Source organism: Solanum stenotomum, chromosome 11, assembly GCF_019186545.1.
Source record: "Solanum stenotomum isolate F172 chromosome 11, ASM1918654v1, whole genome shotgun sequence".
NCBI lineage: Eukaryota > Viridiplantae > Streptophyta > Magnoliopsida > Solanales > Solanaceae > Solanum > Solanum stenotomum.
Window position 1 is genome coordinate 5,344,516 of NC_064292.1, and position 62,005 is coordinate 5,406,520.

At 35.2% G+C, this 62,005-nt stretch overlaps 7 protein-coding genes and 1 pseudogene across 11 annotated transcripts; 5 read left to right on the plus strand and 3 right to left on the minus strand.

Moving 5' to 3' along the window:
• Nucleotides 1-2,708: 2,708 nt before the first annotated feature.
• LOC125843671 (uncharacterized) lies at nt 2,709-8,130 on the plus strand. Of its 2 annotated transcripts, none has more exons than XM_049522840.1 (7): nt 2,709-2,996; nt 5,148-5,212; nt 5,307-6,211; nt 6,687-6,882; nt 7,002-7,187; nt 7,319-7,695; nt 7,789-8,130. In XM_049522840.1, the coding sequence occupies exons 1-7, from the start codon at nt 2,803-2,805 to the stop codon at nt 7,930-7,932; spliced, it is 2,067 nt and encodes a 688-aa protein (XP_049378797.1). In that variant the 5' UTR covers nt 2,709-2,802; the 3' UTR covers nt 7,933-8,130. The 2 variants fall into 2 exon arrangements, with proteins under 2 accessions (XP_049378797.1, XP_049378798.1); XM_049522841.1 differs by having other exon boundaries at nt 2,710-2,996; nt 5,157-5,212.
• A 1,315-nt stretch (nt 8,131-9,445) lies between these two features.
• LOC125843657 (E3 SUMO-protein ligase SIZ1) lies at nt 9,446-23,517 on the minus strand. 4 transcript variants are annotated; one of them, XM_049522821.1, is made up of 18 exons: nt 23,272-23,517; nt 22,969-23,107; nt 22,026-22,106; nt 21,059-21,101; nt 20,392-20,464; nt 19,556-19,730; nt 18,976-19,112; nt 18,125-18,193; nt 17,202-17,289; nt 17,048-17,123; nt 16,614-16,687; nt 16,164-16,271; nt 12,694-12,855; nt 12,030-12,134; nt 11,852-11,932; nt 10,574-11,774; nt 9,931-10,078; nt 9,446-9,845 (listed from the first exon to the last, which is right to left on the minus strand). In XM_049522821.1, the coding sequence occupies exons 2-17, from the start codon at nt 22,990-22,992 to the stop codon at nt 10,050-10,052; spliced, it is 2,526 nt and encodes an 841-aa protein (XP_049378778.1). In that variant the 5' UTR covers nt 22,993-23,107; nt 23,272-23,517; the 3' UTR covers nt 9,446-9,845; nt 9,931-10,049. The 4 variants fall into 4 exon arrangements, with proteins under 4 accessions (XP_049378778.1, XP_049378777.1, XP_049378775.1 ...); XM_049522820.1 differs by having other exon boundaries at nt 9,931-10,218; XM_049522818.1 differs by having other exon boundaries at nt 9,931-10,242.
• A 7,880-nt stretch (nt 23,518-31,397) lies between these two features.
• Nucleotides 31,398-35,694, plus strand: LOC125843707 (proteasome subunit beta type-4). Its single transcript, XM_049522889.1, has 7 exons — nt 31,398-31,530; nt 31,617-31,681; nt 33,631-33,707; nt 33,922-34,051; nt 34,198-34,357; nt 34,453-34,638; nt 35,336-35,694. The coding sequence occupies exons 1-7, from the start codon at nt 31,525-31,527 to the stop codon at nt 35,447-35,449; spliced, it is 738 nt and encodes a 245-aa protein (XP_049378846.1). The 5' UTR covers nt 31,398-31,524; the 3' UTR covers nt 35,450-35,694.
• A 1,040-nt stretch (nt 35,695-36,734) lies between these two features.
• Nucleotides 36,735-41,259, plus strand: LOC125844605 (F-box protein At3g26010-like). Its single transcript, XM_049523920.1, has 2 exons — nt 36,735-37,934; nt 40,988-41,259. The coding sequence occupies exon 1, from the start codon at nt 36,794-36,796 to the stop codon at nt 37,928-37,930; it is 1,137 nt and encodes a 378-aa protein (XP_049379877.1). The 5' UTR covers nt 36,735-36,793; the 3' UTR covers nt 37,931-37,934; nt 40,988-41,259.
• Nucleotides 41,260-42,035: 776 nt separating this feature from the next.
• LOC125844857 (F-box protein At3g26010-like) lies at nt 42,036-43,154 on the plus strand (annotated as a pseudogene).
• Nucleotides 43,155-46,427: 3,273 nt separating this feature from the next.
• On the minus strand, nt 46,428-48,695 carry LOC125844561 (F-box protein At3g26010-like). Its single transcript, XM_049523871.1, has 2 exons — nt 47,557-48,695; nt 46,428-46,601 (listed from the first exon to the last, which is right to left on the minus strand). The coding sequence occupies exon 1, from the start codon at nt 48,693-48,695 to the stop codon at nt 47,568-47,570; it is 1,128 nt and encodes a 375-aa protein (XP_049379828.1). The 3' UTR covers nt 46,428-46,601; nt 47,557-47,567.
• A 4,381-nt stretch (nt 48,696-53,076) lies between these two features.
• Nucleotides 53,077-54,051, plus strand: LOC125844708 (uncharacterized). The gene is made up of 2 exons (XM_049524037.1): nt 53,077-53,249; nt 53,751-54,051. The coding sequence occupies exons 1-2, from the start codon at nt 53,161-53,163 to the stop codon at nt 53,938-53,940; spliced, it is 279 nt and encodes a 92-aa protein (XP_049379994.1). The 5' UTR covers nt 53,077-53,160; the 3' UTR covers nt 53,941-54,051.
• A 1,326-nt stretch (nt 54,052-55,377) lies between these two features.
• On the minus strand, nt 55,378-58,326 carry LOC125845328 (elongation factor 1-alpha-like). The gene is made up of 3 exons (XM_049524814.1): nt 58,178-58,326; nt 56,612-57,086; nt 55,378-56,530 (listed from the first exon to the last, which is right to left on the minus strand). Exons 2-3 carry the CDS (start codon nt 57,071-57,073, stop codon nt 55,649-55,651), a joined length of 1,344 nt encoding a protein of 447 aa, XP_049380771.1. The 5' UTR covers nt 57,074-57,086; nt 58,178-58,326; the 3' UTR covers nt 55,378-55,648.
• Between the last annotated feature and the right edge of the window lie 3,679 nt (nt 58,327-62,005).

The window sequence follows — 62,005 nt, forward strand, 5'->3', positions numbered from 1 at the left end:
CCTATATATATATAGAGAGAGAGAGAGAGAGAGAAAGAGAGAAGAAAAGATATAATTAAAGAATGATGTGAAACAGACATTCTCTCTAACCATTTATTAGCCGTCAAACATTGTTTAATTGAATTAAAAATTCAGAAAATAAAAGTTAATTCAAAGTTATCCGAATACATATTTTATTCCCGAGTCAGAGTTCATAATTAAAGTGTTTGGAAAATAATATAAATTATAATATCTTAAAAATAATATAATAATCATTTTCAATATTTCTAACGTTGGGTTTTTGAATTATTCCAATATGTTAATTATATTTATTCTAATATATTCCTAGTGATTATTGAATAACCTTAACTAGTCATTACTCCTAAAAGTTGAACGTTTCCCTTTCATCATTAACCTTTTAAAATAAGAATTCTAAAATAAAATATTGGAATATTTTATTCCACAATTTTGTACTAAAATAATGAAATGAACTATTTCATATAGAAAATGAAACAACTAATCTCATAAAATATTTTAACTTATATAATATTTTTATTTATCTCGTCCTACCAACCAAACGACCTCATAAAATATACTCTTTCCGTTTCACAAAAAATAGTCTAGTTTGACTTGACACGGAGTTTAAGAAAATAAAGAAGACTTTTGAATCTTGATTAAAGTTATGTCAAATGTACAAAATTGCCCTTTAATTTTGTGGCCTTAAACATATCACGTGAAAAATTGAAATTAAAATGTTACCAAAAAAAGAAAAAGATCAGTCAAATGAATTAATCTTTAGTTTTACTTTTTAAAATTGAACTTATACCTAACAAGACATAAGTATTAAAGAGGTGCGGTGCATAACTTGTGTTATATTATAATGCAAAAATATATATTTATACCTCGCGAAAAAATTAGGACAAATTACTTAACTACACTCCTTTACTTACCTTAATATCCATTTATCCCTACTTATTTCAAAAATTTCAAAAATCCCTTATTTTACCTATGTATCCCGTGCACAACGCTATGTATCCCGCTATGTGGAATGAATCAAACGCTATGTATCGCGTGCACAACGCTATGTATCCCTAATGTATCCCGTACACAACGCTATGTATCCTGCTATGTGGAATGTATCAAACCTAATGTATCCCGTGCACAACGCTATGTATCTCGTTATGTGAAATGTATCAAATCTAATGTATCCCGTGCACAACGCTATGTATCCCGCAAACATCATTTTTAAGGGATTTTTGGTAAATAGAAAACTAGAAGGGATAAGATGTTATTTAGTACTTATAATATGTAGTTCCTATAATTTATACAAAAAAATATTTATCTTAAATGACAAAAAAATAAAAATCAGCGGAAATAAAAGTGCAAAGGCCCCTCAACACTTTAATTGGGCCGACTCTAATTGGGCTTCTCCCCTCAACAATAGTTTCTTAATTATTTTTTTTAATGATGAAACAATCAAAGTGGAAATTCCACTCATTAGGATTCATGAGTCCTAGTGTCCTAATTATGTTATTTTCTTTAGTTTTCAAAATTACTTTCCTGTATCATATTTACTTTGTCAGATTTATATATGTGACACATATATGTATTTTGAATACATGCGGATCAAAGTAGGTGTAATTTGTATAGATACATCGTATTTAAGCGTGATTCACATGTACTTGAGACACATTGATTCTTTTGTTAACTTCCCTCCTATCTTGTTTGCATCTCTTCTCTCCCTCTCCATGTGTATCTATATATCAAAATGTATTTAGTATTAAAGATATATGATACATATTGTCTCTCTCGCTCACCTCTCTCCTTATCACTCGCCTCTCTTCCTCGATTGCTCGCCTCTCTCCATATGTATTTGTATTTTAAAATGTATTTGGTATCAAATATACACATATCTTGTATTTTGATTCAGTGTCTGACTTGAAATTTGAAAGTGTAGTATATCTGACTTGAAATATGATATATAATTATTAACTAGTGAGACAATATGAAATAATTTTAAACTATATAGTGAATTAGTATTTATAATAGAAATATTTATGTAATTAGATAGTTTTTCTTAATTTTAACCCAAGATCTAATGACACAAGATGTATCTCAACATCAAACTCATATTTATTTAGTTATTATTACTAATTCAAGCTTGATTGTTACAAATTTTCAAACTATAAAGTTCATTATTACCTTAATCTTGTTGTTCTTTGGATTGATTGATGCTCGATCTCGTTTAAAGTCTCTTCTTTGGTGTTGTAAATTAATTACTACCTCAACATTTTCCCTAATACACCAAAAAAAAACGTCTTTACATTAATATTAACTTTTTGTATAGAAATTTAATAACATAAGAATACTACTATACATGATAACATAAGAATATATTACTCCCTCAGTTCAATTTTCTTTGTTATCAATACACTTAACACACCTATTAAGAAAATAATAATCGACATGATATTTGGTATCAAATCTTAAAAAATAATTTTAGAAAAAAGTAATTAATGTTAACAATAAGACATGAAAAAATAATAATTCGTTTTTCTTAATGTGTTAAAAAGACAAAAGTGACAAGTAAAAATGAAAATTTATTTTTGGAATACTAAACAAGTAAAAGTAAACAAAAATTTAATAAAATTTTATGTAAAAATTATTATTTCCATATTTATACTTCCAATCACAATCAAAATCAATTTAGAATTTCTAAAACCCAAACTCTTTCCCTCTTTGTACAAAACTTCTTTTCAAATTGCAAAAATATCGAGCACTGTGAGCGTGAGCTGAACGGCGAACGGAGAAAAATCGCCGACAATGAGTGCCGGCACCGGCGGAGGAGGAGAACGGAGCTCGCCTGCACCTAAACCCTCAAAGTTCGCGGTGTATCAGAATCCAGCCTTTTCTGCTGCCCTAACAACGAACAGTCTTCGTCCTTCCAAGTCCACTTTCGTTTTCATATTCATTATTTCCATTGCTTCTGCTTCTGCTCTTCTCAGGAGTTTTTCTAGGTACTTTTATTTACTTGCGCTTTTCATTGTTAATTCTAGAGTTTTAATGGTTAAAAAACACAATCTCAGTGCGCCGATTTTTCGAGTTGTATATTTGAACTATCATGAGTTTCATAACTATTAACAACTATTTATCAAAACAGACCCGAACCATTTGTTGTTGCCTTTTCCTATTTGAAATATAACCATAAGGGAACAATACACAGTTGAGTCGTTCATGTAGTTAAAGGGATCAATCTATAGTTGAAGTGTATTTTGATGAATAGTTGGTTCTAGTTCAGGTATGAAACTCGAAAATTCGGGATACTTTTAAGTATTGTTTTTGGCTCTTCACTCTTAATTATATTAAATTGGAACTGAGACATAATTGTTGTTGTTGCTGATGAGGACTCACTATGCCAATAGAAGATAACAAAGGTAGATCCAAAATTTGAAGTTTATGAGTCCTATGTCGACCTCATGTTAATATTATAATAATAACTAGACTCACAATCAAATATTTATACATATTTAGTAGATTTCTTAATATACATATACAGTGTATGTGCAAATGCTATTGGGTTCTCCGTTCTCGTGAGAAAGCTATGTGTGGGACTCTACATCCGTCCCTGTAGGATACCATGTGCCAATATAGGACTTTAAGTCTATCGGACTCGCTATGAGCTTGTGACAAACTAGCAACCTTTTAGGAAATAAACTTAAGTGAGTTTGAGTAGTACCATAAGCTAATTTTTAGAAGTTGAGCTTTTTTTTTTCATGAAGCACATTTTGAACCTTGGTCAAGCACAAATTTTTCTATAATATTGGCAAGAGTGCTTTTCAAATTGATTTTCCAAACACAAATTGGTGTTCTCCAAAAGTACTTCTTTCGAAAAGCACTTTTTAAACTAAGAAGATTTTAGAAGTTTGCCCAAACAAGCTATGAATTTGTGTATGTTTTGAAGTTTTTAATTATATACAGCTATGGGCTGTAGGTGTGGAATTACTTGCATTCGGTCATGACTCATGCTTGAATGGGTTAACATGATAGTTAGTACTTGTTTGTGGAGTAAAAGGGTTGAGAGAGGAGCAATATAATGTTCTGTCCACATGTTGGAACGGTTGAGAAAAAGAGGGGAGTTTGTAGTAAAGCTAAAAATTACCTGCTTTATGTTTGTCTTCAGAATGTGTGTGTCATTTGATTAATATGGATTGCTGAAGTTTATATTATTTTTTGCATATGCACACTTTTTGTATTGGATTCTAAGCACACTTACCATGTCAATGGAGATTTTATGATGTGAGCATTAACAAAGTACATGCATTTGGATGGATAACCGTCTTAGTTCAAATTTGATATTAACATCGGTTTGGATTTGCCTAAAACCTTTTCTAGCAGCGTGAGGAGTATTATATTTCTCTTTCTCCTCACTTTTTAAAATACAAGCAAGGGGCTATGCTTTCTACAACAATAAAGTAGTTATCTACTAGCCATATTTCTCTCTTTGATAATGTCATAGCATGGTCTTGAGGAATTTTGGAAGGTAAACATACCAAGATATGCCTAAAGGTTTTAGCTTTGATCATTCAGCACCGAGTGAAACAAGTGTCCGGAGACGCCAAATAATGTGTTTTAATTTAGGATGTTCTTTGTCTTTTTATTGGAGAGCTAATCCGATGCTTACTGGAGATAGACTCCTAGCTATTAATTATCTTTGTTTGGTTTTGTTTAGTATATTTGCATGTTTAGTATGGAAAAACTCTATCATTCTGGTGTTGATTAGGGCAGTGGAAGGGATGACTTTACCAGGTCCATTTTTTAATTCTCTCTTGGCCTCTCTCATGGAGACTTAGATGAATTAATGAGATCGTAGCTGAACATGCTGCCTTAGTTTAACTCTTACATAAATCTAGATGGAAGTAGTTCTTGTGCTTACCCAAGCTGCTCTGAAACTTAGTGTTTCTTTTTTGAATAAAATAATGGTAAAAGTCTTTACATTTTGACCCTGAATTAAGTTTCATAATAAAGGAAATAAGGTTTATAAAACCTAGTTAAAAGGCTTGAATAAACCCTATCCGCCCAGCCTCGGAGAAAGAAAGTAATAATCATAAGAATGCATAATTTTAGTTTGGTAATCCGTGTCTTAGCTAATAGGTTCATTTGAATTTGAGTGGTTGTAGGGAAAGCGGGATTGCCGACAGCCTGAAATTCAGATATGTTTCTCAAGAAACAGCTTGTAAGTGATGTGGTCCTATTTGATTGAACTTAAACATTACTGCATCAAACTTGTTACCAAAAACTTGTTACTAATGTTTTACCATTATTTTCAGGTCTTATTGTCAGACTCATACAGACTTTTGCAGCCATCGTCTTATTTGGAACCTTTCTCGCCCTTGTCAAGGCTATTTATTTATGTACAACGAAGACTGCTGATGTGTCAATTATGTCTCCTACCAAAGGAACAAAGGAGAATACACGTCTGACTAATCGACAATTAGGGCTTTTAGGGATTAAAACAAATGTTGGGCAAACTACCATGGACTCTTCGACGAGACCTCCCAAATCAAGAGGTATCTCAGCCTCTCCTTCAAATGTCCTAGTCCCCATTCATCAGCCAATTTCTAGTTCAAACCATTCATCTAGACTTAGTAGTGACAAAGTTAGAACTGGTAGTGGAACTAAAATACCATCTTTTGGCACCCCATCAAAATCACCAGCTTCCCCATCCTTATATCTTGTTTCAGCATCTTCTTCTCAATCACCTCCAATCCAGTCTTCACCAGGTGGGGAATTGGTTGTCACCCCTTGGTCGAACAAGAGAGCTACTTTTCATAAAGAGATTGCAACAGAGGAACAGCTTGAAAGGTTCCTGGCTGATGTTGATGAGAGAATTACTGAATCAGCTAGCAAGTTGGCAACTCCACCGCCCACCATAAGTGGGTTTGGTGTAGTCAGTCCTGGTAACCTGCCTAGCTCCACTAATACATCTGGAACTCCAAGAAGTACTCCTCTAAGGCCTGTTAGGATGTCCCCTGGTTCCCAGAAGTTCTCAACTCCACCAAAGAGAGGGGAAGGCGATCTACCGCCTCCAATGTCAATGGAAGAGTCCATTGAAGCATTTGGACATCTGGGGATCTATCCACAGATCGAGCAGTGGCGTGACCGACTCAGGCAATGGTTTTCATCCATGCTGCTAAAGCCTTTGCTTAACAAAATTGATACTAGTCACACAAAGGTGGATTCTCGCTCCAACTTTTACGTTTAGAAACTTTGTTTGTTAGCTTTTATTTTTTCTTTTGATACTTGCTATTCTGCCTTTCTCTCATTCACTCATGTATTTTCCTCTTCTTGGCACACTTGATGATCTTCTAGAAGAATCCTAACTGTTGATCTAGACCACTCTTTTCTGTAATTCTGGTCATTGATGTCAGTTTGAGCTCCTTCGGTTCTGTCTTCACACTTATAGTGTGTCAAAATGACCATGAAGATTGGGTTGTAGCTTAGTACATCACAAGGATGTAGCAGAAATGCTCTCAAGACTTGGGAGATTCTTTTGATTGGTTGTAGAAGGAAAAAAAAAATGAGAAATTTTATTGATTAAATAATCAATTAAGGATGAAAAGTCAAATTTATGTGACTCAAGCAATATTAGAAAAGTTTAAGCTCCTTTGTCATTTTACTAACCATTTCATGCATAATGGCGTGCTTAGGTTATGCAAGCTGCCGGCAAGCTAGGCATTACAATCACAGTTAGTCAAGTTGGAAATGGAACACCTGATACTGGGACTGCTGCTATATCTGCTACTGAGAGGACTAATGAATGGAAACCCTCATTTTCTGTTGACGAAGACGGTTTACTTCACCAATTGCGCGTTACTCTTGTCCAGGCTCTTGATTCTTGCATGTGTAAGTCACTTCTCCCTATAAGGTTATGAGTCCTGCAATTCATTATTCAAGTTCTCTCATTGTTGGATGTATCGATGTACTAATTCTTAAGTATCTTGTTGATGCTTCTTTATTTGCAGCAAAGTCAACTTCTGGAGTTCTTCAACCATCCTCGCCAGAGAACCCCCTGATCCCTATTTTACAAGAATGCATTGATGCCATCACTGAACACCAAAGACTTCATTCCTTAATGAAAGGAGAATGGGGCAAGGGACTGCTGCCACAAAGCGGTGTCCGTGCAGAATATACAGTACAGAGGATTCGAGGTAGTTTGACTCTCAACTTTACCTTGCATGTCAGTCACTCTTGGATCTCCATTATGTTCTAGGAGTAGAGATGAAGTATGCTGATTCTATATCAGTGTTGCACGGCTAATCTGGTTTCAATTCCTTTGCAGAGCTTTCTGAGGGAACCTGTTTGAGGAACTATGATTATTTGGGAAGTGTAGAGGGTTATGGGAAAGGAAACAAGAAATGGAATCCCGAGCTTCCAACCGATTCTCATTTGCTCCTATATTTGTTTTGTGCTTTCCTGGAGCACCCAAAGTGGATGCTACATGTTGATCCTACAACTTATGCTGGAATCCAGTCTAGCAAAAATCCCTTATTTTTGGGTGTTTTACCTCCTAAAGAAAGGTTTCCTGAAAAGTATGTAGCTGTTGTGTCAGGTGTTCCCTCTGTGCTCCATCCAGGAGCTTGCATATTGGCTGTCGGAAAGCAAAATCCCCCAGTTTTTGCCCTATACTGGGATAAGATGCCTCAGTTTTCTCTCCAGGCAAGTTATTGTTACTAAGATGCTCATTTTCTGCATTTTTTCAGTATCAACGTGGCAAGATCAATCTTATAGTTCATGTCTCTCTCTTTGCAGGGACGAACAGCACTCTGGGATTCAATCTTGCTGCTGTGCTATAAAATTAAGACCGGGTATGGAGGATTAGTGCGGGGTATGCATCTTTCTTCATCAGCATTGGGCATTCTACCAGTTCTTGATTCAGAAAAGGACGACCGCTGAACATGAATCCGTCTTCTCGTAAGATTTTTGTTGTAGCTTGGTGAGATATATTATCCTGAGATAATATGGCCTCACTATCAGCAATTGTAGTTGTGAAATTCAGGCTCTTAAACAAAGAATCAAAGATTTTAGGCAGAGATGCTCTTTCCTTCTTTATTTTACTGCAGAATTACACCCCTTTCAGCAGTTCTTTTTTTTTTGGATACTAAACTTTTCTAGTAAATAGATTTATAATTATGTCAATATTTGCACTCCCCGTTCATACCCATAGTAGTAGCATTTTTATTTCTACTACTCCCTATTTTTTCCAGTTCTTCGGTTATTACATTATTTTGTTATTGTTATTCCTATTTGTTTTCTATATGCTTTATTTCTTTCCCATTATTTGATATGTCCTCTCCGTGTATAGTTTACTCTTCGGCGGAGATCGCCCATACATACAATTGGTCTTCCGTATAGTTGGCCAATGGTGTGCATATATGATTTTAGAAGGTGGAATTCATCCGCATCCATCTAAAGTTGGCACGGCTTTTCATTTAGACCTTTCAGGTAAGTCTTATACATTTTAAACATTTGTTGTGTCATTTGACACTTTTCACTGACTCATGTTAAGGGTCATGTTTATGAATTATGCCTTTGAAAAAACATACATTGAAGTTAGTTGATGTTTCACATATATACATACACATGCTTCCAACCTCTCCTTTAAAAACACATACATAAGCAATTGGTCATGTGTGTTAATGCCCGTATATCTTTTAGAATAAAACTAACTGACTCCGTTAGACACAAAATATTCAAAGTAGTGAACGATACTCATTGTCTCTACTAGATCATTGCCACTTTTTTTTAGAGTTTCAAGGTCACGAAGGAAATTTAGGATTATCTAAACTTTTTGTTTGTATTAGTATGATCGACTAACTTTGTTTGACCTTAGATTTTGTAGATCCATCAAAAATAATCTAGTGAAAATAACTCATTGTTTCTACAAGACAAACTTTAGTATATGTTTTTTAAGTTTCTACATCACAAAACGAGAATTCAAGATTATTTCATTTTCTCATGTATATTAGTCATAAACTTTTTAAGATATGATCAATAGACTATGTTTGATCCCAAATTTTATGATTCTAGTCAAAACAACCTACTAGACGATACTCATTATCTCTACAAGACCAACATCATTTTTTTTCACTTTTGGGGTCATGGAACAAAAATTCAAGATCTTCTCAACTTTCCTTGTGTATTAATCTATGAATTTTTCAGAACAAACTCTGTTTACTCCCAAGTTAATTCAGTCGGTATCGTAGTCCATTTTTCTAAATGCCAGTTTCTTTAAATTGACGCTGTTTTAGGCATATGTTCGTTAACAACAGTTTAAACTACCAAACAGATGGAATACCAAGGCATAAAGGAGAAACTAGTAGTAGCAATTATAGACACAACTAAGACAAACAAGAAGCAAGGGTTAGGCAAAGTACTCCGCCACCTACACATGACATGACATTATCATTAGAACAAGCTCTTATCACGGGTTGCACAATCCTTTCTAATTCTAAATGCATCAACTAAAAATAAAGAATCGGAATCAACGAGTCCCATCACTATTCCTCTTACCACCTTCCGTCGCACCAAAATTATTAAAAGGTCCATTAACGGTTAAACACATTCAAAACATTATACATTTTTATAAGTTAGTTTAAACCGATTTACAGGCTACTGGCTTCACAAATGGCAAGAGGAGATTTCAAAGCGCTAAAATGCCTATCCCTCTATATCCAGAGTTCATTTACCAGTGGATGTTACTAGAAGTTTTTGTACTGAGCTAAGCTGTCCAAAATATACAGTTCACCAGTGAGTCACCTTCCAAGGATTCCATCCGGAAACGGAAGAGAAAAAAAATGTGATTGGTCCTGTTTGCAATGGAAAAGAAAGTGAGGTGAGGACGCAAGGGAATCGGGAACATGATATGACAAGTTTGCAGGTTGGAGTACATACCACTAAGAAAACTCCTACGTTGCCAGCACAGATGTGAGAGGATACTTTCTTGTTGACCAATGTCTGTTCACTAGCAAGCTCATCTTGTCATATCCACATACTTTGCTTAGCAACAGTAATCATTGTTCTGCCACCATGGAATCTGCTCCTATTCAGAATCCGAATCAATACTTAGATACAATCTTGGTCTTACAGAACGACGTTGACGAGGAAATGTAAAAGGACTATCTGATCGTTCTCTACTGCTCTTAGTTGATCTGCCGTCATTCATACCAATAAGCAATGAAGCTGCACAAACAGGAGCATCACTACCTACATTTAGAATGGCTCCAATACATGAATCAAAACAGGAACTTCTTACAACACATCTTAGCTCTCATATGAATATCTACCAGGAAAAGTAAATTATCTCTAAAAGAACAACACTGCAATACTCTGTGAATTGTGCTTGTACTGCAGTTTCTCAACTAAGCCTGTGGTACATCTAAACAAGAACAATCGCCTAACTAGTTATTTTGCACGCAAAAGTGCAAAACTCACAATGCTAATTCAAGCAAGTGTGGATAATGATCTATCTGTGCTCTCCTCACACCCCACCCCTCCAAAAAGGGCAAAAAAAGAGGTAAAGAACAACAGGAAATACCAGTGTCAGCCAATGAGTCCAAAGCAGTGTCTTTAGCTTGTACTTGCTGCCCAGAGCTTAACCCATTTGCAACTGCAGAATCACCAGGAACTCCTCCATCACCACCAAGCCTAAGTGAGATCCAATCTTCAGTACCAACGCCATTTGAAACATCAGGCTGATCCCTCGTAGCCTCAACTGACGTATCTGATGGTCTAGTAGGAAGAAATATCTGAAGTGAGGGGTCATTACCACTAAATCCAAGGGGATTATCAACTAAACTGTCATTTATATCAGCATTAGGGCGATTGGTGTATGTTTCAGGAAGAAGAGAAGCAGATCCAATGCCAGTATCTGCAGCCAACCCATACCCACTCATAGAACTGGTACAGTTAATAGATTCATGCTGCACATCTACTATAGATCCTGAAACATCAGCATCAGAACTAAATAACTGAAAACCAGGGCCACCTTGGGTTCCAGAAGGCAAAGACCACAAGTTGATCCCAAATTCATCGTCATTAGAAGAATTGAACAGCCCCAGGCATGAATTCCCACCATTAACAAGCGCCGAATCATGAAAAGAATCCGGAATTCCTAGTGGTTGAGCTGGAAAAGAAACTACAGGTGCATCACTATGGTTGTTATTAAAGACAGCTCCAGATGGGATAATTGGCTCATTCTCTTCATCAGAATCACTTAGTACAATAACTTCAGCATCTCCTGCTGGTACCGACGGATTTCCGTTGCCAAAACCATATGGTGGGTCAATATTAAGAGAGATGTCCTCAAGATCAAATGCATTGTTCGAGAATTCAAGGTTCCCATTACCATCCTGATTAACACTGCGATCTTCACCTTCTTTGCCACTCCCAGTGGCACTGCTGCTCATTGGAATGACATCCTGACCAAAATTTTCTCTCAATCTATTTCCAGATGAAAATGTCTGGTCTTCAGGTTTGCTGATTTCCCACAATCCGTCTCTGTTCTTCTTCAATCCAACTTTAAGGCCATTTCCATCAGAGCCTCCTTCCTGTTTAACCTGCTTAAGAATTTCAGGCTTAGGCTTCGACTCTATATCTGGAGATTCACTCAGAGACCCATCAGGTAAATGCCAACGTCCAAGATCTCCAAGACTCCTTCGATCAGATTCTGTCTTCGCGCGCCAAGAACCATCAGGTTTCACTTCGATTTCTGTGACATCTTCTCCACAACTACGCATCTACACCGCGAAACCGCACAAAAGCTCAGCTAAATGCTAAAACAGAGTTGCTATCCCCAAAAATAACCAAGCAATACCTGAGAAGTAATTCGATTGAAATATGGATCTATGATGACATGCTCCAAAGAGTAGTTCTTAAGACAGATGGGGCATTGCCACTGCATCACATGAACAAGATTTGTCAATAAATAATATCCGGTGGATATACGATGAGAACTTGAGACATTAGTTCAGTTATGGGTTATAGTTGCTTGCCTTCCTCGACCTTTGATTCATTTCAACAAAGACGTCAAGATCAAAGCAGCCCATGTGTATACAAGGTTTGAATCTTCCAGCAACTTTCATCCTTGAACCACTCATCTGTTATGCATATAGAAAAGAAAATTGAACCCCGACTCGTGCTGCATTATAAAGCAATAAAATATTGCAACAAAGCAACAGAGAGGACAGCATCCAAATAGAAGCAAATTATTTGAACGCTGACATGCTATCCTCCTCCAGAAAAATTAATACATATAATAATAGCAGGAGACATGGTGGACACTAGTATAGATGGAAGACTAAAGGGAAGCCAGTGCTCCACAATGTTTTCTTGATCAGGTGATGCCCAAAAGGTTGATCCTGTGGTTTCTTGTTCAAACCATCAAATAAACACTTAAATAGCATCTATGACTAAGATTGTGCCTAATGGAGGTTCTTGAATCAGAAGAATATGACCTCTAGGATATCGGCTACGACCACATTGTATGCAATTGCACTAGCTTGCAGCTTGATTGTCTACTTTGAACAAACCAAAAGGCCCACTAAGTGAGGAAGAGACACAGTAACAAATATGCCAAGATATAACACAATGATAAACTAAACAACACTAACTAATAGATGTACTGTAAACAGGATTATAACTTCAGTATGCACTTACAGGGCAGCGAAGATTGACAGGAATACAATCAGCAACAACTTCCAGATCACTATCGCTATCAGCATTTTCAGTGGCTGTCCCACCACCAACACAACGACGAACGCGAGCAAGGGCATCTTCAAATTTCTCACCATCTGACACCTTCGGGATCATACTAAGAACCTAACAATAAAACAAAGGTATATCAGAAACATGAAACAGTCCATATATAAGATCCCTTGTTTGTTAACATGTCTATGTTAATGTAAATGGTAAGCTATCAGGAATTTTTATTTTTTTATAACAATATCATGAATATTATTTTTTGGGGGGGAGAACAATATCAGGAATATCAAGGCCACAGTTGGAAGGGAGCGACAGGGATCTCAAGCAGCACCAACACACTTCTTAAAAACAGAAATAGATTGGTTAATGCTAACGGCTACTATAGGCATCAGTATAATCTTGATATCATGAAAATGATTGATTGCTTAATTCTCTGTAATCAGACAGAATCATGTCCAGTAAAGAAAATCTTACCATCCAGTGAATGGGCAGACAGATTTTCCATTACCTTATAGAAAAAGATTTTGGTACCTGTATCCTATCACAGTCCGAAGGTTGTGAAGAATGTGCAGACATTATATTGGAGCACGAGTGTTTTAGAAAATGATTTAAATAAGTGAAACAAGGAAGATGAGGGAAGATTGGGCACCAACAAAACAAAAATACTTCATAAACTTGGATAAGGAGATCAGCGGAGGAAGGAACTGTGTAGCTGAGGAGATTTCTCATAAGTACTAATCAATGTCTTAGATAAAAGATTAGTACTAGTGATGGACACCATATATCATCATTTCAGAATGCAATTCTGGGAGAAACATTGCAGAATGTACTTCCGGGAGAACTACTGAATATCTTATGATATTGATAATGGATGTGCCTTATAAGGAAATGGGCCCAGGTATGTTGTACAAGTAGGACACCAAGGAAGCATACATCATTTAATTGGTTTCCAAAGCATACATCATTCAATTGGTTCCTTCACTGCAAGATCACATGTCAGCTTTGGAGGCTATTCATAAGCCTTAAAGGTTTCTCCTGGACTATGCCAGGAAAGATTACAGAGGCCCTTCAAAGTTGGGAAGAAGTCGGGGTTCTGGCAAGAAGCAGATGTAGATGGAGAATCATACCAGCCAGCATATGGTGGACAATCTGGAAGGAGAGAAATTCTAGGTGTTTTGAGAACATAGAAAATAGTATAGAACAGATCAAATTGAATTGTATCTTGATTCTATGTTTTTGGTGTAATCAGATTTGGTCTAATGATCCTGTTTCTATTATTGATGTGTTAGATTCATTATAGACATAGGATCATAGGATCTGGATTTACTAGTAAATATGGCCCTAGTACAGCCCATGTACTGATCTGTTTCTATCAATAGACACTAAGTTACCAGTTTCAAAAAACAAAAAAAAATAATTATATGCTAGAGACAAATGGATTCAGGAAAAAGTAGAGGTCTGGCTAGATATTGCAAATCATCAGCTAAACTATCAATAATTCAGAATAACACCCTTTATGCCTCCGTTGAATGTACGAGGGGAAAAGGAATTGTCTCCACTAGTCTTTATCTGTTCCTCTTTATTTTCATGAAAAGTTTCGGGTTGACAAGGTGACGGAAGGAGTGATAAAGCCTTGGTACTCCCAAAAATACTAGTGGTTTGAAATATCAATATACACAAAACAGAATTTGTACTAATGGAGGAGCTACAAGAGATCCAAAATTGGCAAGAGTTTGGGGTCGTAAAATGGACACACCATCTACAAGTTAACCATGGTATCTGGGTCAGCTTACGCGCACCTCGACTAATTCCACGAGATACGTGCCACCTCCCACCAGCAACAGATACCGGTATCTTCCACCAAGGCTAGAAAATATGGGAAGATATCACCTAGTGTTTTTTCGTCTCTTGCTAGGATTTGTAGTTGAACCCTCATGGTTCTCAACCCACTTCGTTGCCCCCAGGCCACACCCTAGGGTGCTTGTTGGAAGACAATATTTTTTCCAAGACGAAAAGATAATACCATTGAAATCCATTCATTCAAGCTAATACTACATGTCCTATTTGTATATGCCATCAACAATAGCAATAGGAAATAGAGAAAATGATTTTTCCTGTGAAGGAACGGAGAGGAAACTGAAATGATATTTTTTTCCCTTGTTAAAAATGAAATATTATTCGACAAAAAGAAAAAAAGATTCACCTATCAAAGAGGTTTACAGAAGTCTAGAGTAGCCCACCTATAATGATGCAATACTTAAGTGGATCTGGAGTTATCCCATGAGAATGCACTATGAGAAGGGTGATAACCACCATAAATGGATTATTGATGTAATATTGGGGAAAATGGAGTTGCAAATTCATAGGTTTCCACAGCTACATTGTCAAAAACAATGTTTTTCTTTATGTTCACATTTAGTGTGGGGCACGCGACTTTGAAAATAGCATTTCTACATGTTTTTGGTTTGACAAATGATAATGAACTGATTATCTGGGTAAGAATAACAATGGGATCTAGTGGGATATAAACTTCATAGAGCCATCCAAGATCAGAACATGACGAGGTTTACAAGCTCCTACAGCTGAGGTATGAATGCTCAGTAGAGGGAGAGGCAGAAGATCACATGATACGGTGGGTGGGAATTGGGAAATAGAATCATTTTGAGGAGAAATTGTACTATAGTAAAGACGTTATGAAACGCCAAGGTGCCGCCGATAGTTGCTTTTTTTTTATATAATGTGCAGCTTGAAATGTAAGTACTCACCAAACATATTTTTGAAAGAAGAGGCGGATTGTTGTGAGATGGTACTATACAGGCACAGGATGGGGAAAACATAAATTGTGTCCTATATTTACAAATTTGCCTCATCTTCTGGACACCTGTGCTCTTGCCATTTTATATCAATTGGGTAGTATCTCAGCCTCTTGAGGCAATTACCAGCAGGAGGAAGTATTATCAGCAGGTCACAGAGAGTAGATCGAAGTAAAACAAAGGCAACATGAAGAGCAATGCAGCTGTGCCTCCTTTGGATAATTTTAAGACAAAATTCTCAATAGAAAATAAATTTCTCGGCCTTTAGGCTAAGATCAAGCTCTCCTTAGGATAATTTGGGGGGGGGGGGGGAATAGGGAAGTAATGAAAGGGATGTAATGAAACAGTCTTTTCCTTTCATTTATGTTTGTGGTGCAAGGAAAAATGCTTTATATATCGGTTGTTGGACTTACTTGATAGATGAGTGTGGTGGTTGAGCTATATTCATACATTGTAAATACCTTTGACATCTGACTAGTGTGCTCTTAGCGAAAAAATAATCGACTTGTTAACAAAGTAAGACTTCAACTGAATACTAAAAAGTAACAGGTAAAAAAGGTTTTTTTTGCAAGAGAATCTACATAAGGCATAATGTTGATCAAACTTAACTACCTGCTGAACAGTACGCCGCTTCACAAGTCTAACCCCTAAGCAAAAGACACGAGCATCACATCCTGTTAATGTGACCTTGTTGATTCCATCTCTGGTGCATGGTGTGATCTGATAAAATGGTAAGGTGTGAATTGAGAGAAATGTCTATAAAATGAACTACAGTTTTGCAGTAAATGTTCCTGGAAAGAAAAAAAGAAGGCTGAATGATTTATCCCAAAAACTTTTCTGAGACCAATTTGACCAATCAATTGTGAAAACTTGCATTACACTTCACACATTTATTTGGAGTTCATATGGGACAATAAGATTTGCTACTTGTTCAATTTCAGCATGCCTACACAACACTCGAAGATAAATATATACACCAAAGTGGAAGTACACACCCAAATACACACACAACAATTCACTTTCCAAGAGGCAGAAACAGAAGTGCATGTAATTAATACTCACTATAGGGCCATCATCTCGACCATTAGCACCCAGCAATTGAGAGCCAGGTCTATTTATCGCGCGCACTGGAACCCCTGTTGGTTGAGATTCAACTGAAGTTAATGCACAAGGGAAAGATCTTCTAGACCCAAAAAAAATTGTAAATGCAATCTTCACTCTATTTATGGCTATTGAGTCTTTGCAGAAGAATACAAGGGAAAAAGTTGCGTAGACAATATTGTAAGTTAAGAATGGTAAGGATCCCAGAACACAATATCATGTTTACCTCACCCCTCCAAGTTCTTATTAAGGCCAAGAAACTACGAACTTGAGAGAAAACACAAGACATTATATTTTTCCCATGAAAGAAGAAAACTATTGAGAAGAACATAGCTTCAGCATTTACTTCCAATTGGATCAGGATTAAAACCGAAGCAACATAGGAGAGAGCATACCATTCACCTGCAAATCTGCATATTGAGGCCACTGCATTCTAAATTGTACCTTGTCGTTGAGAAGCATGCACCAAGCCTGACAAGTTAGGAGAACGAACACAGTGAATATAAAAGGACTTCTTTATCTTAAACCATCACCAGGAAAACCAACAACCTGGAGATCATATTCCTGTTTAGCCAACAAGTCTCTGTCAGCTCTAGTGATCTGAAATGTTTTCTCAATACTCTGCACAGGGTTCGTCCTGAAAATTCACAGACGAGATAGGTAATTAGGAAAGAAATTACATACTTGCTTAGCTACAAATACAGAACAATAACAAAGCAGAACATGCCATGTGGATGATAGAGCAAGTAATTCAGTGAGGAAAATAGAAGCATAAATCCTCTTAACAACAGATATCTGAGAATCCTGGCTCTTACATTCATGGGACCATTTGCCACAAAAGACAGAAAAGGCTTACACATGTCACACACCAAAAACTCTATCAGCGAGAAGACAACAAAGAAAGGCAAAATCATACATTTCAAAAGAGCAATCTATCTTGGATGCAACTGGAAGTTCAAACTGATAACCTGTTCTCACATAAAGGTTGAAGCCAACTTAAAATGGTCAAGCTATTACATGATTTCATCACCTTAAATTGCACAAACTTCTGACCTAGGGGAAAACATACAAATACAGATGCAAACAGATCCAAGACTTGCACTTAAACACTAAAATCTTGCATGCACAAGATACATGACTAAACTAGTGTTTGGAGTCTTTTCACCACTTTTCGAAATTCACTAACCACCAAATGACTTGCCCTTAAATCAAAAGTAGGTTATAGAAAAGCTGCCTTCCTTTTTTTCATTTCTTTTTTGGCTTCCCATGCCAAAGGTCATCCTTTGACATCTTTTCAGGGAAACACAAATAAAAATCTCTCTCAATTAATAGTAGCAAGAACAGGCATTAGAAACTGCATGTCCCGAATCTTCACAGAATTAACCCCATAAACAAATTAAGCCAAGCAAAAAGAGGTGCAGCAATAATAAAGAACAGGATAGACATCAGAAACGAAGTTGCAGGTAACTAACCCATCGGCAGGAACGCTTGTAATGGCCAACTTTGCAGGATACAAAGGGTGTCCCATTGTCACCCAGAAGCTGCATATAGGGAATTCAGTTATGGAAGGTGAAACAAGCATTACCATATAAATCCTGTATGTAACAAAGTAAAGCCGCATCAAAGTGGTCATTTAAGTATCCATATTCATGGTGAATGAAGTGTCAGGCCCTACTGCCATGCACTGAGAATCCCAGGTTAGGACCCACATGTTTACCAGGCCTATGGATAACAAGTTATAAACTTCACATGCTATGAATGTGAAAAGTTCAATACAAGGAAAAATGTTTTTACCCAAGTGAAATTTCAGAGCAATTGCATAAAAGTTACATCAGTTAAGGTTCTCAAATCAGCTAATGCTAACAACTGTCTCAACTACTAGATCGCGTCATTGTACTTACAGATGGAACAAAATCACCCCTATACCCATCACAACCCCTTGGTTTCTACATAATATAAGGAGAGCCAGCCCACTTTTCTTATCCGTGGCTCCAATACATTGGCTCATCTCAGAGAGGAGAAAGCAACAAATTGTAGCCTAGATGTCAAATTGTTCTCCTCAAGATATCAAAGATTTTAAATAATAGGAGACACCTTTTATGAGTTGAAGAGAACTGTAGAATGTATATAGTAAGTAGACAACTAAATTTTGCATGTTTGACATCTAAGACATTTCAAGAACACAATTTATTTGACAAGAAAAATCCTCCATAGCCACAAATACAATGCAACACTCCAGTAAATGGAAATGCAGCCAAATCACACAATCCCTCCTGTAAAAGGAACCGATAAAAGTGAATTGAACACCAAAGGTGACACTTACGGGTCAGCACGAACCAGTCTGCACACTTCACAGTAAAATGTAGTAGGCGGAATTGGTGGATCACCACCCTCCATTGGCTTATCTGGTATGACAACACAACGAATATGTTGCCATGTGTGACATCTTCTGTCTTCACACTGCAAGCATGATTACATCATGAGACACAAATGTGATACATCAAGTACAAGAAACGGAAGCTTCAAATGTTCAAGCTGACACCATATCCAGTGCACCCCTCATCGTGGCAGAATTTATATTTCAGAAAGGCATACTTTATGCTGAAATCACAGCTTCATCATAATAGCAACACAAATGCAATTTACAGATAAGCATGATAGTCTACAATGTTAAAGATGCAATGCTGTACCGGTCCAACCAGGAAATATGATAAGTAATTACGCATCTTTGCAGTGCATAAGCAGATTTGGTATATCTTTTGAAAGAGAATCAGAGCTCAAAAGGATGTTTGCACACTCAAAATAATACATTGAAGATATGCATATTGGTAAGAAAAAAAGAAGATATGCATGTTCATAAAAACGAGTAAAAGATATAAGGGAAATTAGTGCAGAAGTAAAACCTGAATCATCGTTTCAGTTTGTAATGAGCTTGTACACACACAGCGAATTTTCATGTGGTAAGAGTCTTCAATCTCCTCTTTCAACTTCACATTACTGGTATCCGAGACAACTTGTGACTTTGATGCTAGGTCAGTTGCCCCAGTTGCCCCCGTTGCCCCAGACACCTGCATTTTTCTGGCAGACGTAGAAAGATCACTATGCATTGGAAGTCATTGATTAAGGTAGAAAGTTAGTAGATACCAAAGTGTTGTCGCACTTAATGTGGGAGAGGTAGGGGGCTAGCTTCTTCCTCTCCTCTTCTCATTATTAGTAGTATTTAGTAGTTGCATAGTCTCTTACTCTTCATTGTGTATTACTATTTGTTGTTGTATTTGCTTTGTATCTTGCTATTTTGTTGTCATATTTTTCTTGCAACCCTGCTTCGTGAACTTTTTTTTTAAAGTGGAGGGTCTATAGGACATAGCCTCTCTGCACCCCACCTCCCCCCACCCCCCCAACCACCACACACACAGAGGTAGGAGTATGGTCAGCGTACATCCACCCTTCCACCCTTCCAGACTCCACTCGTGGGATTATACTAGGTACCCTGTGCTTGTTGGGTATGTTATTGTTACGAAGAAAGGTCACTCATCACTATACACAAAAATGAAGAATTTCTTCGAGTACCAATTAAGAGGCAAAAAATCTTCCTTCTGCACTTAAATCTTAAGCTTACATGGAAATATTGTTGACGAACATGTCCAACAGATTGAATAATGGGATAGGGGTCTTAAACATCAAAGTCCAATTCCCCCCTTTTAGATAAGTGTGTCCTGAGATTGAAACTGCTTTATACCTGTAAATGTCATCAACAAGTTTCGCAACGTCTTCCTTCCCAACACTGTTTCTCTTTGGGAACAATCCTGAAGCTGTCCAGCAGCGAAGAAATATTAGAGAATCAGTTATCAAAAGGCTGTGTGTTCAAACACATCTTCTAGCTAAGAGCAAGATATATATATATATATATTTTCATGTCATGTATATATATACACACACTAGAAGAAACCCACAATTAACAAGTACATGAGTGCTTCAGTTTTTAAGCAATTTCACTATCATCACACCTCCCACAAAAGTAGGAGTAAGGTCTACATACATCCTACCCTCCCCAAACCACACTTGTGGTATAACACCAGGTATGCTGCTGTTGTTGTTATCACACAATGTCCATCAAGACAGTGGGAAGATCTAGTTATGAAAAATGGGTAAAAAAATTTATGTGGTGGACTAAGGATACATTAGTTAAGATTGAATAGTGAGGAAACCAGTTACATCATATTGAAAAAAGAAAACCCAAGAGGAATGACTCTGTATCTTTAGCAACTCCAGTACAAGATTGGCATATAAAAAAAACAAGCAAATGAAAACAGAAAATGGGTGAAACACAAAGAAAACCACCAACAAACCAGACGTGTCTAACATTTCCCCAACAGCTTCTTCAAGCAAGAAATGGAGCTGCTCACCTCGTTCATCAGAGAGTGTAGCTACTATGCGATCAACAAGGTCCTGCAATACCAAATACAAGTGTCAAGCATCAAACTAACATATCGATGTAACATGTGTTGTGCAGGAATGTAACCAGTCTATGCATAATCATGAATCTATAAAATGTTGATGCTAAGGCTAAAGAAAAAGAACAATTGACATGAAGGAAGACAGCATAAGACTTGAAGCTTGTTTGGCCAAGCTGCCGAAACCAGCGTATTTGAGAAGTACTTCCTACCAAAAGTGTTTTTACCGGCAGCTTACTTGAGAAGTACTTCTTACTAAAAGTGGTTTTACAAAAAAAATGCTATGGGAGAGTACTGGTTTTTTGTTTGGCTAAATTACGTGAGGAGTGCTTTTGTTAGTCATTCGTGTTTGGACAACATTTTCATAAAGTGCTGTCAAGTGTCAAATAACGAAAGGTAAGTTACTACACTAGTTCATTTGGTGGAGATGAACTTTTAATTTGGGTAATCTAGTCCTAAAAAACCAAAACCACTTGCTTTCAGGAGAAACTGCTTGTTTCAGCTTTTGTTACTACTTGACAAATACTTATTTCCTTGCAAAAACTTTGGCCAAATAGGTTATTAATTAATGTGTTAGTCAGAGAAAAGGGAAAGAAAAGCCCTCCTATTTCAAGGCAAGAAGAGACAGCTCCAACGGCAACATCATTTTATCATTTTGCCAACAACAGATGAGGACGACTAACTAAACTCAGCATGCGCAGAGAGCCCTAAGTTAATCAAAATATAGATAAAGAGGAGGGCATGCCATAAAAATTGCAATAACCATGGAAAACAATACGATCAATATTACAGGCCTGCCTCTCAGAGTGATAATGTAGGACGGTATGAAAGGTGAAAGCATCAGCCAGCAACTTAAACAAAAAGCAAGGAAGCTGTGTTTCAACCAGCAACTCTAAAAATGCATGGAAAAAGTTCAAACCTGCTTCTTCCCCTGCTTTGAAAGACCAAGCTGATTCAGAACATCTTTGAGCTCCTTTATCCGAAAATATGCCAATTTATCCTATAAGATACAATTAATCGTCACCAACAAAACCAACCAATTCACAAAAGGTTTGTCTTGGTGTCTCCAAAACAAATGGTCCATTTATTGATGGGCGAACAACAGGGATTCCCAGCAGCACACAGTATTCAGTACATTGATACAAAAACTGATCTGTAAACCACTTCCAGAGCAGAACCTATACAAACAGGAATTTCTAGACCAACCAGTACTACTTAATTTCTATTTTAGAATCAGAACATTATGCAACATGCAATTTGACACATAACACACCAAGCCGCACAACCATATAATTACTGACAAGGGAGGCCCATTTTGGGCGCATAAACGCCAGAATCAATGTTTATCTTTACTATGTATGTTCACATTCTCCAAAATCTTCCTTTTCTAAGTTTTGTATGTTCAGCCTCCAAGGCCTAGCTCAAGTGGCAAAAGGTGGAGGATTTGTGGCTTAGGTCACAGGTTCAAGCCCCACGCCATGAAAAGCGAAGCCCGGTATTTAAGTGGAGAAGGGTAGGGGGCACGCCCATTACCACCGAGTTTAGAAAGCTGTGATTGGTCCAGAGGGCGGGTCCCAGACGGATTTCTCGGTTATCCAAAAAAAAAAGTTTTGTATGTTCATCCGATATTTTAGTACTTATCCGATATTTTAGTACTTATCGGTGACTTATCCAGTTATCCTAATCACAAGCAGCAAGGTATATCACACTAAAATTATCCAAGCATTTCACTGCTTCAACAAAGAGTCAAGCCGCCACAACATATGAAAATTAAACAACTCTAAGCAATGTTCACAATTAGCACCAAAAAAATTAAAAACAAACAGTTCAACAACAACAACAACAAAATTAAATCTAATTACCTTGCAGCTAGCAACCAAATCCATCTTTACACTCTTCCGCTGGTACACACAACTTCAAACAAACCTTACTCCGTCGTCGAACTATCCAATTAATCAGCCACACAAAATCAATCCATCCAATGTCCAAACAAATATTGATCTAAATAAAAATGAAAGTAAAAAAAAAAAAAAAAACAGTAAACCTCAAAATACTTCGATCAGAATTCCACACAAAAAAACTATGCATGTTAAAAAAAGTCAATTCATAAGAAAAAAATAAATTTGTATTTCTTTAGCAAATAAGCTTAAGGAGGTGTTTAGTACCTGGATTAGATGAATCTATGCGGGTTTTAGAAAGAGACTCCACCGCAACGACGGCGGCGGTGGTGGTGATGGCGGCGGCAGATTTTCTCTCTCTTCTTCTTCTTCTTCGCCTTCTCCGTCTACCTCTTCACAATTGCTGTGGTGGCGATTTCTCTTGACCGAAACCGGCATGAAGCTATCCTCGAATTACTACTAACCAAAAGTTCCGGACGTATCATATGGTTTATCAAATCCGGTTTAATTTGTGATGACAAATCCGGGCTTTTATTCTATGTGCTCACGTGTACGTGGCCGTATCCTGCTCTTACTTCTCTTTATTTTGCCATTTTACTAACGCCGCCCCTCCGGAGTCCGTACTTCTCCCCCAATATTCGCACCAACTCGAAAAATAAATATATTAGTATAAAAAATAGTCTACTTTATCATTTAACATAAAATTTGCGTACATTATATTCTTCCATAATTAATATTGTTGGACTACTTTAGATCCTCAAACCTTATTTTATATAAAATAAAGGTTGCACGCATTATATCTTCTTCAGACCCTATTTTGTTGAACTATACTACATTTCCAAACCTTATATATTTATATATTGTAATTGTTTTTATAGTTAATAGGATGTATAATTGTACATATGATGAAAATATTATCAAACAAGGTGATAAATAATACAAATATCATACATATATTATTTTTTCTAATATATCTTATCAAATGTCTCGTATATATATGTGCAGTTTGGCCACAACAACATTAGGAAAAACTTAGTAATTAGTATTTAGCTATATTACTTGTCGTTTCTTGGCAAATATCTCATATTTTCAAGTTATAGAAAAAATTAGATATTGGGTCAAATTCTAGTATTCGGAAATTTTTTTAAATTATCCTAAACTTTCATATTTTATAAAAACATTCATTATTCATTAATCACAATTAATATCTATCTACAATCAACTCTATTAAAAAGAACAACTTGTTTTTAATGGGTGATAATTTATCTTGAATCACTTAATCACCTCAGTATGTGATTATTGTAATGCTCTTCCATTTTATTATTTTGTTGTTGTTGTTAATTGCCATCAATTATGTTATAAGCTTATTTTTTAACGGAATATGTTCATTATAAAATGATTAAATAAACTTATTGAATTTAAATAATTTTTAGAAATTATAGATATAATTATGTTTTTTGAAAAAGTCATATATTTCTCCAAAATTCTATAACCAAACGCATGCAGAAACTCTCTAAAAATATTTGAGAATATATGGTCACACACCATCGTAGTCTTATAAATACATATGTGAAAAGGATAAAATATACGTAAATCTGACTCTAAAATTTATGTGAGCTTGTTCATCACTTAACTTTGATAAAGTAATATAAATTTTTGTAAATATTTTCAGTAGAAAAAGACAATTAAATTGTGAGGAAGATGACTTTATGATTGGTGGTCCCCACGTCACTAATGGCCAAGAAAACGAGGAGGTGGATCAAATTAGGTTTCACATTTGGTAGTAGTTAGAAGTTTTGAAAAATCAGAACTCTTCTCAGCCGTCTGATTAGATGACTCTTTAGAAGTCTTTGTATATACAAAAATAATAATTTGACCAATGTGCATCTAGCAATTTTGAAGACCTTTTTTGGTTGTTACCAACTATATTGTATGATGATATAATAATGTTTGTTTTGATTTTTAGTTATATTTTATTGTATTGTATTATTATTTTTTATTGTCACGTAACAAAGAAAAATAATATTTTATGCATCAAATTTGATGTAATCGAGTCATTAACAATGTTTTTTCTTTGTGTTTGTTTATTATTTAATGAATTTATTTTATCTTTTAACCTATTGTTTTTATAGCGACTCTATTATATATTTTACTTCTCTTTAGATTTATCTTTTAAATTGGTAATGTGTAATGATAAAAAGTATAATATAATATATTCAAATATTATATTTAACTAAATAACATAGTATAATATAATACAATAATGATATAATGTATGACGAAATAATATTTGATAATCATCCAAACAAACTGTAACAATGATGTTTTGATGTTTCAAAAGTCTTTATAATGGATGTTATGTCTCAAGTTTTAATTGATTCGGTTTATATACTAAGTAGGTGTTTGGACACATGATTTGATATCGCGATATGAAATCAACATTTGAATATGAGATTCAAGTTGATTTCATATCATGAGATGAAAATTCTAATTCTGTAAAAAGCATGATTTCAGATTTTCCATATATAAAAATTGATCCACGAGTTTATATTTTGTAAAAACAATACCATGTTTATATTTACTAACCATCTATTTCATATGTAAATAAAATTTATAATTCTTGTCATTATTTTTTAAACTGTGTATATCTCATATTTCAATTATTCTCACCAACATAAAATTGATTATTACTTCAAAACAATTCTTATTTTACCATTTATGTTCACCAAATTCATTATTTTTTATCAAATTTATTTACCAACCAAATTGACCAAGAAATAGCTCAAAGTAACAATGTTGGTTCGTCTTCTCGGTCATATAATAAAAAAATGTAAGTTTAACGTGAGAAGATTGTCCATACTATGTGCGGAGATTATATAAAATTTCATGCATTACAATTTATGTATAGCTTTTTTTTTATTAAACTAGAGTTTGATCAATAAATGTTGAATTTTCTCATAATAGCTATGTGATAGTGTATTATGCAATTTTATATTTGCTTATTTGGTAAGATTGTATAAAGAATTGAAACAATTTTAATAGTTTTATAACTTGTGTTTTTTTTTATGTTTAGGAGAAAACATACAACATAAAAAGTTCAAACGGTATATATAAGCAAAACTTCAACTTCATCTCATGATTTCAAATCAAAATTTCATATCGCATGATTAAATCAATCCTAATAAACCTCGTTATGATTTTCTATAGTATTATTTTTTATATTTTTATACTTTATATTTTGAAAGATCAAATCAACAATAATGTACAGAAAAAAAAAAGTTGACTATTCAAATAGCCCTTTGGTGAAGTAATGAAAAGTGTGATAGAGAGGTATGGTAACAGGGTGAGCGAAGCGGATTGAGGCTTAACCTGTAGAAATTAATAAAATATTTTTTTCATTTTCAATTCCCCGTAAAGATCATCACTGAATATTAATAATTTTTCTTAATTTGGCCATTGATTCTGAAGATATAAATAATATGTCACGACCCAGCCTACATCCTGAACGTGGCCGGCACTTGAAGATCATTGATGGTCCCCAAGCGAACCTTCATCCTGACTGACTACTACTAATCCTTTTGAGATACTTTTTAAATGAAATTAACATCTGTTTTATTATTGTGCAAGTCTAGAACACACTCTTTTACCTCTGAGGGGACTTTATGGATTTATGTTTTTCATCTATGTGCTGGAGCCTATTTGGTGCGCTACAAGCGGAAGACTAATTCAAGCATGTAAAAGCTTAAAAATTGAATAAAATTCATGAAACTGAAATACAAAACTTTAACTCAAATGAAAAACTCTGAATATAAAAATAATATTCAACTCGCCATAAAATAGGCAACTTAAGTCTTTGAAACATTCAATAAAATGAATAATATAGATTTCTCAACTATACTGACTATCTATGAAGCCTCTAACTGATAAAGATGCAAGTCGGGACAAGACCTACGACATCTTGACTAAACTGAAAAGTAAATGAAATCCTCCGGAAACAAGGAGGCTCACCATAGCTAACTCAAACTCTCGAATGTATCAACGAATCTCATGTTGATAATCTTGAATATCTGTGTCAGCATCATGAGAAGATGCAGGTCAAATGGCTCAGTACGTGAAATGTACGAGCATGTAAGAGGAATTCTAAAACATAAACATAAGTTTGAAACTTGATAAAAAGGAAACATACTTACCTCTTCTCAAACTTACTCAACTCAAGGAATACTAAAGGATATTCAAAACTACTCAAACTTATTCAACTCAGAAGTACTTACGGATAAGATACTCGACTTCATAGATATGATATTCGACTTGAAATACTCAACTCTGAATACTCAACTCATGAATACTTAGCTGAACTCATTTCATTATAAAGTAGTTTAAAACAAGAGCAATATAAAGAAAAGGAAAATTGTTTAAAGCATAATGTTATAAACTCATAATCATAATATCATAAAAGACATACTATGCTCCCTCTCAAAGTCTACTTGTGCAATGTATGAATGAAGTCTCATACCCCATTCATACTAAGCAGAACCCCTTGAAGAACCATGCAAATACTGTTGTGGGAGTTTCTCTAACCGACAACCACCACTATGAGCCTAAGTGGTGATGCATCGTCTTGCCCACGCTGCCAGAACTGTCCTATACTTTGCAGTCATATAGAACACTTAACTTAGTGGATCCTCTAGCTTAACTCATGTGATCATCTAAAAAGTATGACCCATTAATACCCATGATAGCTACATGGTTTATGGAGACTTGAGTTAATATGAATTCGCATCCCCATATTGGTGCTCAATACTACTCCAAAAAATATACTTAGCTCATATGTTTTTAAAACAACTTCTTTCTTTGGTTTGAGATAATTACTCAAAACTTAGCTTAAAAGCTCTCTTGGAATCGATGTTCCCTTTCTTGCTCAAAACTCTTTCAAAAATCTCAGTTTCCTCTCATCTTAAATGTGAAAACATTTACTCTTGGGAATACTTAGTTCCCATATATCATTATGAAGAAAATGAACTTTACTCTTACTCTTTACTCAACTTCAAAGCTTAAGTCGTAAAACAAAGTTTAAACATTTGTAAAAGACTTCTTAAAATATGGTTCATGCCGAATTATGGACATGAACGACTCAATGCAAGGTTTTCAATAACCATAGATAGAACTCAATACTTGGAACTCAAGAACTTTAATGATACTACTCATTTCAAGAATGCTCAACTCAGAGGGTTCATATGAAATTACGAGCATGAACTACTCAACTCAAGGACTCAAATATACTTCTTATCTCAAGATTGTTCGACTTATAGAGTTCATGCAGAATTATGGGCATGGACAATTCAACTCAAGGACTTCATGGGTAACATGTAATAGTCTCATGATTAGAACTATAATCTCATATGGGAAAAGAAACTCAAAACTCAAGACTTAGAAATTGAAGATACTACTCCTCTCAAAAGTACTCAACTGATGAAGTTTATGCGAAAGTTTTGGGCATGAACGATCCGACTCAAGGGTCAAAATATCAATAAGGAACTCATGTATACGACTCTTCTCATTCTCTTACTTACTTCTTCAAAACTTAGTTCAAATCAATAGTTAATCTCAAATAGTTCATAATCGAACTCAAATGCTTTCTTGAACTCTACTCTTAACTCTCTCTTGAATATGAATTATGAATTCAAGAGTTATGGTTCATGTTATGAAGGAAATAGATGATAGTGTAGATTCATGAATGAATTTTCCTCACTCTCATGCTCACTTACTCGAGTCTTGAAACAAGTTACTAAAAGTTGTAAAAGACTCAACAAAAAAACTCAAATGGACTTTCTTAGAATGTTCGAAAAAACTCCCAGAACTTAACTCTTAGCTTTACCTTGAATTTGAATTATGAATTATGAATTTAAGGTTATGATCATGTTATGAATGATTTCTAGGTGTTTAGAAGTAGCTTAGAGTAGTTAGAATTGAAAAGGAGTGAAGACGCATTTTAAACGAACTCAAACGGGGCAAACGACGACAAACTAAATGGGGCAGGCGACCCTGGCGCTATGGGTGGCGTGGGGAGCCAGCCCCTAAACTTCAGAGGAGGGTTTGGGGCGCTATGGCTGGCGCATCGCGCCAGACCCCAACCCAGAAAATTTGACGAATTTTCCTTGCTCGTTTTCTCACCCTAACTCGCCTAAAATCGAACGATTTCTTCCCCAATCACTTGGATTCGATTACTTAACATAGGTAGACTCTAATATACTCAAAACAACACTCACATTACTAAATTTCATCTCAAGAAATCATCAAAACCCCAACACAACAAGATTTAGAATGAACTTCAAGAACACCTATCAAAAACTCATCAAGAACTCTAATCTTTCAACTTCAAGAATGAAATTTCGCTGAAAATAACATGATTGGCGTGTGGGTGAACTAACCCAACATTATGGAAGCTTACATACCTCTTAGGGATCAAACCCATGGCAACAATCTGCAACAACTCTCAAGAATTTCGACGAACGCTTGATCCTCTCCTCTTTTCTCTTCTTGAACTCTCAACTAAAACCCTATGCGTAAACTAGGATTATAAAACTGAACCTAATCAGATTAGACCCCTAAAATATTACTAAAAATTAATTAAATCTGATTGGGTAAGGAAAAAATCAAAATACCCCTCACTATTTTTAGCTAACTTTCCTAACTAGACAACCTAACTTCAAAAGGTCATATCTCACTCATCCAACCTCGAAACTTAGCAAACTCAGCGGCGTTGGAAAGGTAATTCAAATTTATTTCCTACGGTATCTGGTATCACACCTAAATCAACTTGAGCTAGGATTTATGGCCGTTTGAAGTCAACCCAAAACTCGTATTTAGCTTAACTTGCAAAATTTCAGTTTTTGCTATTTCTAATTTAATTCTTTTTGGAACTCAAGGTGCTACATCTAGTGACCTTAAAACTTAAGAAATTTTAAATTCCTTGGTAAAATCTCACTCACTATGAAGAACGGTTCGAGTCTTAGTTCGAAAATTTTTATGGGGTGTTACATAATAGTTGGTGAATCAACACACAATTATTCTACTAGTTCACCACTCTAATGAAGGAAAAAAGTGGAAAGGATAAAAAATGTTACAAATTATGCGGTTTGAATAATTTGATCATAATAGTCATCAAATCTCATAGCTACGTTATAATTTATAAACACGGAATATGGTTTATATTTCAACTATATCCATAATAGTAACATTCAATATTTATATATAAGTAGAGTTACATATTTTTAGCTTCTATTTAAATTTATGTAAAATTTGTATAGACCCGTGTCCCGCCCTGCATAATCTTCAACTTTCACCCGCCACACATAACTTAAAATTCGCGTGCCCCGTCTTGCATCCACTTCGTTCCATTGTCATCCCTAATTGGAGAGAGTGAAAGTACACAAATAATATACTAGATTTATTATTCAACTATTTTGAATTTGAAATACGTGAAATAAAGGATACATGATACATACATGTTAGCTTTGATTTGAGGCAATTTCTTGCTATTATAACTTGTGAAATTCGATACAAAGACTTTTATGGTATGAAAAAAAGTCTTGCAAAGACTTTCAAGAAGTTGAATTAATGACATATTTTTGTGGTTAGAAGCATGGAGAATAAACAAGCATGGTGTTATATGCAAATACAAATTATTTATGTTGTTTTGAGAAAACTAACAAAGATATATGAACTTAATTGTAAAAAAACACGTCCAATCCATAAAATCTACATAACTAAATTTGCAGATTTGACTTTCCACACCAAACATTTTATGAATCTCATTTTTTCATAAATTTAATTTTCGGCCCCAAATGTTTGAAGTTGAATTCCAAAGTTATGAAACTTGAATTTAATCCCCAAATGCTTGAAATTAAACTTTACCAACTACCAAAATTAAAAATTGGTGAAAGTAACGTTTGACATTTTCAATCCAAAATTTAACTTTATATCAAGATGAATAAAGTTTTAATTTTATCCTTATACTTCTACTCCACCTTTGTTGATTTCTAAGCATAAAAACAAAAAAAAAAGTTACTATATCATTTTATAAAAAAACATAAAAAGACCCAATTCATTAAATCTTTTTTAGAATATCATCTATAGTAAAAAAAACACATCTCATAACTAGAACTAGAATTACCAATAGCTAGAAACTTCCCATCACATCTTATGCATTGGTTCAAATGTAATCCATCTACATAGAAAAATATAGAAAGTGGAAGCAATGTATGAAGTTTTAATTTCTCTATTGGGTTAAAATTTAAATACTCAGATAAATGTTGAGTAGATTTTAAATGACATCCTTAATCTAGCTATCTAGTGCAAATCGTAAATGTGAAAGTCCCGAAAACGGAGGCCCATTTCACTTTCAGCCCAAACCCCAACTTTTCTTGTGCAAAGGGAAAAGTGCACAAACAAAACTCCGATCAGTGTCGTAACTCTGCTATTTTTTCTCCGATCGAAGATCAACTATTCCGATTTCCGACGATGAATGTAAGTTTTTTGTGTTATCCCGCGTTTAATCGAAGAAATTCATTGAATTGTTTGTAATTTTTGTGTGTAAATGATGATGTTTGCAGGTGATGGATTCAGCTCCGGCTAAAAGTAGCTTAATGAGTCCCGAATCTGATATTCAGAGAACACAGTATGTACTGTCTTTCACTCTTTGCGTTTTATGAGATTTTACAGATCTGATTTGCAGTGTGTTTGATGTTTTACGGAATAGGGTTTTTGTTCTTATTTTACAAAGAATTAGAAGGACATAGTTTTAGTAGCTCAATTGGTCGGTTGGTTTGCTACCTGAACTTTCACCTAGTTGGTAAGGTTGGATTTACCACATTGTAATCTCCTCCCCAATTTCCCCAAAGAGAAAAAAAGGTATTTTTTGGGTGTTTTTCTTAGTTCTTCTGAGCCAAGGGTCTGTAGGAAACCTCTCTGTCTCCCAAGGCATTGGTAAGGTCTACGTACACACTATCCTTCCCAGTCTCAACTTTTGGGATTACATTGGGTATGTTGTTGTTGAGTGTTTTTCTTGGTGCTATTAGCTAGGCTTAAGTTATTTCTTTGTTGATATGTATGTTTAAGAATTTTTTTACTGCAAGAGTTACCAGCAAAAAGTATAGCTTTTCAGGCGGAGTTTTTTGAACTTTCATTTGTGTGGTGGGGATGCCTTTAGGCACATTTGGTTGTTTTATAAACATTTACAGAGGTGGGGGTAGAGTAGAAGGTACAAGTTTTGCATAATCCAATAGCTTTTGTCCAAAGTTTCCAGACCTTGGGTTTGTCTTAAAAAAACCTGTTTAATATGTAGACATTACTAATTTAGGATGCAGTAACACGAAAGGGTTACTATCCAGATTCCATAAGCATCTAATCCTAGATGTACCTATATATATGAAGGTGCTGGTGAAGAGCATTGAATATGGAGGAAAATGTTCTAGGTAGAAATATGTTTTCACTAGAAAATAAGTTTCTTTTAGTGAAAAAATATGTTTTGGATCGTTTGCCGGTGTTTGGTTAGGTGTGTAAGTATGTGACATATGGTAGTAATACAAGATGGAAGAATATGTGTATACAGATATTTTCTAGTGATACTCTTTAAGTATTTAAGATTGACAACAATGTTTAAGTATTAGTTGAGCCAAATGATGATAGTAAGAGTTTAGATACTTATAAAGGAAAATGACTTATGCTCATAAGTAACATCTATTTCCCTTTTAGCTGAAAATAGTTTATTTCAGAAAAACAACATCAACATTTTTCTGGAACATTTCTGCCATACCAAACGATTGATTTATGATCTTTACTGGAGTTCTCAGTCTTTGTGGCTTATGGTATTATGAACCTGTAATTTTGTTTTCTGAGTAGAAGGAATGAGGTGCGGGGTTAAGTTGAGATCACATCTTGTGTGGCTCTTGATGGATTTTGCTTCCTAGGATACATCCGGGCCACAAAGGAATTTGCAAATACATCTGGGCTTGAAATAAATTTGCTAATATATCTGACCCAGAAAGGAATTTGCAAACTGTAGTTATCTGTTTCTGCTGCTTATGTTCTTACCGGTGGGATTTCACTGGGATGTTGTAGCTGCTTATGCTTTTAAGTTATTGGACTTAATCTTCATATACGCCAAAAAGTGAAACAAAAGCATTACAGAGGATGCGCTAGGTATTAAAATCCTTTAGTGAGGAGGACGAGGGTCTATCGGAAGCAACCTCTCTACCCCACAAAGGTAGGGGCAACGTCTTCGTACATTCTATCCTCTCCAGACCCGACTTACGGGACTACACTGGGGATGTTATTGTTATTATTGTTGTAGTGAGAAGTAGAGTCGTATAACAGATTAAAATTATTGAATGAGAGAGTATCTGCCTGTTGGAAGGGATGTGCAGCTCTTTGTATATACCATATCCTTTGCATGCATGGGAGATGTAGTTAGGTGTAAGAGTACCAGTTATGTCATGCAGCAAATTTTAACCTTATGGATATATGCTCACTCGTGCATTGAGATTGTATTTATGTAACTTTCCTTTATATCTCTTTACTTACTGTGCTCTAGATGTTTGCAATTTTAACTTGTACTGTTCTCAATAGGTATCCATATGTGACTGGGACATCAGTTGTCGGCATCAAGTACAAAGATGGTATTCTCTTGGCAGCTGACATGGGAGGTTAGCTTTTATATCATAGATTTGGTCCCAATTAGTGCTCCTCTTTTTTCAAAAAAGTATATTACATGGTTTCATCACTAGGGAAAAGGGATAGAGAATTGCAAGATCTCCTAACAACATTCTCTTTTCACATTTTTATATTATCTGATGTTAAATACACCCTCCGATACATAATGTAGTATGTGTTGTCATCTTCTGTTTTTTCCGTTTACAGGTTCCTATGGTTCAACGATACGTTACAAGAGTGTGGAGCGATTAAAGCCAGTGGGAAAGCACTCCCTTCTTGGTGCAAGTGGTGAAATAAGTGATTTTCAGGAGATAATGAAGTACCTTGATGAGCTTATGTACGTCTATCCTTCTGAGGACTTCTCCCTGTTATTCTTGTTTATTGTTATTGTTTATATAAGTTTTGATGGGCAACAGTTCCGCCTATCTGTGTCTGTTGGAAATTACTTAGTGACTTCTGGTATTCAATTCTTCATAAATGCAGCCTGTATGACAACATGTGGGATGATGGAAACTCCTTGGGTCCCAAAGAAGTGCATAACTACCTAACACGTGTGATGTATAATCGTCGCAACAAGTTCAACCCACTTTGGAATTCACTTGTTCTTGGTGGAGTGAAAAATGGACAGAAGTATCTTGGAACAGTAAAACACAATACATTGTCTTGCGTAATTTTATACACTATGTCTCAATTGCATCCCTACTGATAATGTTTGTGTTTTTTGCTTTTATTCCTCAGGTTAGTATGATTGGTGTGCATTATGAGGACAACCATGTGGCTACTGGATTCGGGAATCACCTTGCAAGGCCCATTCTCCGTGACGAATGGCATGAAAACCTGAGTTATGAAGAAGGCGTTAAGTTATTGGAGAAATGTATGCGTGTGCTTTTGTATCGAGACAGATCTGCTGTCAACAAGCTTCAGGTACAGTCCTTCTGGGGTTTGGGTAGAAAGTCAGTGCTTAAGAACAAATCAGAATGATACCTCTAACTTGCCAAGATGTGTTCCCTGAACTTCTTTCGTCAAACCTGTAGTTTATGAGTTTCCTGGTACTTAATAGTTTTAATTGTGGGTCTAAAGCTCTGAATCTTGCATCTGTTGTCATCCCCGCAAGTACCAAGACTATAGTCTGACTCTGTATTTTCATAATCTATCACTGTTTTCCTTTTCTAGAATAAAAAATAAAAATCTACCACTATTTATTTCTGGCACCAATCATCCTTTTTAATTTTTTGAGGTACTTCTCTACTAGATATGCAATAAGACAGGTTTAGTGTGCTCTAGTGGAAGCAGAAGAGCTCATACTTTGATCTTCAAAGCTCATAGCATTTGCTTCCTAGATTTACTCCATGTAGATATCTATTGTGGTTGACTGAAGGTTGATTTCTTGTTTTTACACTTAAGCTTGAAATAGGGAAAAAATAACGGTAAGGTTGTTGGTTGGGAAAGTTTGAACAGAAACTTGCTGCAAACTTTGCATTTGGAGGTGAACGGGATGATTGGATGTATAGATTGCCTTTCTGATACAGAATTCATCATCAAGCTCATTTTAGATAATAGAATTGTGAGATTTGTCTGCTCTTTCTTGGTGATTTTATTCTGATGTTTCTCGGACTTGCAGATTGCAAAAATCACAGAAGAGGGAGTAACAATTTCTCAGCCGTACTCATTGAAGACTTTCTGGAACTTCTCTGCTTTCCAGAATCCAACTGTTGGTGCTGAGGGTTCATGGTAATAACTGGCTGCTTCATCGACTAGGTTTCATGAAGGAACTACACAATGTGTTGCAGATTTTAGAACTCGCTATGTCTTCATGGAAACGATGTTTGATAGAACCTGTGTAATTTGAATTGTCTATGGTCTTTCTAGGCTTTTTCCTAATGTAAACTATTAAGACATGTCACCTGATGTTTCACTTTTCCTTCACTATGTGAGATTGCTATCTTCCAAAGTTATTTGGCATGCCATGGCTTTATCTCAGTTATGGAACACTGTCGTTTCGCCTGGTTGATATATTTTCTAAGTTCATGACAGAAGTACACGCCATGGGTTTTCCTACTTTTAAGCTGTGTTGCTTGGACTCTCAAAATTTTTGTCACACTCGGTGTTTGATCCTCTGAAAATGCCCTAATTTTGGAGGACCAACACATAGTCGGAGACATCTTTTTGTAGAGTTTGTGAGCTATGTTATTGACACTTATCTAGATATATTTTTGAAGAGTCTGAGTAACATAGAGCTTCTAAGAGATGCTTAATATTACAATTGTAATTATTGAGCATCATTTGCGATTTCATTGTTGTGATTTTAAGCTTCTAGACAAGCTACATATATGGGCACCTAAGACCAGCTTGTGCAAATTCTTTCAAAAGGATGTTTTATGTCAAAAGAATAGTAGAAGATTTTTTGCACTAGTGTATTGTTTATTATATAAATCTTTCCTTTGTTTACTAACTGTTAAATGCAATGGTAAGATAAAATTGTACTTCGAGCTTAGAATGAGCATGAAGAGATTAACGATACTTCTTTTATCTTTTGAGTTGTTCTATTGGATCGGTTGTTCAAGATCTTTGGTCTTTATTTGGATCCAATATGAAAAATGAGATTGCTTCTTATGATTTTGATCTAGTTCATAGTAACCCATGCTATCATTGCAAAAATTGGCAAATCTAATGGGGAAGGAAAATCCAACTGTGGGGATAATAGCAAATGGGGTGAGCGATGTATATTAATAAAGTGTCATTCTTTTTTAAACAGGAAATTGAATCATATAAATTGGTATTAGATTAGATAGAGAGAGTATTAAATTAGATAGAAGTTCTCACTCGCTAACTAATTTAAAAATATATGCAATAATCCAATTCATTTTTAGTTATTAATAAAAAAATGAAGATAGTTTATTGTCCTATTCAAAACGTAAAGTTCTTTAATTTTTTAAAATGTAAAACTTGGTTGAGTAATTTTGTAAAGATAAAAACCCTAACTCCAGTAACTTCAGTTACATAATATCATAGTTTGAGATTTTTATTTCCAAACATTTGATATTTCAACTCTGACTAATCGAATTCGTGCGTATGAATAATGAAACGAGGTCGTCGATGCAAATTGTTTGTTTGTGAAGAAATCATAATCAACATACTGAATCGTTTGCCTTTAAAATCGCTAGCAAAGTTTAAATGCATATCGAAGAATTGGCGAAAGTATATTGCTGAAATTTACAGGCGCCGTTTCCAGTGGCCTGAACCCTATCTACTCGGTTTCTTTTGCTTAGAGAAGCGTTCCCAAAGTTGTTTCTTCTATTCATCAAAGGAATCACCACTTGTAATCGGTTCTAGTTTGGATGAATCAGTCAATTTTATTGGTGAGAAAGTGTATATTGTTGCTTCTTCCAATGGTTTTCTACTATGCAATAAGCTTAGAAGTAGGCAGAGGGTTTATTATGTTTATAATCCTGCCACAAGGAAGCGTTTGGATGTCCCTAAAACTTCAATCTCTATGGATGATCCATACATCGGATTTACTTGTAAGGTAGATGAGGATCATGGCATTGTCTCGTTTACTATAGTTCGTTATGTAATTAGCGAACACTATCAGTCTAGTATAACAATTGAAAGTTTCTCTTCAGAGATTAATGTGTGGACTGATTATAAGCTAATTGTTGATGTACCTCATGCATTGTATCCTTCTTTGGATGGGACTTCGTTATCATCTGCTGGTGTAGTTGATGGAATCTTCTTTTGGCTTAATTATACATTGATCACCATTTATGATAGTGTAAACAAGTGTTTTTGGGCTTTGGAATTACCTGAAAACTTGTTTTTCTATTATCCCCGTAGTTGTTGTCTTGGATTATCAGGCGGGGAGCTCTGTTTTGCATCGAATCGTTGGACAACAACCATCACTTGTTGGCGACTCAACAATTTTCCTAGTCGAGATAATGCTAAATGGGTTATAAAGTATGTTATAAATGTTGCTACTGTAATTAAAAAATATCCCAAGTATTTTGGAGTTGGAGACGGTATTGCTAAGGTTCAGAACATGGTTTTTCATCCTGCTCTTCCACACATCTTGTATTTGCAAATAAAAGGCAAGGTTATTTCTTATGACGTGAAAACTCGTAAGACAGAACTTGTGTATGATTTTGGAGTAGCTTGGCGGAAGACAAAATGCTACAAATTGTTTTCCTATGACTGGCCTCAATGGCCGCGTCTTCTGTAGCCAGGTATTACTAACATCTACTTATTTAGTATTCGATCTACTTTGAAGTTAAATATATATATAGTTGCTTAGTGTTAGTGACTAGAGCCTAAAAGCTAATGTATTGTGGTGGGCAGCCTTCAAGTTAGTTCAAATGCTATAGAAGTTATCATGACTTAAGTAAACTCCTTACCATTAACCTAATATATTAGGCTAATAAAATAAAAGGTTAATGAGTGCAGCCTATCATCCTCAAACAAATGGACAATCTGAGGCTCTTAACAAATGGATATTTGCGTTGTTATGTCGCTGAGGTGCTTTCCCAGTGGGTTGCTATGCTTCCATGGGCGGAATTTTGGTGCTATACTTCGTTTCAAACTTCAGACGGTATGACTCCTTTCCAGTCTCTCTATGGCCGTGAACCTACTACTGTTGCTCGGTACATTTTCGGGAGTACTGCAAATGAACTGGTTGAGTCCTATCTGCTGCAGCACAATGAAGTCTTGCACATCCTCAAACACAATTTATTGAAGGCTCAGAACCGCATGAAGCGGTTGGCTGATAAGTCTAGGACTGACACCTTCCTTGAAGTGGGTGATTGGGTGTATGTCAAACTTAAACCATTCAGACAGAATACTCTATGCTTGCAGCGAGATCATAAACTTGGGAGGCATTGTTTTGAGCCCTATCAGGTGTTAAAAAGCATTGGCCCCGTCACTTATCGCTTGGAACTTCCTGAATCTGCAAAAATCCGTTCTATTTTCCATATTTCTATGTTGAAGCGTTGTGTTGGCACTTCGGATCAACATGTGACACCTATGCATCTGAGTGTTCCTACTACAGAGGATCTCATTGAGTCCAACCTTGAGAACAAGGTTGCTTTCCAGGGATGGAGTAAAGTTGTGAATGAGAATATCATTGACTAGGACGCCACTCAGGATGAGCACATGGGACTGCCATGTAGGACTTCTAGAAAGGTCATTCCTCCTAAGACTTGGGGATTACGTTTCGGAATGGGGAAGTTCACGTGAAGAAGGGTAAAATTGGCAAAACAGTAGGCACATGAGTGGAGCATTGCACAACAAGCTATTTGATTGTTATGAGTGGACACTCTTTCTCTCTCAATTTCTTCTAAGTTCCTCACCTCCTCCTTCTTCTTCTTCTATCATTAGCTATTTTGCTTATGCATTTTACCTTGTAATTTCTGATTCTAGAGACTTCAATACATCTAATACTTGTAAGTTGAGTTAAAGGTTATTAATACAAGTGCGGTTACTGTTTCATTGTGTCAATTTGTTGCACCAAGTGTCAAAATCTCCTTTCTGTTGAAGCTCAGATAATAATAGATTAGCAATACAATCTGAATAGTCTCTGATTTCAGCATAAGTAACATTCTATCTTGGGGAAGAAACATGTCACTGAGTCATGGTAAGTTATTTCCCACAGCTACCTCTTGCAGTCCTTCCCAAAGAGGTGTACTGTGATTACTAGTATTTTACCCTTTGACAATCTATTGATCCTTGCCTTTCTTTCACATGACATTGTGACAAATGAGCTTCCTCTCTTATGCATTCTACTTCATATAAGTTGGGGTCCCAGATGATCCAGATCCTACCATTGATAGCCTTGTGATAGTTACCTTCCATCTTCCAATTTGGAGCAATACTTTGTCATATACTTCTAGTATAAGTTCCTTGACTTTTGTTTCGACTAATCCAGCAAGTTTGAACTTAGATATATGTAGCTTTTTCGTAAACTTCTTTATAGACTTATAGTAGGGTGGGAATGACAGTTGTTGTACAAAAACAATTTTGCTGATATGGAGCCACTATAAAGTGTTTATACTTCTAATACTAATGTTTGCTTTGAACTTAGATATATGTAGCTTTTTTGTGAACTTCTTTATAGACTTATAGTAGGGTGGGAATGACACTTGTTGTACAAAAACAGTTTTGCTGATATGGAGCCACTATAAAGTGTTTATGAAAGTGGCTTATTTTCGTATCTATTGGTTGAGTTGGCTTAAATTGCTGGTTTTCTATGGTTTGAGCTTATTGTGGAAATCTCTGGTTGTAGCTGGTTTCAGATTTTGAATTGATTTGAATATTTGATGTTGTCTTTAGCGGCTAGTCAGTCTTATATAAAGGTTTTATTTTGTTTATCTGTGACTAAGTGTTACATAAAAAAAATAATAAAAAATGACTGGGAGATTGATGGAATGGTGGAGTTTTTGGGCTTGATTGGTGGATTCCCAGGTACTACTCTAGAGCCAGACAGATTAGCATGGAGACATCACAAAGATGGGGTATTTTCTGTGAATAGATTACTGGGGACTTAAAAGAAGTGCAGGAAGATCCATTGGACGTTGGAACACAATATGGAAAAGTGTGGCTCCTGCCAAGGTGAAGTGCTTCACTTGGTTGGTTGCTAAGAAAAAATGTTTGACTCATGAGGCAATGCAAAAGAGGCGCATCAACATAGTATCCAGATGCCTCCTTTGTAAAGAAGCTCTGGAGACTAACAAGCACTTATTCATGCACTGTAAGGTAACTGCTCAGGTGTGGGCTCTGTTTACAAGCATAGCCAATGAATATTGGACTATGCCTGAACACACCTCTGACCTTCTTAGTTGCTGGATCAAAAGGGGAGGCAACAAAAGTTAGAAAAGATGGCGGAGAACAGTTCCAACATGTATCTGGTGGATTATATGGAAAGAAATTAATCAAAGAATTTTTGAAGGAAAGGAGTGTACAATACAGAAGATCAAATGGAAAGTAATTACTACTTTAGGTTTTTGGTGTAAAGAACAGGATATAGAAGGGGAGTTCCAATTAGTGGACTTCATAGGTTCTCTGTAAGTATTTCTTTTTAGTCTTTTCCCTTTCTTGTAACAGTTTTTTGGAGGTGGCCAGCATAGCCCTTAATGCTGAGGAATACAAAAAGTTAACAGTTTCAAAAAAAAAAAAAAGTGTTACATAAAAGTCCGACGCTATCTCTTCTTTAAGTTCAGTCTTTGTTGGTGCTGAGTACACGTGTTCTTTTGTACTAACCTTTGCTTTCTACACCTCTGTTGTGCAGGTTCTGAGACCGGTTCTAGCAGTAGGTGATCCTCTCTTTTGAGTTGGCAATTTTTCGAAGTTCCTGGATGTAATTGCTTGGTTGTTCCACAACATCCGGACGTCTCTTATCTTATTTGTTTTCTGTCATTATCCGTTGGACAGTTGTATAAATTTCGGATTCTTACTCATGTTGCCATAGATGCTTTGCACTCATGTCACTGGATTTTTGGTGTTGTAACTGTATTCTTTTGAATTTCTGGGTTGATTTATGGAAGTATGTCTTTAAGGCTTTGTTTCTGCTACTGATCTACTTTTATCCCGTGTTTGCTTACCTATCACCATAGGCTATCAGTGGGTTAGAATAGGTGCGATCATGACCTTGTTTTTTAGTTTGTTAGAGTTCTGTTCATGCTGATTATAATTTCTCATACTATACAATCGTGCGAATGACGCGATGGAATCATGTTCCCTGTATAAATGTTGTTGCAAGGCTAGAATAATGATCTTCTCCTGAGTCAATCAGCATGACAAGTGCCAATTCCTCCCACGACTTTGTCAGCTTACCATAATAATGAACTATGGTCATACCCTTCTGCGTAGATCCGGCCAATTCAGCCTTCAATTGATGCATCTGGGGACAGTATTAACATTGAAGTGGAGGTGTTCCACTTTTTCATTTTCTAATTTAAATGGAGTCTTTAATAATCCCATCTATTTTTCTTTCTCAAAATCAATTGATTCTTTGTCCAATTGAAACATCTTCTCTACAATTTTACCCTTGAGTGAACATCAATCTCACTTCTCTTCGACTTGCCTAGAGCCAAGAGCTTCCCCTCTTTCTCCTAAGCGAGCGAGAATTAGTTGCTCCACTTTGTAGAGAGATATAGGTAGGTGATCTACTCCTTCCGTTGAATTCGAGGCCAATTTTACCTTTGGCGGAGGGGGAAAATTCAAATCCATAGACGCCTAAGCAGTCAGGTCATCTTGTTGATATTGATTGACATCTTCATTCTTTTAGGGCTCATATCTTTGTTGGAATAGTAGTTCAACTTGCAGGTATTATTAGAATGAAATGTCAATGCAAATTGTTTGTTCTTGAGGAAATCATTATCAATATATTGAATCGTTTGCCTCTAAAATCTCTAGCAAAGTTTGAATGCATATCAAAGAACTGGCAAAAAATCATTGCTGAAATTTACCGTTGTCGTCTACGGTGGCCTGAGCCCTATCATTTTGGTTTCTTTTGTGTAGAGCAACGTTCCCAAAGTCGTTTCTTCTTCTCGTCGAAGGAATCACCACTTTTAATCGGTGCTATTTTGGATAAATCAATCAATTTCATGGCGAGAGAGTGTATATTGTTTCTTCATCCAATGGTTTTCTCCTCTGCAATAAGCTTAGAAGCAGGCAGAGGGTTTATTATGTTTATAAACCTGCCACAAGGCAGCGTTTGGATCTCCCTAAAACTCAAATTCGTATGAAAGATCCATATGTTGGATTTACTTGTAAGGTAGATGAGGATGACTCTGTCTCGTTTACTATAGTTCGTTATGCAACACCTCCGAGTACTTTGCATGCGTTCCAGTACGATTTAACAATTGAGTTTCTCTTCAGAGGCTAATGTGTGGACTGCTAATAAACAAATTCTGGATGTACCTTTGCAATTGTACTCTTCCAGGGATAAGATTTCCTCATCCTCGGCTGGTGTAGTTGATGGAGTATTCTTTTGGCTTGATAATAATGGACAACGGATGACTGTTTTTGATAGTGTAGAAAAGAATTTTTGGGCTTTGGAATTACCTGAATGGAGGACAACGATCTATCCCAATAGTTGTTGTCTTGGTTTTTCAGGTGGGGAACTCTGTTTTGCTTGTAATTGTTTGACCACCATCACTTGTTGGTGACTCAGCCATTTTCCTAGTCGAGATAATGCAGTATGGGTTTGGAAGTATGTTGTAGATGTTACTTATGTATTTAAGAAATGTTCAGAGGATTTTGGACTTGGAGGAGGCAGTAATCTTGGTATGGAGGTTCGGAACATGGTTTTTCATCCTGCTCTTCCGCACATCTTGTATTTGCAAATAAGAGGAAAAGTTATTTCTTGTGATGTGTTCACGCGTACTGCAGAACTTGTATATGATTTTGGAGAAGCTTGGCGAAAGACCCAAGAATACAAATTGTTTTCCTAATGGCCGCGGCTCCTGTAGACTATCAACAGGTATTACATATTTGTACTTCTTCTAATACTAGCATTTACTTGTTTACATATTTACTCTGAACTTAGATATACATATAACTTTTTGTGAACTTTTTAGACTTATAGTAGGGAGGGAATGACCCTTGTTGTACAAAAGCAGTTTCGCTGATATCAAGCCTATTGGCAGGCCTATTTCTCTTACATTGAAATGTCTTATATGTTTACCATGTTCATTTCATTAGTTTTGTCCCCATAGGACTAGTTTCTATTACGAAGAGTTTGATATTACTTTTGAGATGTGAAAGCAAATGCCTTGTGATATTACCTTTACCGCATTCATATTTTTTGATTCTTTTGTTTGCACATTTCTCCTTTCCCTTACATGAAAATGGATGAAAGAAGTTCCGCTGATATCCAAAAGCCTCTTCCTCGTACATCGAATGTCTTACATGTTTAGCGCATTCCCTTAAATATCCTTTAGGGTAGGTGAACAACAACAATGTCCTGAAAGCTAATGCCTTGTGGAGGAGGCAGCACAGCCTTTATTTCTGCATTTCTGTAGTAAAATTAGTTCAAAAGTTCACAAGGCTTCAGTGAAATCCTTACCAATGCCCTAATATTCTGAAACAGTTGAGACGAGAAACTGGAAGACCAAGTGAAGATTTAGGAAAGATAAGTTTGGATGGTGAAGTACCAGTGGTAGATCAAGACACTCTAATATATGTAGAGGATATTGGAGAGGCTAAGCACATATATATAGTGATTTTGTCATGATAAGTCAAGCTTACAACCAATACAACTAATATCCCCTTGACCCTTATAGTAGGGAGGGAATGACCCTTGTTGTACAAAAGAATTTCCGTTAATATCGAGAAAGTGGCTCATTTTTATCTCTGTTGGTTGAGTTGGCTTAAATAGCTGGTGTTCTATGGTTTGAGCTTATTGTGGAGATCTCTGATAGCTGGTTTAAGATATTGCTTTTAAACTTGATTGGATGTCATCTTTAGCATCACTTCTTCAAGGGTCAGTCGTTGCTGCTGCTGAGTACACATGTTCTTTTGTACTCACCCTTGTTTTCTACACCTTTGTTGTGCAGGTTCTGAGTCCAGTACTAGCGGTAGGTGATCATAGCTTTGAGTTGGCAATATATTGAAGTTCCTGGCCTGTAGTTGCTTGGCTGTTCCACATAGGGGTGCGCATCGGTCGGTTCGGTTCGGTTTTAGGTGTTATTGGTTCGGTTTATCGGTTTTCGGTTTGTAAATACTTCAAACCGATAACCAAACCAATAACATATTTCTTATCGGTTTTTGGTTAATCGGTTTATGGTACTTAACGGTTCGNAAGTGAAGATTTAGGAAAGATAAGTTTGGATGGTGAAGTACCAGTGGTAGATCAAAACACTCTAATATATGTACCAGTGGTCATCTTTAGCATCACTTCTTCAAGGGTCAGTCGTTGCTGCTGCTGAGTACACATGTTCTTTTGTACTCACCCTTGTTTTCTACACCTTTGTTGTGCAGGTTCTGAGTCCAGTACTAGCGGTAGGTGATCCTAGCTTTGAGTTGGCAATATATTGAAGTTCCTGGCCTGTGGTTGCTTGGCTGTTCCACAGCTTCTGGACGTCTCCATCTTGTTTATTTGCTGTCATTATCCTTCGGACAGTTGTATTAATTTCGTATTCTTACTCATGCCACCGGATTTTTCGGGTTGAATTTGTTTTCTTTTGAATTTCTGTGTTGATTTATGGAAGTATGACTTTAAGACCTTACTTCCGCTACTTATCTGCTTTTATTCCAGTGTTTTCTTACCTATCGCTGATAGGCTATCGATGGGTTAGGACAGGTGCCAGCATGTCCTTGTTTTTTTGGGTAGTGACAGTTCTGTTCATGCTACCGTGCAACTGACACAAATCACTGGATTTGAGTTCATACATTGGAGGATGGTTTTCATCCAAAACACTGGATTTGAGTTCATACGTAGGAGGATGGTTTTCATCCAAAATATTTATTGTTTCCTATGCAGGAGGATGATATATTATTCACTCGAAACAAATCATGTTTGCAGGCAGCATGTCGAGTTTTGAAATGTGAACTTCGAAGAATCTCTTCAATCAGCTCAAATCTTCCACTAAACAACTCAAATTTTATATATGAGCTCTTCTTATCTTGATTCTTTTGACATATGAAACTATTCATGTTTGCCCTATTTGAGCTTCAAAGATTTTCAATGGACAATGAACAAAGGGTTATTTTGTTTAATTTACTAAAAAATATTCCATTATATCAGTATATTGAACTCTTTTTTGCATCGAATGGTTGGACAACCATCACTGTTTTGGTGCTCAGCAATTTTCCTAGTCAAGATGCAGTATGAGTTGGTAAGTATGCTATAGATGTTGCTACTGTAGTTCAGAAAGTACACAAGTTTTATATTGCTGCCTTTACACCAGTATCGAAAGCTGTGGTTGAGAAGTAAAACAAAGAAATTGAAACGGAGGGATACTAAATACGAACAACGTAAATGCTGAACTAGAGGTCTTGTTGCAAGGATCAAGGCTCGAACACTGTCATGGCTTCACTCCCTTGACATATCTCTAGATGCACAGGAAGTCATTAACATGTTAGTCGATGACAACCTTGCTAGTGATTTCAAAGGCAGACGATTCAGTATATTGATTACGATTTCCTCACAAATAAACAATTTTCATTGACGACGTTTCATTCTAATGTTACTTGCAAGTTGCAACTACTATTCCAACAAATGAAAATAGTTGCAACTCTGAAGCTGAGGATTATTTTATATTTGTCTATTAAATGTTAATTATTGTTGGGCTATTTATTGCTAATTATAACTATCAGTTGTATATACGTGTCATTTCCTCAATGAAATTTGAGTAAAGCAACAAAATGACCCTTCGTTCATTGTTATAACCAAAAATGGCCCAGCTTTGGTCCAGTATGGGCCTGATATAACCGCGTTGCCCCTTATTTTTCTCCTTGTTTGAGTTCATATCTAAAATTTGAATTGTTTAGAGGAAGATTTCGTAGGAAATCAACTCAACATATATATTTTTCCAAAGAAAAGGGGTGTGGGATGGACAAAATAGAGGTTCACCTACGTAGTCGTGAATAACAATGAACAGGAAAAAATTAGAAACAATGTTGAAGAATACCAATCTATAGGTTTCAAATAAGCCATCACAACTAGAATTGTTGTATTTTGGCTCCTAAAGAAAGTAATTTCACTAACTATGAAATATAGTTATAGAGAACATGATTCCATCGCGCCAGCCACACAGATATACTGTGAGAAATCATAATCAACATGAAAAAGGACGCGAACAAGAAGACAGTTCCTATTTCTTCTGCATCTGTACTTGTTCAAACAATCTGCCAACATGTTCCGTTCCCCGTAATAAAGCATTCCTGATTACAAGAACCTGCAATCACGAATGATAGTAGCATAACATAAGTTGTCATCGACTAACATGTTAATGACTTCCTATGCATCTAGAAAATATGTCAAGGGGAGTGAAGTCATGGATGTGCGCGAGCCTGAATCCTTACAACGAGACCTCTAGTTCAACAATGATGTTGTTCGTAATTGGTAAGTGTTTGGATAGTCTCATCACAACAGAAACTAGTCCTTTAGAGACAAAACAATTGAGAAGAATGTGGTAAACATGTAAGAGGAAGAGACATGTCATGATAAGGCACGATATCAACGCAACTTCTTTTGTACAACAAGGTTCATGCCTTTCCTACTATAAGTCTAAAAGGAAGTTATCCATATCTAAGTTCAAAGTAAATAAGCAAGAACACGGTTCGTAGGACGTTTTTGCTTCGTATCACCGCAGTAATAACATGTTGGAAACTATGGAAAGCCAGATGCTGAAAGAAGTATGGTAAGAATCTATCTCTACATACAGAATATGCGAAAAAATCAGGCCAACCAAGGCAGAACAGGAGCTGGTGATGTAGTTAGGAACAAAAATGGACAAATGCTGATGGAATTACTCAGAGAAACAAGCTGCACCACATGGAATTATTTGGTGTTGTCAATAAAATTTCAAGAAACTCATGATTGAACTACATTCATTATTCGTGGAAAATATGATTCTGTGAAACTGCAGAAACTTCAAGAAACTATCTCACAAATTCAAGCTCATAGCAAACAACAACAACATACTCAGTGAAATCCAGATACAAAGAAGAAGGAAACAATGAAGCGAATATAGTAAGTCACAAGGAAACAGTGCAAAGTCTACCAGAAGGGAGCAACAACAAAATAGTGCGATAATTGAAACAAAATAAACAACATACAAGTACAATGGAAAACAGTGCAAACCCTGCATCACGAATGAAAAAATTTAAACAAGTATAAATATGTAATACCTGTTGATGGTCTACTTGAGACGCGGCCATTGAGGCCATTCATAGGAAAACAGTTTGTAATGTTTTGTCTTCCGCCCAGCTTCTCCAAAATCATAGACAAGTTCTACAGTACTCGTTTTCACGTCATAAGAGATAACCTTGCCATTTATTTGCAAGTACAAAATGTCCGGAAAAACAGGATGAAAAACTATGTTCTGAACATTCCCTCCTCCAAGCCCAAAATCCTCTCCACATTTCTGAATTATAGTAACAACATCTACATTATACTTCCAAACCCATTCTGCATCTCGACTAGGAAAATTGTTGAGTCTCCAACAAGGGATGATCCAACCTTTCGATGCAAAACAGAGTTCTCCACCTGATAAACCAAGAAAATGAAAACCTGGATAGATCATACACCCTGGTTGAGGATATGTCAAACCCCAAAAACACTTTTTTACACTATCATAAACAGTCATCCCTTGTCCAAAATTATCAATCCAACAGAATACTCCATTGATTACACAACGCGATGATAAGTAATTCTCATCCCTACTAGGCTGCAATGGATAAAGTAAATCATGAATGGCATCAGTAGCAATCCACACATTAGTCTCCGAAGAATAACTTTCAATTGTTATACTAGACTGATAGCGTTTCCTAATTACATAACGAACTATAGTAAACGAGACAATGCAATGATCTTCATCTACTTTACAAGTAAATCCAACATAAGGATCATTCATACGAATTCGAGTTTTAGGGACATCCAAACGCTGCCTTGTGGCAGGATTATAAACATAATAAACCCTATGCCTACTTCTAAGCCTATTGCATAGTACAAAACCATTGGAAGAAGCAACAATATATACTCTCTCACCGATGAAATCGATTGATTTGTCCAAATTAGTACCAATTAATAGTGGCGATTCTTTCGACGTGAAGAAGAAACGACTTCGCAATCGTTTCTCTACGCAAAAGAAACCGATTAAGTAAGGTTCAGGAAAACCGAGACGACATCGATAAATTTCAGCAATGCACTTTTGCCAATTATAGGATATACATTTAAACCTAGTTAGCGATTTCAAAGGCAAACGATTCAGTATGTTGATTATGATTTCCTCATGAATAAACAAATTGCATTGACGAAGATGTTTCATTATAATATGTTTTTTATTGTAATGAAATTAGTTGAGATGTATACAAACCCTAAAATAAGGTTTATGTGAAGGGATAAGTATTGTGTTTTATTTAGGTTTTGTGTTTGGGGCTAATTGGAATATTATGGGCCCTAATATTCCATAATCTTATTATAACTAATAATTGAATAGCATAAGGTAAATGAATAAATGAGAAACCTTTTGAGTTTTGAGTAAGGAATTAAATCTGGCCAGTCATATTTTTACCTTTAATAATGTACGATTAAATATGAGGAGTATTTAATAAATCAATTAGTCGCTATGAAATATATATATTATATTTAAAAGCATTTTGTATTTATGTAATGTAATGCATGAACTATATAATATATGACTGGGCATAAATGTTAAAATAACTTAAATCTGCATTAGTTATTAGCTTATAAATTTTCCTCCCCAAATTCCACTCCTCTCCTTCAAAAATTGAACAGATCGATAAATTGAATCGAAAAAAAAACTATTGATTTATATTATTGGTTATTGGATTAACAATTTTTTAATGATTTTCTTTTAAAAAAATATCAGGTTATCAGTTCGGTTTTGATTTTTTAATATTGGGTTATTGATCGATATCCCATTAAGATGGTAGTAATTTATTATTTACCCTTACAAAAATATTAAATACTAATCTCAGTACTTTATTGGTTACTGTCTTTGTCCTTTTGCCTTCCATTTACGGTGACTTTGAGTTCATAATTTCACATTATACAAAATGTAAAAACCTAAAGTAAGAACCCTACTTCCTTAATTATTTCTCTTTGTGCTGCATTGTATGTATAGTTCTTTTCATGTTAGTTATTATTGTTTCTATTTTATGAGTTTTCTGTAAAGTTACATTATTGTCTTGTCGCATCAAATTATTGAAAAAGTCATATACTCCCTCCGTTTCAAAAAGATTGGTCTGGTTTGACTTGGCACGAAGTTTAAGAAATTAAAGAAGACTTTTGGATCTTGTAGTCCTAAATTAAAGTTATGTCAAATGTGGAAAGCAAAAAGTAAAATGTTACCAAAAAAGGAAAGATGCATTTTTTTGAAACTGACTAAAACGGAAAGGAGTATTTATTTATAAGTATTTTCTTATTGGTTAAATTGAAACTGAACTGTTAAGGACCAAAACCGATGAAAAATATCTTATTGATTTGATTATTGGTTTAGCGTATTTAAAAACTAATAAACTGAACCGATCAATGCACATCTCTACCTCACCCACCTTCGACTCCATACTAAAAATGTCAGCCATAAAGAGACATCACGAGTTCACGACTACCCTCCATAGATCACACTCGGAAAAAAAAAANTTGTCCTTTAGCCTTCCATTCACACTTCACGGTGACTATGAGTTTATCATTTCACATTATACAAAATGTAAAAACCTAAAGTAAGAACCCTATTTCCTTAATTATTTCTCTTTGTGCTGCACTTGTATGTATAGTTCTTTTCATGGTAGTTATTATTTTTTCTACTTTATAAGTTTTCTATAAAGTTACATTATTGTCTTGTCGCGCTAAATTATTGGAGAAGTCATATATTTATTTATAAGTATTTTCTTATTGGTTAAATTGAAACTGAACTGTTAAAGACCAAAATCGATGAAAAATATCTTATTGATTTGATTATTGGTTTAGCGTATATAAAAACTAATAAATTGAACCGATAATTCATAAACTGAACCGATCAATGCACATCTCTACCTCACCCACCTTCGACTCCATACTAAAAATGTCAGCCATAAAGGGACATCACGAGTTCACGACTATCCTCCATAGATCACACTCGGAAAAAAAAAAGTGCAATATGATAAAATTTGTACTGGGATTCTTGTGGTATAGGGGAAAATTAAAAGATTTGAATGAAATTATTTTTGTGACAACAAGGCATGGCGTGGAAATTGAATCTTTATGTAATAAAGTTCAATTATTTTGGGAAATAAAAGCCTACATCCATCATGGCTTGGACTCCATCGAATGTAATTCAATATATCATATGCTTTAAGTCCCATCACCCCAAATGTTCTTTGAGGCGAGGGAGTAATTTGTCTGGTCTTATCGTGCACTCATTTAATTATTTTTGTCACGACACCATTATCACCCCACTAAAAACAAATATACACACATCGTAGTAGAATTACAAATATCACTATATCAAGACATATTTTTTCACTATATTAATATGGGAAGAATTATAATTTAATAGATGTTTTATATAATTTTCAATTATTTGAATTTTAGTTGTATGATATTAAATTAATATAATTTAATTTTGCTCTAAAAATTAGTAAAATTACTTTTTAAAAATTAAAACGTGACTATTATTTTGAGATGGATGGTGGAATATGTAAATGTATCCTAGAAATTAGTAGTAGAGAAACAAATAAATGTAACAACATATTTATAAGTATAAAGGCATTGGTTGAGCTTTCAAAATGAAAAAAACATAATCTTATTGTAGAGCATTTTCCTTTTCATAAGACCATTTCCAATCCACCTCTATTTTACTCTCCATTTTCTATATTTGGAGAGTAAAATAGAGAATGGACACTCCAACCCACCTCAATATCACTCTCTATTCTTCATAGTTAGAGAGATGAATAGCAGTTCTCCAAATTTGGAGAACTACTATTCACACTCTCTATTTCACTTTTTGTATATTTTATTATTATTTTTATTACTTTCTAATTAACATATTATTTTATATATAATGTCATTAATTCAATATCTAATATTCACAATTCTTTTTAAATATAATATAATATTTTAAAAAATATATTATTTAATATATACTACTTTCATCCCAAATTTATAGTATTTTAATTTTTTCTAATTTTCGTCAATAATATAATTTGATTTTATTATTAATTTTCACTATAAAGAATACACAAAATTAAAATGATAAAGATGAAAATTTTAGTTTAAAAATATGATACATAATATGATAATTTAAATACAAGATAACAATACAATATATAACATAATAATTTAAATACAAGATAAATACAATACATAATCATTAATTCGCGATGAAACAAGAATCATACTGAAAAGATGTTGAGCGTGCATTTGGAGTTTTGCAAGTATTGCAGGACAGTCACGTTTTTGGAGAAAGAAAGTGCTACTTGATATAATGAGTACATGTATTATACTGCAAAACATGATAATTGAGGATGAATGTGATCTTAATGCACCAATTCAAGATGTCATAGAGGCTCCAACTCCAACGATAGAAATGGTGGTAAATGAAAATCTCCGATTTGAACAGTTTTTCGTTAGACATAAAATAATTAAGGAAAAAAATGCTCATTTTGAACTCCGTAATGCATTCATAGAACATTTATAGGAGCAACGTAACAATTTCGAAAATTGAGTGTTATGTAATGTTTATGTAATTGTATTTCACTTTTATTTGAATTTGTCCATTAATTTGTATATTATATAATATTTTCTGCAATTTATGTTATTTAAAAATTTAGAATAAAATATAATTTTATATTAAATAAAAAATTTGAAAAATAAAATTTTATATCACATGAAAATTATATAAAGTAATTATTGGGAAAAAAATAAAAGATTTATATTGTGAAATAAGAAAATAATATAATATTGAGGAGAGAGAAAAGATTTTTTTTAGAGAGTAAAAAACAGATTAATTGGATTGGAGTTTTGTCTGAAAAAATAGAGAACTCTATATTTAGAGAGTAAAATAGAGTGTAGGGTTGGAGATGCCCCTTATCGCTTACGTATAATTAGTTAAACTCCAAAAAAACTACTTATTGAACATCGTAAAAAAAAACAAAAAAAAAAGTGAAATATATACTCAGTTATTTTATTAAGGGTAATTTAGTGAAAATAACTAGTATTTTCAAGAGGAGAGTGAATTTTGTAAGGGCCAAGGTGTATCCTCGGGATAAAAATTCCATAAAATACTAATTATTAACTTAAGATCATTATAAGAATCTACAAATTTTAAATTTAAATCTACCTTTGATTTTAAAATTCACATCTACACTAGCATAACGAATGCAACGATATAAATATAAAAAATAAATCATTAAATTTAAATCTTAATTCACTCTTCAGAAAGTGGAGATTGTATTGGAGTCTGTTTAACCAGATTTTACCTGCAGAATAGATTGGGAACCATCGCGGAGCTCAGGGTCCACAATGCGAGTTCAAGCCATAGAGACGACGCTTCTATTAAAAGTACAAAAATCTTAATCATTCCACCACAATAAGTACGTAGCTAATATAAACTATTCCCCTTTTGTGCCCACTACTTTTAAGTAAAGAAAATGAAAGGTCCTTTATATCTGCTTTTAATGCTTTACCTTCCTCTCTGTCTTTTCTCCTTATTTTAATTTTTCGTTCCTTCTCTATCAAAAGAATCCAAGTCTAAGGGGGAAAAAATTCCATCTTCTCTTTCAAGAAAAAAAATGTCATCATCCAATTTAAATCATCAAGCAAACAATGGACTCCCAATTTGTCTTGCAGGGATCACACGTCCTCTTCCTCTCTCCAAAGAGTAATCTTTCTTGTCTTACTGAGTCGGATTCAAGATTTAAATGTTAAATGTACTTTTTTATGAATATTTAGTGTAGTTTTTTTAAAAAAATGTATAGGTTTTGTGAATATTTAGTTGTTTGTATATATATGTTTTTGGCTCCTGTAGTGAAATATTATTATAGAAAAGTATAATATAACATGAAATAAAAATTTGTTCCAAAAAAACTTGACATATATACTGAAATGTTATTATAAATTATGGTTTAGGGAGATCTAATTGTACTTTTATATGTCTAGACTCTAGATAGTTTATTTGAACCGAAATCTACCATTTTAATTGAAGAGATAAATTCAGGATTTAAACTTGATGAGTTTCATTAGCATTTTAATTATTGTACTTTTGAAATTATGTTATAACACGATATTTATTAAACATTTAGTAATTTTTTTTGAACATCCATAGAACTTGCCCTAGATTCGCGTCTGGTTATAAGATCATTTTCTTCTGTTCAAATTGTAGGATGACGGATCACATTGGAAGAAGGGAGGCTATGAAAAAGCTAAGAGTTCAAATGGGAGGAAAATGGAAAACAGATCAAGTGAGAAGCCATGAAAGAGACTTCAAAGAGAAAATAAATGAAAGTGATTCAGATCTTATTGTTGCTCTTCTTTGCGATCTTTGTTTGTCTTGTACAGCAAAGGCTGCTTGATTCTAACTTAGATAAAAAAGTATTCAATTTGGTTTTCTTTTAGTTTTTGTTTATGTACTTTTAGGAACTTTGTGATATATTTGGCTTAGATTTGTGTAAGAACCTCCTAATGAGCTCTGCTGTTTGGCATTCGATCAAATTTAGATTCGCGCATTATAGTTTTCATGTTTGTGAGCAACACTTCCAAAAAGATGGAGGTATCTCAATCATTCCATCACAACTCATGTTAGTAAGAGTTTTGCAATTACTCTTCTCACCATCTATTATTGGATCTACACTCCCTCCGTCCCATATTAGCAGTTATTTTAGCTCAAAAGAATTGTCCCAAAATAATTGTTACTTTAGAAATACAAAATAAAAAGTTCGCAATCGTTTTCAGTTATACCCTTAACATTAAAGTAGTTCTTTTTTTTCTTAATATTGCTCAAATCTTCAAAAAGAAAAACACATAAGAGTTATACCTTGTATTCGTTATTTTCTTGATGGATGTGAAAAGAATTAAAACGACAATTAAAATGGGACCAGAAGAGTAGTGTTTTGATAGTCTTAGAATAGCTAAAGCTTGTTGGGATATAGAACACAAGACAAACAAAATGTGGATAAAATTGATACACGCTCTGTATAAAGAACCAAACAGTTTTGAGCATGTAAAAACCCCACCAAGAAACAATTTCTCAAATTGTCGTGTAAATTGAAGCATAGTGGCTAGGAAATTGAATTGTCAAAGTATATTGAAAAAGGTTTTGGAATTATAAATTACTAATATTTTGTTTGTTCCATAAACAAGAGAAACATTTAAGAGATTCAATTGAAGAATTCTAACTTAAGACTTCACACTTTTAACATATCCACATTTTGGAACTGTAATTAGTCTTGAGGGTTGAACTACTCAATAGCCTCAGCATACTAACAAAACTATAGGTATATATTTAAGATCAAAGGCTTAACCCATGATGCAACATTAGATCCCACGACAATTGTTTTACATAGGGAAAGACTGGAATCGAACAATACCAGGTCTTACACATATGAGACGGGCAGATGGTAATAGTTTCCTTGTCATCTTCTTCGTTCGAAAAATGCAAAAACAATCCAAGCAACACTTAGCCTCATTTGTTTCAAAACAAAAAAAAAAACTACAAAATAAGGACTGGCGACCCACAAGAGACACTAAGAATGCAAGGTTTAAAACATATGAAGGTAACTTTCAGCAATGGCAAATCTCAAATGACAGAGAAAGAACTCCTAAATCAATATGAAGAATCAGATTGGTTGGTTGGATTCTACAAGAAAAGACAACGACTTCTGCAACAGGCAACGCCACCCAAACCAACTCAGGGATATCGCATCCGTCCCATGTGAGTTATAACTAGGAGCAATGATCATGACAGAACAATAAAGGACATGCAGGAGAAACGATATCTTAAAAGCATGACATATTAAAACCGTCTCAGCAGCTCATCTTGGAATTCGCTATAAAAACCAGACAGGATAAAGACATCCAAAGGTGCTATTGTCACTGCACATCAAGCAACTTGGATCAAACCAAATTGCTCAACAACTCCACTATCCTCAAAAGAGGCTAGAGAACCATGACAAAAGCTTCTGGACCCGTGTCTGACTGGTAAAATGTTCAAAACAAAATTGAAAATAGCTAATGCAATTAAACAAAACTAGTTCATAAATGCAGAATCTCATCAAAAACACATCACTTCTTCTTTTGGGCAGCCTTGGTGACTTTGGCACCAGTAGGGTCTTTCTTGTCGACGTTCTTGACAACACCAACAGCAACAGTTTGACGCATGTCCCTCACAGCAAAACGTCCCAATGGTGGGTACTCAGCAAAGGTCTCAACAACCATGGGCTTGGTGGGAATCATCTTAACCATACCGGCATCACCGTTCTTCAAAAACTTGGGCTCCTTCTCAAGTTCCTTACCAGAACGTCTGTCAATCTTGGTCAAGATCTCAGCGAACTTGACAGCAATGTGGGAGGTGTGGCAGTCGAGCACTGGGGCATATCCGTTTCCAATCTGACCAGGGTGGTTCATGATGATAACTTGGGCAGTGAAGCTTGCAGCACCCTTTGCTGGGTCATCTTTGGAGTTAGAGGCAACGAAACCTCTCTTAAGATCCTTAACTGCAACGTTCTTGACGTTGAACCCAACATTGTCACCAGGAAGTGCCTCCTGAAGAGCCTCGTGGTGCATCTCAACAGATTTAACCTCAGTGGTCAGACCAGTTGGACCAAAAGTGACAACCATACCAGGCTTAATGACACCAGTTTCAACACGACCGACGGGCACAGTTCCAATACCACCAATCTTGTAGACATCCTGAAGTGGAAGACGGAGGGGCTTGTCTGAGGGCCTCTTGGGCTCGTTAATCTGGTCAAGAGCATCAAGTAGGGTTGGGCCCTTGTACCAGTCAAGGTTGGTTGATCGCTCAATCATGTTGTCTCCTTCAAAACCAGAGATGGGGACAAAAGGGATTTTGTCAGGGTTGTATCCTACCTTCTTGAGGTAGGAAGAAACTTCCTTCACAATTTCATCATACCTAGCCTTGGAGTACTTAGGAGTGGTAGCATCCATCTGCAGAAGGCATACAACAGAATTAGCAAAACTTGAAACATCACTTTTCAATCAACATATCAAATTAAAAATAAAACAGACCTTGTTACAGCAGCAAATCATTTGCTTGACACCAAGGGTGAAAGCAAGCAATGCGTGCTCACGGGTCTGTCCATCCTTGGAAATACCAGCTTCAAAACCACCAGTTGTGGAGTCAATGATGAGGACAGCACAGTCAGCCTGAGAGGTACCAGTAATCATGTTCTTGATGAAATCTCTGTGTCCAGGGGCATCAATCACAGTGCAGTAGTACTTTGTGGTCTCAAACTTCCACAAGGCAATATCAATAGTAATACCACGTTCACGCTCAGCCTTAAGCTTGTCAAGCACCCACGCATACTTGAAGGACCTCTTGTTCATCTCAGCTGCTTCTTTCTCAAACCTCTCGATGACACGCTTGTCAATACCACCAAGCTTGTAGATCAAGTGACCAGTGGTGGTCGACTTTCCAGAGTCGACATGTCCAATGACAACAATGCTGATATGAATCTTCTCTTTACCCATGATGTCTAAAAAACTGAACAAGGCACCACAGTCATGATATGAAACACATGGGTTATTCAATTCAAGAGTCAGATTAAGATTAACAGATGTACTATTCAATGCAAACTAAAGAAATTGACAATCTTGTTACTCTAATTGCATTCATTCAAATGAAAGATTCTAAGAACCAGTCATTATTAATAAGAAATAGCCTACTTTGTTAAGCAAATTTCTTACACTATGAAAGATTCTCTAAAACATTGTAATTATTAATTAATAGATCCACTATTCAACCGCTATTGATCTACTTAATCAAGTACAACTTTTTTTTAAGAAGTCAACAGATCTGAAATACACTGGCATAGATAAATCAAAATTCAACAAGTAAAAATCATCAAACTCATACTACAAATAAAACAAGGTTTCTACTCTAAAATAAGATTAAAAAAAGCTGTAGATTGAATCCACGCTCATTTACACAATACAAGACACAAGTCATGGAGATCCAATCTCAGAATGAAAGCAACATAACTTATGAAGCAAATAAAGTGTAAAATTAAACTCAGAAACTCATAAATATTCAGATCATACATCTTCAACAAAAAAAAACTCATGTGCCTCAACTTAAAACTAAAAATTCCATATATATATTCAAATCACACATCTTTATAACATAAGATAGACAAATCTCAGAGAAACACCAACGATTATGACATTACTTGACCTGAAAATTCCATGAATATACAAATCACATATCTTCCTACATAACAAACACAAATCTCAGAAAAACACAGACAATATAGCCATAACTTTAACAGAAAATCACATGAATATTCAAATCTCATATAATCAACATGATGAACAATTCTAAGAGAAATACAAAGTAATTTTCATATATTACTAACAAAACACAAATCGATTACCAGGTTTTCTCATCAACATCATACAATCTGAAACAAAATTCAATCTCATATCATCGCCATACGATAAACAAATCTAATAGAAATACATACTAATTATCACGTATCACTAACAAAACACAAATCTATAACCAGATTTTCGCACCAATAACATACAATCTGAAACAAAATTCAACAAAATGAAGAGAAATGCAATAGATCTAACCTTTCACAAACGGAAAAATGAGAGAAAGAGCTTCGCTAAAACCCTGGCCGCGTATGGAGAATAACAACGCAAACCACAAGTAAGGTTTCAAGTGAGGTATGAAAGGACTTTTTATAGTGGTGAGAGCACATCAGCTAGGGCTTTCTGTGCGGCACTCTGTCTATGTATATTTACATAAATGTCCCTATTGTTTGTTTATAATTTCCATATGTAAGTGCTTGATACGTGGTATACTATAATAATTGTTCGTTCACATTTGATTTGATGTATTAATTATATTTAAAATTATTTTATTCGTACTAAAATAGTGGTGGAATGAATACTATCTTAAACAGAAGGTGGGATGATTACTACGTATCTTTTTTATTTTTTATATAGAAAGTGGTATATAATTGTAGTCATTTAAAATTTATTCAATATAAATTTATAAGATGATTCGGATTATATTAAATTTATGAATATATTAATTCAAATAAATATTATAGATTCATATAATTGAGTTAATTATTTAAATCTAATAAATATAGATTTAATTAAAGCCCGCTCCATAAACTCCATGTGTCATGTCACTTAAATATGATTGGCCGAAGGGAGTCCAATCACAACTCCTCTATTTTAAAACTATAAATAGGGGTCCTCATAATTCAAAAAAGAAAATGAAGAATTCTAAACAAAAAGCTAGAGAAAACTCGTTAATCAAAAGCCACAAATTTCTCTACAAGCTACAAGTTTAAGAATTCAAGAACTCGAGAGTTCAAGAATTCAAGTGTTCAAGTTTAAGAATTGAAGATTTGAAGAAGTCAAGATCAAGATAAAGTTGAAGTTCAAGAACGATCAAAATCAAGACCGTTGGATTCAAGATCAAGCTTGAAGCCCTTGGATTCAACTAGAAGTCAAGATCAAGATCAAGATAAAATTCAAGCTCAAGAACGATCAAGATCAAGACCGCCGGATTCATGATCAAGCTCGAAAGGCCCTTGAATCCAAGATTAAAGTCCAAGAACAAGAACAAATTTCAAGAACAAGCTCAAGAGCCCTTGAATTTATATTCGAAAAGGCAAATTCAGAGGTATCATAGTAATTGTAACACTCGCACTTTGAAATAATAAAACGATTGTTGCATAATTTTTCGTTCTTGATTATTATTTTCTCGACGCGAATTTTATTGTCTACAAATTCTGGCACGCCCAGTGGGACAATATCTACCTCTCATCTCAACTTTTCAAATATCAAAGAATATCACTATAGAAGAACAATTAGCAAGCTTGACAAAAACGATTGAAGGCTTGACAAAGTGTGCACACGAACAAAATGCTAAACTTTTGAAGTTAACAAATAAGATGGATAACATGATTGAGAGAAGATCAAGTCAAGCACCTCTAAAGCTTTTTAAAATTCAAGACGAATGAGAGTCTTGCGTAAAGCAAACAAAGATCAAAGAAATTCATATCTTTGCTGAAGGTTTGATTCCAATTGATCAATTGAAAGACTTTATCATAGAGGTTATCGAAGACAAATCTGAGTCTTCATTCAAATTTTCTCCCATATATGCAAAGCCATATAAACAAAGGATTGATAACTTGAAAATACATGAGGGTTATCAACCTTCTAAGCTTCATCAATTTGATAGTAAAGGAAATCCCAAACAATATATAGCGCACTTTATCGAGACTTGCAATGATGCTGGGACATATGGTGATTATCTCATTAAAGAGTTCGTTCGATCTCTCAGAGAAAATGTCTTTGATTGGTACACAGATCTCGAACCTAATTCTATAAATTGCTGGGAGCGGTTAGAGCAAGAGTTTCTTAATCGATTCTATAGCACGAGACGTGTTGTTAGTATGATTGAACTTACAAAGGCTCGTCAAGGTGAAGATGAGCTAGTTGTTGACTTTATCAATCGCTGGAGAAATTAGAGCCTCAATTGCAAAGATCGTCTTAGTGAAACTTTTACCATTGAAATGTGCATCCAAGGCATGAATTGGGGTCTTCGCTATATTTTGCAAGGATTAAAGCCCAATATATTTGAAGAGTTGGCAACTCGTGCACATGATATGAAATTAAGCATGACTTTGAGAGAAAATCAACGATCTCCTGTCTATGGACCTCATGAAGATGAATATATAGAAGAACTCCAAAGTGGGGGCAAGTCTGTATCCGAAGATGACTTTGAAGAGTCAATGTATATCTAGACATTCCTTAATGTATAAGCTTAAACTGCAAGTTTCAACGTTCCTTAACACATAAGCTTAAACTGCAAGTTACAATGCTCCTCATCGCATGAGCCTAAACTGCAAGTTATAATGTTGCTAGACACACGAGCCTAAACTGTATATCACGAAGCCTTTCAAATTTGAGTTAAATCTTCAAGTTGAAATGCTCATTGAAACACGAGCTTAAATTGTATGTCACTTAAATCTTCAAGTTGAAATGCTCCTTGAAACACGAGCTTAAACTATATGTCATAAAGCTCCTCAAATTTGAGTTAAATCTTTAAGTTGAAATACTCCTTAAAACATGAGCTTAAACTGTATGTCATAAAGCTCTTCAAATTGGAGTTAAATATTCAAGTGGAAATGCTCCTTAAGGTATGAGCCTAAACTGCATGTCACTCGTGGCCCGCAAAAGTATAAATTGTGTACGACACACCCAAAAAAAAAACTCTCCCAGAACTACGTTGTGGCTTGATCCTCTTCACTAAAGGTACGTAGGCGCTTAGAACCATATTCTAAGTTCAGTTACATGAGTGTCAAAAAACTACATGTTCCCTCTTGATCTGTCACATAAAAGTTAAAGTTATGAGTAATCTTTCATAAAACTTCAGACTTGCACCAAATGGTGGTGACTCAATGGGAGCAAACCCTTATGAATAAAAGTTGTTTCAAGATGAAGTCTTCAAATTCTCCAAGTATACAAATTAAAGTATTAAAATCTTCTAATTCTACAAGTTGAAGTCTTCAAATTCTTCAAGTCTGCAAGTTGAAGTCTTCAAATTCTTCAAGTCTGCAAGTTGAAGTCTTCAAATTCTTCAATTCTACAAGTTCAAGTCTTCAAGCCTAGTCTTTGAAAGATAAAATATCTCGACAAGGCTTGAAGAAGGGGGAATTTGTAGTTATTTAAAATTTATTAAATATAAATTTATAAAATGATTTGGATTATATTAAATTTATGAATATGTTAGTTCAAATAAATATTATGGATTAATATAATTGAGTTAATTATTTAAATCTAATAAATATAGATTTAATTAAAGCCCGCTCCATAAACTCCATATGTCATGTCACTTAAATCTGATTGACCGAAGGGAGTCCAATCACAACTCCTCTATTTTAAAACTATAAATAGGGGTCCTCATAATTCAGAAAAGCGAATGAAGAATTCTAAATAAAAAGCTAGAGAAAACTCGTGGATCAAAAGCCACAAATTTCTCTACAAGCTACAAGTTTAAGAATTCAAGAATTCAAGAACTTGAGAGTTCAAGTGTTCAAGTTTAAGAATTGAAGATTTGAAGAAGTCAAGATCAAAATAAAGTTCAAGTTCAAGAACGATCAAGATCAAGACCGCTGGATTCAAGATCAAGCTCGAAGCCCTTGGATTCAACTAGAAGTCAAGATCAAGGTAAAGTTCAAGTTCAAGAACGATCAAGATCAAGACCGCCGGATTCAAGATCAAGCTCGAAGCCCTTGGATTCAACTAGAAGTCAAGATCAAGATAAAGTTTAAGTTCAAGAACGATAAAGATCAAGACCACTGGATTCAAGATCAAGCTCGAAGCCCTTGGATTCAACTAGAAGTCAAGATCAAGATAAAGTTCAAGTTCAAGAAC

Excerpts from the sequence above, each read along its gene's own strand:
- LOC125844605 (XM_049523920.1), top strand. The coding sequence starts at position 36,794 with ATGAAACGAGGTCGTCGATGCAAATTGTTTGTTTGTGAAGAAATCATA.
- LOC125843707 (XM_049522889.1), top strand. Across the intron at positions 31,682-33,630 it reads TCTGATATTCAGAGAACACA|GTATCCATATGTGACTGGGA; the intron begins GTATGTACTGTC and ends TGTTCTCAATAG. Across the intron at positions 34,052-34,197 it reads AAGTACCTTGATGAGCTTAT|CCTGTATGACAACATGTGGG; the intron begins GTACGTCTATCC and ends TCATAAATGCAG.
- LOC125843671 (XM_049522840.1), top strand. The coding sequence starts at position 2,803 with ATGAGTGCCGGCACCGGCGGAGGAGGAGAACGGAGCTCGCCTGCACCT. Across the intron at positions 5,213-5,306 it reads TGTTTCTCAAGAAACAGCTT|GTCTTATTGTCAGACTCATA; the intron begins GTAAGTGATGTG and ends CATTATTTTCAG. Across the intron at positions 7,188-7,318 it reads TACAGTACAGAGGATTCGAG|AGCTTTCTGAGGGAACCTGT; the intron begins GTAGTTTGACTC and ends ATTCCTTTGCAG.
- LOC125843657 (XM_049522818.1), bottom strand. The coding sequence starts at position 22,992 with ATGGATTTGGTTGCTAGCTGCAAG. Across the intron at positions 19,731-20,391 it reads CTTGTTGATGACATTTACAG|AAAAATGCAGGTGTCTGGGG; the intron begins GTATAAAGCAGT and ends TACGTCTGCCAG. Across the intron at positions 12,135-12,693 it reads CTGTCAATCTTCGCTGCCCT|ATGAGTGGTTCAAGGATGAA; the intron begins GTAAGTGCATAC and ends TATGCATAACAG.
- LOC125845328 (XM_049524814.1), bottom strand. The coding sequence starts at position 57,073 with ATGGGTAAAGAGAAGATTCATATCAGCATTGTTGTCATTGGACATGTC. Across the intron at positions 56,531-56,611 it reads TGATTTGCTGCTGTAACAAG|ATGGATGCTACCACTCCTAA; the intron begins GTCTGTTTTATT and ends TGCCTTCTGCAG.
- LOC125844561 (XM_049523871.1), bottom strand. The coding sequence starts at position 48,695 with ATGAAACATCTTCGTCAATGCAATTTGTTTATTCATGAGGAAATCATA.
- LOC125844708 (XM_049524037.1), top strand. The coding sequence starts at position 53,161 with ATGTCATCATCCAATTTAAATCATCAAGCAAACAATGGACTCCCAATT. Across the intron at positions 53,250-53,750 it reads CCTCTTCCTCTCTCCAAAGA|GATGACGGATCACATTGGAA; the intron begins GTAATCTTTCTT and ends TTCAAATTGTAG.